This window comes from Arachis hypogaea, chromosome 6 (genome assembly GCF_003086295.3).
Source record: "Arachis hypogaea cultivar Tifrunner chromosome 6, arahy.Tifrunner.gnm2.J5K5, whole genome shotgun sequence".
Lineage (NCBI taxonomy): Eukaryota > Viridiplantae > Streptophyta > Magnoliopsida > Fabales > Fabaceae > Arachis > Arachis hypogaea.
The window spans coordinates 89,200,894-89,272,982 of NC_092041.1; positions in this window are offsets into that span (position 1 = coordinate 89,200,894).

Below are 72,089 nucleotides of genomic sequence, written 5' to 3' on the forward strand. Positions count from 1 at the left end.
TTCTGTCTCACCTTCTGGTTGTGGACGGAGTTCTTCTCGAGCATGAGCTCCTCTGAGTTTAATGGCATTGGATTCTTTTCCTCTGGGGTCGCCTTTTAGGTTCAGGCTTTCATTAGAGCAGCGTCGCGCGAGCTTTTGATCTTCTTTGATGATGGCTATGCCTTCTGGAGTTGGGAACATCATGCATAGGTGGGGGGTGAAGACTACCACGGTGAGCTGATTTAAGGTCGTCCGGCCTATAAGGGGGTTGTATGTGGAGTTCACGTCGACCACGATGTAGTGTATATTCAGTGCTCTGGACCGGGTTCCTTTCCTGAAGGTTGTGTGGAATGGGTTGTACCCGAGGGGCTGAATCAGGGCATCTCCGAGCTCGAACAGGCTGTTGGGATATGCTTTGAGCTCCTTTTCTAGCAGTTCGAGTTTGTCGAAGGCGGATTTGAATAGGATGTTCGCGGAGCTTCTCTGATCAACCAGTGTTCGGTGGAGGTTGGCGTTAGCCAGTATGATGGTAATGACCACGGTGTCATCATGCCCGGGGATGATGCCCGTGGCATCTTCTTTGGTGAAGGCGATAGTAGGGAGGTCGGGTGACCTATCCCCTTCCCTAAGATGGTATACTTCTTTAAGGTGTCTTTTCTGGGATGATTTGGAGATTCCTTTTCCTGCGAATCCTCCGTTGATCATATAAATGTGCCTTTCTGGGGTGTGAGGAGGTTGTTCAACTCGTCCCTCCTCTTCATCACTTCTTCACTTTTTTGGCTCGTTCGTTTGGCCAGGAATCGATCTAGATTTCCTTCTCGAGCCAATTTTTCTATGACGTTCTTCAAGTCGTAGCACTCATTAGTGGGGTGCCCGTAGATTCGGTGGTATTTGCAGTACTCGGTCCGACTTCTTCCTTTCTTATGTTTAATTGGGTAAGGAGGTGGGATCTTTTCTGTGTTGCATATTTTTCGGTAGACGTCTACTAAGGATACCCGAAGAAGGGTGTAGTGATGGTATTTCCTGGGCTTCTCTGTAGATTGGTCTTTTTTTTCCTAGACTCTTTATCCTTATCCTGAGGTGGATAGGAGAATCTAGTTTTGGGGGTTTCTCCTAATCAGGAGTTCTCCTCCATATTGATATACTTTTTGGCCCGTTCTTGTACCTCGTTCAGAGATGTCAGATGCTTCTTGGATATGGAGTGGCTAAAGGGTCCTTCTCGTAGGCCGTTGATAAGTCCCTTAATGGCCGTTTTTGTTGGGAGGTTCTGTATGTCGAGACATGCTTTATTGAATATTTCCATGTAGCTACGGAGACTTTTCTGATCTCCCTGTTTGATTCTTAGGAGGCTTGGAGCATGTTTGGTTTTATACTTTTGTATGGAAAACCTGGCTAGCAATTTTCTAGCGAGGTTGTCGAAGCTTGTGATTGATCTTTGGGGCAAGCTTCGAACCACTTTATGGTCGTTTTGGTCAGGGTGGTCGGGAAGGCTTTGCAGCGAGTTGCATCCGAGGCATCCGTGAGGTACATTCGACTCCTAAAGTTGCTGAGGTGATGGCTTGGGTCGGATGTACCGTCATATGGGGTCATGTCAGGAGCTTTAAAGTCTTTTAGGACTTTAGCCTTCATGATTTCCTTTGTGAATGGATCTTGGTCCTTGTGGGGGCTGTTTTCGCGGTCGGATCGAGTGGTTTTAGTTTTCAGATCGAGTTCGAGCTTTAAAAGTTTTTCTTCCAGTTCCCGACGCCGTCTTGTTTCCCTCCGGAGATCTCGCTCAGCTTCTCGCTGTCGCTCGGCTTCTTGTTCGAGCTATTTTGAGGCGATCCTACTGTTCACGGATGGCATCTAAGATTTCCGTGCTCTGGGGTTGCTTATCTCCCTTGGAGTGGTGTGCGTCCTTTGGGGAGGTTGGTGTGGCATCCGTGTTCTTGATTGGCGTTCCTTCTTCTAATTCAGAGTTATGGTCGTTGGTATGGTTGCTTTCCATGTTGATGGGATGACTTCCAGGTTCCTCGGCAACGGCGCTAATGTTCCGAGGGTTACTTGAAACGGGGAGGTTGATCTCAGACGAGATCTTCTGGACTGATCAAGGTTGCCGTGTCCGATTTGTTGGAATGGGAGGCACTGCCGGTCCTCGTTCACCGGAGGAGGGCGGTACCTGCAAGAGATCTCAGTACAAGCTTTAGGCAGGTTTTTTTGGTAGAATTTGAATCGTCATACACCTAGGTGCTCCAGTGTATTTATAGTAGTGTTGAGCAACCTCCCTTGAGATATGTTTGTTATCTTATCTTATCTTTTATGGGTGAGATTGTATTTTTTGCCAACCGTCCTTTCAGAAGGCAGTGGTTCTCTCATTCTGAGCCTTCTTGGGCTTCTGCGATGATCTTTCGAGCTCTTTATGAACATCTCATTGGTCGACTAACCTTTAAAGAGGTCGGCCGTTTTGCTTAAGTCCAACCCCGACCTCATAGCTTGGTCCAAGGTATGAACAGCGAGGATGAATCCATCATCCTTGGAAGACCCTTCCTAGCCACTGCTAATGCCAACATTGAAGTAGTAAGGGGAGAGCTAGTCCTGCAATTACATGAGGACTGTATCTTATTCAAGATACCTAAACCTAACTCTCCCTCTGACAAAAGAGAGACACTTGTGCAACACTTAGTGTTCCAACCCTCTCTCTCAGTGCAAAGCTATACAGAGCCCCCAGACACCAATTCTAAGTTCGGTGTTGGGCAACCATCATCAAGCACTGAGAATAAAAGTACTAAGAAGAAGGTACCTAAAGGCTGGAGGGTCAAGAAAATCCCCACTGAAGGCCTTTCACCTGGCATGAGAGTTGTTTCCACTGACAACCCAATCAGTCCACATACTATGAACAAGATCCTATCTCTAGAACATGTGGAACTCATCCATGAGAGCACAGGCAAGAAGTCCACTGTAAGGGGTGAAATTCTGAGCCCCTATCTAACTCTGTAATGGAGCTAACCGTCAAGCTAGTGACGTTAAAGAAGCGCTTGTTGGGAAGCAACTCATCAATAATTAGATTTTTCCTGGTTTTCTTTAAGTTTATTTACGTTATATCAGTTAATTATTGTATTTGTTTCTTTAAGTTGTGATCATATGCAGTAGTTAGAACAGAAATAGAGACAGTCAGAAACAAAAATAGAACACCTTAGAGCAGGTACCTTGCGGGCATTGAACGCTAGACAAGGAGACATGAATGGGCGTTCAACGCCAAAGAAGAGTAGCCAAACTGGCATTGAACGCCAAGGGTGGAATCCCTAGTGGGCATTCAACGACCAAGAAGAACATCATTGCTGGTGTTCAACGCCCAAGGGAAGGCACTAACCTGGTGTTAAACGCCAAGATGGAGATCCCTAGAAGGCGTCCAATGCCCTAAATAGAGCATGCAGCTGACGTTGAATGCCATCTAAGGAGCATAAGCTGGCCATTCAACTCCTACAAGGAGGAAGCAAATTAAAACTTTCTAGCCTCTCAAGACCAGTGGGTCCCACAGAATCTCCACCTACCCCACCTTCTTCTCTCTCTTACTTTCACTCTTCCCCACACAGTCTTTCCCATAAACCCTCAACCAATCACATCCATATCTCTTCCCAAAACCATCATAACTACCACCAACCTCCATCCACTGCAAAATCAAATTTTCCCACCCAATTCCCCCTAACATTCGAACCCTACCCCATCCCACCCTTATAAGGACCCTTTCTTCCAACCCTTTCAACACACAATTCATACACATAAGCCGCCACTTGGCTGAGCCCCTCTCTCCCTCTTTCACCAGGCATTCTTTTCTTTTTCTACTATTTTCTTCCATTTTTTGCTAGAGGACGAGCAAAACTTTTATGTTTGGTGTTGGAAAAGCCTTGTTTTTTGCTTTCCATTCACACTTATGGCACCCAAAGTCGGAGAATCCTCTAGAAAAAAGAAAGAAAAAGCCATTGCTTCCACCTCCAAACCTTGGGAAAGGGAGAGATTCCTTACTAAGGCCTATCAACACCACTTCTATGAAGTAGTGGCAAGAAAGAGGGTGATTCCTGAAGTCCCCTTTTGGCTAAAAAGGAATGAGTACTCGGAGATCTGACAAGAAATCCAGAGGAGAGGTTGGAAAGTTCTAACCAATCTTATCTCGGAAGTTGTAATCTTGATGGTGCAAGAGTTCTATGCCAATGCATGGGTCACTAAACATCATGATACAAGTGTGAACCCAAGCCCCAAAAATTGGAGTACTATGGTCCGAGGGTGACCCTTAGATTTCAGCCCGAAAAGTGTAAGGTTTGCGCTCCATTTTCCAGTAATGCAAGGAGAACCACATCCTTACACTAGAAGAGTCAATTTCGATCAAGGGCTGGACCAAGACCTTTTAGATATTTCTGTGGAAGGAGCACAACAGAGAAGGGATACTCATGACAAGCCTATCCAACTAAGAAGTCTTGACCTCAAGCCTGTAGCTAGAGGATGGTTAATTCATCCAACGCTCTAGCATCCCTATTAGCAATCGGTCTAAAGTGACTATTGACCAAGCCATCATGATTCACTGCATCATGCTTGGGGATGAGGTAGAGGTACATGAGGTGATACCTCAAGAGCTGTACAGAATGGTAGAAAAGACCTCTACTCAAGAAACATTGACATTCCCTCATCTCATATGTCACTTATGTAATTCAGTTGAAATTGTCATAGAAGGAGATATCCCCATTGAGGAGGACAAGCCCAGCACTAAAAGAAGGATGGAGCATATTAGAGAGCCAGCACATGAACCACAGCAAGAGCATGTGGAGCTGCATCAACAAGAAATCCCTGAGATGCCTCAAGGGATGCATTTTCCTCCCCAAAGATATTGGGATCAACTGAATACTTCTTTAGGAGAATTAAGCTCCAACATGGATCAGCTGAGGATGGGACACCAAGAGCATTCCACCATCCTCTATGAAATAAGAGAAGATCAAAGAGTTATGAGGGAAGAGCAACAGAGACAGGGACATGACATAGAAGAAATCAAGCGCTCCATTGGATTCTCTAGAGGGAGTAGTAGCCACAGTCACTAGGGTGGTCCCGTTCCTTTAATTTTGTTGCCTATGTTATTTTCTATTTTTTATTATGTTTTATGTATGTTTCCTATTTCTGATGCATGATCATTGGTGCACGAAATTGTGATCAATACTTTTCACAAATCAAATAATCTCCGGTAATGAATCCAAAAACTTGGTGTTCAATACCATGGCATAAACACAACTTCGCACAACTAACCAGCAAGTGTACTGGGTCGTCCAAGTAATAAACCTTACGCGAGTAAGGGTCGATCCCACAGAGATTGTTGGTATGAAGCAAGCTATGGTCACCTTGTAAATCTTAGTCAGGCAAACTCAAATGGGTATGGTGATATACGAATAAAACATAAAGATAAAGATAGAGATACTTATGTAATTCATTGGTAGGAATTTCAGATAAGAGTATGAAGATGCTGGTCCCTTCCGTCTCTCTGCTTTCCTACTGTCTTCATCCAATCCTTCTTACTCCTTTCCATGGCAAGCTTAAGCAAGGGTTTCACCGTTGTCAGTGGCTACCTCCCATCCTCTCAGTGGAAATGTACAACGCACCCTGTCACGGCACGACTATCCATCTGTCGGTTCTCGATCAGGCCGGAATAGAATCCAGTGATTCTTTTGCGTCTGTCACTAACGCCCCGCCCTCAGGAGTTTGAAGCACGTCACAGTCATTCAGTCATTGAATCCTACTCAGAATACCACAGACAAGGTTAGACCTTCTGGATTCTCTTGAATGCCGCCATCAGTTCTAGCCTATACCACGAAGACTCTGATCTCACGGAATGGCTGGCTCGGTTGTCAGGCGAGCACTCGGTTGTCAGGCGATCAACCATGCATCGTGTATCAGGAATCCAAGAGATATTCACCCAATCGAAGGTAGAACGGAGGTGGTTGTCAGTCACACGTTCATAGGTGAGAATGATGATGAGTGTCACGGATCATCACATTCATCAAGTTGAAGAACAAGTGATATCTTGGAACAAGAACAAGCGGAATTGAATAGAAGAACAATAGTAATTGCATTAATACTCGAGGTACAGCAGAGCTCCACACCTTAATCTATGGTGTGTAGAAACTCCACCGTTGAAAATACATAAGAACAAGGTCTAGGCATGGCCGAATGGCCAGCCTCCCAAAGATCTAAGATAGCATTAGAACAAAGATAACTACCCAGATGTCTCAATACAATAGTAAAAGGTCCTACTTATAGAGAACTAGTAGCCTAAGGTTTACAGAGATGAGTAAATGACATAAAAATCCACTTCCGGGCCCACTTGGTGTGTGCTTGGGCTGAGCAATGAAGCATTTTCGTGTAGAGACTCCTCTTGGAGTTAAACGCCAGCTTTGGTGCCAGTTTGGGCGTTTAACTCCCATTCTTGTGCCAGTTCCGGCGTTTAACGCTGGGAATTCTGAGGGTGACTTTGAATGCCGGTTTGGGCCATCAAATCTTGGGCAAAGTATGGACTATCATATATTTCTGGAAAGCCCAGGATGTCTACTTTCCAACGCCGTTGAAAGCGCGCCAATTGGGTTTCTGTAGCTCCAGAAATTCCACTTCGAGTGCAGGGAGGTCAGAATCCAACAGCATCTGCAGTCCTTTTTAGTCTCTGAATCAGATTTTTGCTCAGGTCCCTCAATTTCAGCCAGAAAATACCTGAAATCACAGAAAAACACACAAACTCATAGTAAAGTCCAGAAAAGTGAATTTTAACTAAAAACTAATAAAAATATACTAAAAATTAACTAGATCATACTAAAAACATACTAAAAACAATGCCAAAAAGCGTACAAATTATCCGCTCATCACAACACCAAACTTAAATTGTTGCTTGTCCTCAAGCAACTGAAAATCAAATAAGATAAAAAAAGAGAATATGAAATGAATTCCAAAAACATCTATGAAGATCAGTATTAATTAGATGAGCGGGGCTTTTAGCTTTTTGCCTCTGAACAGTTTTGGCATCTCACTCTATCCTTTGAAATTCAGAATGATTGGCTTCTTTAGGAACTCAGAATCCAGATAGTGTCACTGATTCTCCTAGTTAAGTATGATGATTCTTGAACACAGCTACTTATTGAGTCTTGGCCGTGGCCCAAAGCACTCTGTCTTCCAGTATTACCACCGGATACATACATGCCACAGACACATAATTGGGTGAACCTTTTCAGATTGTGACTCAGCTTTGCTAGAGTCCCCAATTAGAGGTGTCCAGGGTTCTTAAGCACACTCCTTTTGCCTTGGATCACAACTTTATTTCTTTCTTTTTCTTTCTTTTTCTTTTTCTTTCTTTCTCTTTTTTTTCGAATTTTTTTTATATTCACTGCTTTTTTCTTGCTTCAAGAATCATTTTTATGATTTTTCAGATCCTCAGTAACATGTCTCCTTTTTCATCATTCTTTCAAGAGCCAATATTCATGAACCACAAATTCAAAAGACATATGCACTTTTTAAGCATACATTCAGAGAACAAAAGTATTGCCACCACATCAAAATAATTAAACTGTTACAAAATTCAAAATTCATGCAATTCTTTTCTTTTTCAATTAAGAACATTTTTTATTTAAGAGAGGTGATGGATTCATAGGACATTCATAACTTTAAGACATAGACACTAAGATACTAATGATCACAAGACACAAACATAGACAAACATAAGCACTAAAATTCAAAAAACAGGAAAATAAAGAACAAGGAAATTAAAGAACGGGTCCACCTTAGTGATGGCGGCTTGTTCTTCCTCTTGAAGATCCTATGGAGTGCTTGAGCTCCTCAATGTCTCTTCCTTGTCTTTGTTGCTCCTCTCTTATGATTCTTTGATCTTCTCTAATTTCATGGAGGATGATGGAGTGTTCTTGATGCTCCACCCTTAGTTGTCCCATGTTGGAACTCAATTCTCCTAGGGAGGTGTTTAGTTGCTCCCAATAGTTTTGTGGAGGAAAGTGCATCCCTTGAGGTATCTCAGGGATCTCATGATGAGTGGGGTCTCTTGTGTGCTCCATCCTCTTCTTAGTGATGGGCTTGTCCTCATCAATAGGGATGTCTCCCTTTATGTCAACTCCAACCGAATAACAGAGGTGACAAATGAGATGAGGGAATGCTAACCTTGCCAAGGTAGAAGACTTGTCCGCCACCTTATAAAGTTCTTGAGATATAACCTCATGAACTTCTATTTCTTCTCCAATCATGATGCTATGAATCATGATAGCCCGGTCTATGGTAACTTCAGACCGGTTGCTAGTGGGAATGATTGAGCGTTGGATAAACTCCAACCATCCTCTAGCCACGGGTTTGAGGTTATGCCTTCTCAATTGAACCGGCTTCCCTCTTGAATCTCTCTTCCATTGGGTGCCCTCTTCACATATGACTGTGAGGACTTGGTCCAACCTTTGATCAAAGTTGACCCTTCTAGTGTAAGGATGTTCATCTCCTTGCATCATGGGCAAGTTGAATGCCAACCTTACATTTTCCGGACTAAAATCCAAGTATTTCCCCCGAACCATAGTAAGATAATTCTTTGGATCCGGGTTCACACTTTGATCATGGTTCTTGGTGATCCATGCATTGGCATAGAACTCTTGAACCATTAAGATTCCGACTTGTTGAATGGGGTTGGTAAGAACTTCCCAACCTCTTCTTCGGATCTCATGTCGGATCTCTGGATATTCACTCTTTTTGAGTGAAAAAGGGACCTCGGGGATCACCTTCTTCAAGGCCACAACTTCATAGAAGTGGTCTTGATGCACCCCTGAGATGAATCTCTTCATCTCCCATGACTCGGAGATAGAAGCTTTTGCCTTCCCTTTCCTCTTTCTAGAGGTTTCTCCGGCCTTGGATGACATAAATGGTTATGGAAAAACAAAAAGCAATGCTTTTACCACACCAAACTTAAAGGGTTTGCTCGTCCTCGAGCAAAATAAGAAAGAAGAGAGTAGAAGAAGAAGAAATGAGAAAGAAGGGAATGGCTTTGTGTTCGGCCAAAAAGGGGGAGAAGTAGTGTTTAGGTTGTGTGAAAATGAAGGAGTGAAGATGGGTTTATATAGGAGAGGGGGAGGGTTGATGTTCGGCTATGTATGGGTGGGTTGGGTGGGAAAGTGGTTTGAATTTGAATGGTGAGGTAGGTGAGGTTTTATGAAGGATGGATGTGAGTGGTGAAGAGAAAGATGGGATTTGATAGGTGAAGGGTTTTTTTGGGGAAGAGGTGTTGAGGTGATTGGTGAATGGGTGAAGAAGAGAGAGAGTGGTGGGGTAGGTGGGGATCCTGTGGGATCCACAGATCCTGAGGTGTCAAGAAAAAGTCATCCCTGCACCAAATGGCATGCAAAAATGTGTTTTTAGCCATTTCTGGCGTTAAACGCCGGGCTGGTGCCCATTTCTGGCATTTAACGCCATCTTCTTGCCCTTTTCTGGCGTTTAACGCCAGTCTGGCGCCCCTTTCTGGCGTTAAACGCCCAGAATGGTGCCAGACTGGGCGTTAAACGCCCAACAGCTAGCCTTACTGGCGTTTAAACGCCAGCACGCTCTCCTCCAGGGTGTGCTGTTTTTCTTTCTGCTTTTCATTCTATTTTTTGCTTTTTTCATTGATTTTGTGACTTCTCATGATCATCAACCTACAAAAAATATAAAATAACCAAGAAGAATAGATAAAAACATAACATTGGGTTGCCTCCCAACAAGCGCTTCTTTAATGTCAGTAGCTTGACAGAGGACTCTCATGGAGCCTCACAGATACTCAGAGCAATGTTGGAACCTCCCAACACCAAACTTAGAGTTTGAATGTGGGGGTTCAACACCAAACTTAGAATTTGGTTGTGGCCTCCCAACACCAAACTTAGAGTTTGACTATGGGGGCTCTGTTTGGCTCTGTTTTAAGAGAAGCTCTTCATGCTTCCTCTCCATGGTGACAGAGGGATATCCTTGAGCCTTAAACACCAAGGATTCTTCATTCACTTGAATGATCAACTCTCCTCTATCAACATCAATCACAGCCTTTGCTGTGGCTAGGAAGGGTCTGCCAAGGATGATGGATTCATCCATGCACTTCCCAGTCTCTAGGACTATGAAATCAGTAGGGATGTAATGGTCTTCAACTTTTACCAGAACATCCTCTACAAGTCCATACGCTTGTTTTCTTGAGTTGTCTGCCATCTCTAGTGAGATTTTTGCATCTTGCACCTCAAAGATCCCTAGCTTCTCCATTACAGAGAGAGGCATGAGGTTTACACTTGACCCTAAGTCACACAAGGCCTTCTTGAAGGTCATGGTGCCTATGGTACAAGGTATTGAAAACTTCCCAGGATCCTGTCTCTTTTGAGGTAGTTTCTGCCTAGACAAGTCATCCAGTTCTTTGGTGAGCAAAGGGGGTTCATCCCCCCGAGTCTCATTTCCAAATAACTTGTCATTTAGCTTCATGATTGCTCCAAGGTATTTAACAACTTGCTCTTCAGTGACATACTCATCCTCTTCAGAGGAAGAATACTCATCAGAGCTCATGAATGGCAGAAGTAAGTCCAATGGAATCTCTATGGTCTCATTTTGAGCTTCAGATTCCCATGGTTCCTCATTGGGGAACTCATTGGAGGCCAGTGGACGTCCATTGAGGTCTTCCTCAGTGGCGTTCACTGCCTCTTCCCCCTCTCCAAATTCGGCCATGTTGATGGCCTTGCACTCTCCTTTTGGATTTTCTTCTGTATTGCTTGGGAGAGTACTAGGAGGGAGTTCAGTAATTTTCTTGCTCAGCTGACCCACTTGTGCCTCCAAGTTTCTAATGGTGGACCTTATTTCAGTCATGAAACTTTGAGTGGTTTTGATTAGATCAGAGACCATGGTTGCTAAGTCAGAGGTATTCTGCTTAGAACTCTCTGTCTGTTGCTGAGAAGATGATGGAAAAGGCTTGCTATTGCTAAACCTGTTTCTTCCACCATTATTATTGTTGAAACCTTGTTAAGGTCTCTGTTGATCCTTCCATGAGAAATTTGGATGATTTCTCCATGAAGGATTATAGGTGTTTCCATAGGGTTCTCCCATGTAATTCACCTCTTCCATTGAAGGGTTCTCAAGATCATAAGCTTCTTCCTCAGATGAAGCTTCCTTAGTACTGCTTGGTGCATTTTGCATTCCAGACAGACTTTGAGAAATCATATTGACTTGTTGAGTCAATATTTTGTTCTGAGCCAATATGGCATTTAGAGTGTCAATCTCAAGAACTCCTTTCTTCTGACTAGTCCCATTGTTCACAGGATTCCTTTCAGAAGTGTACATGAATTGGTTATTTGCAACCATTTCAATCAGCTCTTGAGCTTCTGTAGGCGTCTTCTTCAGATGAAGAGATCCTCCAGCAGAGCTATCCAAAGACATTTTGGATAGTTCAGAGAGACCATCATAGAAAATACCTATGATGCTCCATTCAGAAAGCATATCAGTGGGACACTTTCTGATTAATTGTTTGTATATTTCCCAAACTTCATAGAGGGACTCTCCTTCCTTCTGTCTGAAGGTTTGGACTTCCACTCTAAGCTTACTCAATTTTTGAGGTGGAAAGAACTTTGCCAAGAAGGCATTGACTAGCTTTTCCCAAGAGTTCAGGCTTTCTTTAGGTTGTGAGTCCAACCATATTCTAGCTCTGTCTCTTACAGCAAAAGGGAATAGCATAAGTCTGTAGACCTCAGGGTCAACCCCATTAGTCTTGACAGTGTCACAGATTTGCAAGAATTCAGCTAAGAACTGATGAGGATCTTCCAATGGAAGTCCATGGAACTTGCAATTCTGTTGCATTAGAGAAACTAATTGAGGCTTAAGCTCAAAGTTGTTTGCTCCAATGGCAGGGATAGAGATGCTTCTCCCATAAAAGTCGGGAGTAGGTGCAGCAAAGTCACCCAGCACCTTCCTTGCATTGTTGTTGTTTTCGGCTGCCATGGGTTCTTCTTCTTTGAAGATTTCTGTTAGGTCCTCTACAGAGAGTTGTGCCTTGGCTTCTCTTAGCTTTCGCTTCAAGGTCCTTTCAGGTTCCGGATCAGCCTCAACAAGAATGCTTTTGTCCTTGCTCCTGCTCATAAGAAAGAGAAGAGAACAAGAAAATGTGGAATCCTCTATGTTACAGTATAGAGATTCCTTGAGGTGTCAGAGGAAAAGAAAAATAGAAGGCAGAAGTAGAAAATTCGAACTTATCAAAGAAGATGGAGTTCGAATTTTGCATTAAGGAATAGTGTTAGTCCATAAATAGAAGGATGTGAGAAGAGGGGAAGTAATTTTCGAAAATCAAGTACAAGATTTTGAAAACATTTTGAAAAACACTAATTGATTTTCGAAAATAAAAGTGGGAAAGAGATCAAGTGATTTTTGAAAAAGAATTTGAAATTAGAAATCAAAAAGATTTGATTGAAAGTTATTTTGAAAAAGATGTGGTTAAGAAGATATGATTGGTTTTAAAAAGGTGTGATTGAGAAGATATGATTTGAAAAACATTTTAAAAAAAATTTGATTTTGAAAATTAATGACTTGGCTATCAAGAAAAGATATGATTCAAACATTAAACCTTTCTCAACAGAAAAGGCAGCATACTTGAAATGTTGAATCAAATCATTAATTGATAGCAAGTATCTTTGAAAATAGAAAAAAATTGAATTTGAAAAAGATTTGATTGAAAAGATATGATTTGAAAAAGATTTGGTTTTGAAAAGATTTTGAAAACTAAAAAAATTTGATTTGAAAACAAAATCTTCCCTCTTGTGCCATCCTGGCGTTAAACGCCCAGAATGGTGCACATTCTGGCGTTTAACGCCCAAACTACTACCCTTTTGGGCGTTAAACGCCCAGCTAGGCACCCTGGCTGGCGTTTAAACGCCAGTCTATCCTTCTTCACTGGGCGTTTTGAATGCCCAGCTTTTTCTGTGTAATTCCTCTGCAGTATGTTCTGAATCTTCAATTCCCTGTATTATTGACTTGAAAAGACACAAATTAAAAATATTTTTGGATTTTTAATAATCAAAATGCAACTAAAATCAAATAACAATGCATGCAAGACACCAAACTTAGCAGTTTGTATACTACTGACACTAGTGAGAATGCCTATGAGACACATAAACACTCAAGTCAAGAGAATTTAAAAATCAGAGCAATGAAATCATCAAGAACAACTTGAAGATTAATGAAGACACATGCATGAATGCAAGAAGAACAGAAACATGCAATTGACACCAAACTTAAAATGAAACACTAGACTCAAACAAGAAATTTTTGGATTTTATGATTTTGTAATTTTTTTTGTGCTTTTTCGAAAATTAAGTGGAAAAAGAAAATAAAGATATCAAAATTCTTAATGAGAATTCCAGGAATCATGCAATGTTTAGTCTAAGACTCCGGTCCAGGAATTAGACATGGCTTCACAGCCAGCCAAGCTTTCAAAGAAAGCTTCGGTCCAAAACACTAGACATGGCCAATGGCCAGCCAAGCCTTAGCAGATCACTGCTCCAATAGCAAGATTGATAGAAATCAACAAGCTCTTGTGATGATAAGTTGAAACCTCGGTCCAATGAAATTAGACATGGCTTCACAGCCAGCCAGATTTCAACAGATCATCATGAAACTCTAGAATTCGTTCTTAAGAACTCTGAAAAAAAAATACCTAATCTAAGCAACAAGATGAACCGTCAGTTGTCCATACTCGAACAATCCCCGGCAACGGCGCCAAAAACTTGGTGCACGAAATTGTGATCAATACTTTTCACAAATCAAATAATCCCCGGTAATGAATCCAAAAACTTGGTGTTCAATACCATGGCATAAACACAACTTCGCACAACTAACCAGCAAGTGTACTGGGTCGTCCAAGTAATAAACCTTACGCGAGTAAGGGTCGATCCCACAGAGATTGTTGGTATGAAGCAAGCTATGGTCACCATGTAAATCTTAGTCAGGCAAACTCAAATGGGTATGGTGATATACGAATAAAACATAAAGATAAAGATAGAGATACTAATGTAATTCATTGGTAGGAATTTCAGATAAGAGTATGAAGATGCTGGTCCCTTCCGTCTCTCTGCTTTCCTACTGTCTTCATCCAATCCTTCTTACTCCTTTCCATGGCAAGCTTAAGCAAGGGTTTCACCATTGTCAGTGGCTACCTCCCATCCTCTCAGTGGAAATGTTCAACGCACCCTGTCACGGCACGGCTATCCATCTGTCGGTTCTCGATCAGGCCGGAATAGAATCCAGTGATTCTTTTGCGTCTGTCACTAACGCCCCGCCCTCAGGAGTTTGAAGCACGTCACAGTCATTCAGTCATTGAATCCTACTCAGAATACCACAGACAAGGTTAGACCTTCCGGATTCTCTTGAATGCCGCCATCAGTTCTAGCCTATACCACGAAGACTCTGATCTCACGGAATGGCTAGCTCGGTTGTCAGGCGAGCACTCGGTTGTCAGGCGATCAACCATGCATCGTGTATCAGGAATCCAAGAGATATTCACCCAATCGAAGGTAGAACGGAGGTGGTTGTCAGTCACACGTTCATAGGTGAGAATGATGATGAGTGTCACGGATCATCACATTCATCAAGTTGAAGAACAAGTGATATCTTGGAACAAGAACAAGCGGAATTGAATAGAAGAACAATAGTAATTGCATTAATACTCGAGGTACAGCAGAGCTCCACACCTTAATTTATGGTGTGTAGAAACTCCACCGTTGAAAATACATAAGAACAAGGTCTAGGCATGGCCGAATGGCCAGCCTCCCAAAGATCTAAGATAGCATCAGAACAAAGATAACTACCCAGATGTCTCAATACAATAGTAAAAGGTCCTACTTATAGAGAACTAGTAGCCTAAGGTTTACAGAGATGAGTAAATGACATAAAAATCCACTTCCGGGCCCACTTGGTGTGTGCTTGGGCTGAGCAATGAAGCATTTTCGTGTAGAGACTCCTCTTGGAGTTAAACGCCAGCTTTGGTGCCAGTTTGGGCGTTTAACTCCCATTCTTGTGCCAGTTCCGGCGTTTAACGCTGGAAATTCTAAAGGTGACTTTGAACGCCGGTTTGGGCCATCAAATCTTGGGCAAAGTATGGACTATCATATATTGCTGGAAATCCCAGGATGTCTACTTTCCAACGCCGTTGAGAGCGCGCCAATTGGGCTTCTGTAGCTCCAGAAAATCCACTTCGAGTGCAGGGAGGTCAGAATCCAACAGCATCTGCAGTCCTTTTTAGTCTCTGAATCAGATTTTTGCTCAGGTCCCTCAATTTCAGCCAGAAAATACCTGAAATCACAGAAAAACACACAAAATCTTAGTAAAGTCCAGAAAAGTAAATTTTAACTAAAAACTAATAAAAATATACTAAAAATTAACTAGATCATACTAAAAACATACTAAAAACAATGCCAAAAAGCGTACAAATTATCCGCTCATCAATCATCTTTATTTATGTCTTGAAGCTATGAAATATTCCATATATCTCTCACCCTGCTTGAAAGAAAATTTTATCTGAAAAAGAATAGGGAGATACTTAAATTTTGAGTTATATCATAAGAATAGTTCAATTAAAACTAAAAAATCTGAGATTTATTGTATCCTTCTCTTCTTCCTGATCTTACTTTGTTTTTTGTTTCTTGGGGATAAGCAACAGTTTAAGTTTGGTGTTCTAATGAGCGGATATTTTATACACTTTTTGACATCATTTTCATATAGCTTTTGTTATGTTTTGTTTAAGTTTTATTATATTTTTATAGGTTTTAGTGCAAAATTCACATTTTTGGATTCTACTTTGAGTTTGTGTGTTTTATGATGATTTCAGGTATTTTCTGGCTAAAATTGAGGAGTTTTGGCAAAGTCCGATTCAGAGGCAAGGAAAGCGTAGCAGATGTTATTTGGTTTTGACCTCCGTGCACTCAAACGAGCATTTCTGGAGTTACAAAGGTCCAAATGACGCGTTCTTAATGGCGTTGGAAAGCTAACTTCTAGAGCTTTCCAAAAATATATAAGGGTTTATACTTTTCTTCGAAGGAACCTGCCTATTCTGGGCGTTGCACTCCAAAAAGCTATCCCCTAGCTGGCGTTCAATGCCCTAAAGGAGCCCCAAAGCTGGCGTTGAACGCCAACCACTCCCTAGTGGGCATTCAACGCCCAACACGATTGCAAAGCAGCATGGTTCACCTCCCATTCCTCAAAGTAGATGCCAAGCTCAGCCCAAGTACTTAACCAAAGTAGGCCCAAGGATGGATTTCGCACCTCTAGTCTATTCTATCATATTTTTGTACTTCTTAGTTATTAGGTTATTATAAATAGGAGAAGATCACCCTTGTTTAGGATCTTCTTCACCCACTTTTACTTCGAACATTATTGTACAGTATGAGCAACTAAACCTCCTAGGTTAAGGTTAGGAGCTCTGCTGATTCTTATGGATTAAAAATATCATTGTTCTATTTCAATCTATGCTTGATTCCATTTTAAAATGTACCTTTGTTCTTTATTCTAATGAATTGGGAGTGTAACTTGACCGTCATCCCTATTCTACATGGGTTTTTGCAAGTCCTTAACGGGATAGTATTGAACCACAAGCTTGATTATACATCTCTTAGACGGCTAATCCACGACTTCGTTGGAGACTTGTAGACATCAGTTCAGCCAAGGTATGGGGCAATTAGGGCTTTTGTAGTATAGGCTAGAATCAGAATGCAACATCCTCTAATCTGAAAGTTCCAACCTTGTCTGTGGTGCTTTGAGTAGGATCACCACGGGAATGGACTGCAGGAGCTTCATCCCTGTTCAGATTGGATGACCACTGACCTGGCATTCGATCTAAAGCATAGGAGATTAATTACCACTGACCTGGCGTTAATCACTTACAGCCTGCCATAGAATGAATCCCCAGAAGTTGATCCAGAAGGCGGAAGCATCTCTGAAGCCTCAATCGATCTCTTATCATTGATTTCACACCTATCCAGTAATACTTTATTTATTCTGTCCTTATGCATTTTTCCACAAGATAGCCACTGCTTGTTCAAACCAACAATCTCCATCGAATCGACCTTCACTCATTTGAGGTATTACTTGGACGATCCGGTGCACTTGTCGATCTATCTATCCGAAACTTGCGGAGTCAATTTTGTGCACCAACAACTAAAGCATATAGGTAAGAAAAAGAGATTATAGTTACAAGATAAACAAGGTGTGTATATATATATCCAAAAGAAGATATCCTATCTCTCAAAGTTTAAGCCTCTAAGGCAACAAGTGCAATAAGCAAAAGTGAGATAATAACTACGGCAAAATAAACAAAAGACAAAAGCGAGCCATCCTCTGCTTTGTAACCATCTGCAAACTCACCGAGGTGGGTTGTGACCTAAATCTGAAAAACAATAACATATGGTATGAGAATCGGAGGTTCTCAGTATGGTAACAGTGCCCAATAGATAAGATATAAGGTTCCGGGAAGTCAAAGGCAATCCTAGAACTTTCTACATGCATAAGATTCAAACTTAGAAACATTTTTATAAAAATCCCATAAACGGTTAACTAATCTTAAGGATTTTCTAACTAAGAGATCACCGTTATCCCACAGCCTTCGCCAACCAATCCTCCATGCGATCCTATCGCTACTGCCTACCGAGCCTTTTTAATCACAGCAGAAAACACAGATAGTGCAAATAAGTGAAACACAAGTAATATACATATACAACAGATAATTCAACTAGCAATTGAACATATTATACAAGTTGGTAAAATGCAAGTAAACAAAGCAAACAAACACATAAGGATGCATACGATGAATGCCTATCCTATTGGTTGTGATATCACTTGACTGTTTAACTATCAACCCGACACATCCCCTTGGGATGTAAAATTTTGGTCACGAATATAATTGGCACCTCAGGGATATAGTGCCCAGCACATTATTCAGGGATATAGTGTCCGGCACACTCTTGTGACTCAGAAGGATGCGAGTGGGATACTCTGCCTCAGACCTTACATCAGAACATAAGTGGGATAAACCACCGTCCTTATGCCGGCGTCACAACCTCGACAAGCAGGATTAACCACTGTTTTTTCCAGGTGCATAGCAACTTAGCAATCATAGCACATCAGTAGTATATTACTCAGTCTTAGTGATCACTGCCATTCTCATCATGTTCAACAACCTTAATCATTCATTTTTCTCAAGCCATCATTCACTCAACACTCTGCTAATCCACTCAAGTTATTTCATCCACAGAACTTCCAAAGTATAAGTCACTATCTCTAATTTTATAATAGAAAATATCTAATTAAATCCACTCATTGTATTCCCCGTTGTCCTAAAGCCTAAATATTAGATAGGGAATCCTAAATAGTAATTATAGAAGTTTAGAAAGCTATAGGAGTGACTAAAAACACAAAAATCACATTTTCAGCAAAACAGGGGTCATGCGTACGCTTGCCCGTTCCTGCGTATGCAAAAGTGTGAAATTAGCAATGTCGCGTACACGAGTTACATCCATGTACGTGAACGCTTGAAACAGAAACGGGGTCTTGCATACGCACGCCAATGGTTGCATACGTATGGGTGTAAAATTGGCATTTTCGCATACGCATGAGTGTTAGGCAGTAGCCAATCCTCGCGTACGCACACCTGTTCCGCGTACGCATGCCTCCCAATTTTCAGAAAAGCTGTTTTGCTGCATAATTCAATTTTTCACACCAAACTTCAAATACGCATAACTTCTTTGTTATGAAAATCATTTTTCACCTGTTCTTCAAATGACATAAACTTCACGTGCCCAATTTTCATTCAAAATAAGTTTCACAAAATTTGGGAGTCTGGAAGCCAAGTTATGGCCTATTGAAGTTGGTTAAAAATAAGGTTTTACCAAAATTTTTCAAAGTTTTCTATTTTTTCAAAACTTAACCAAACCAATTCAACCAAACCCAAATCAATACCTAAGAAATCCTCAATCGTTCCTCAAGTATTCAAACACCTAATTCATTAATTCTTACCTCATTCAACTCATTCAACAACTCCAACAATCATTAATTTTACATATATCCAATCTTTCATTCAATTAATCACATTATCATCTATTCACTATCATCAAAACTCATAATCATCATCATCAACCATCATCAATATCAATAATCATCATAACTCTCCATCAACATCAACAACCATCATCAATTATCATCAACATCAATATTCATCATCAATTCAATCTTTTCCTAAGGTCTACTAGCTAAGTTGCCCACGACATTACAAATTATTTAAAGGAAATCGAAACCATGCCTTGGCCGATTTTCACACAAGCATAAAATCACCAAAAATAGTCTCCTCCTCACAAGCCTTCAAGCTTAGCCACCAAAAATCAACAAGTCCCAGCCAAAATTCTCAATTTCAAGTGCATAAATTCTTCGATTCAACTCTAATCAACAATAATTTAAGCTATATCCATACAAATTACAAAAATTAAATCACTAGGCCTCACAAATACATCAAACTATAAGGGTTTTGAAGTGGCTTACCTCACTCAATGGTATTTTGGGATAAAACCCAACAATAATCTAATGTTAGTCGACACCTAAGCAACAAAAATCATAAAACTCACTCAATCCCCATAGCCAAAAACTCAAAATTATGTTGAAGAGAGAACGGGATAAGAAATTGAAAGTTCATTACTACTTTGTTAGAATGAAATCGAAGAGCTCGGTGAAAGTTTTGCGTGACCACAAACGGCACGCAAATCGGAGCTCATAATCACAAGTTAAAGTGATTTAAAGAGGAAGGTGAATATTGAAATCCTTCTCTTCTCTTCTTTCTCTCTTCAGCACCCTTCTCTCACTTTTTACAAAGGGAAGATGAAGTATTGATGTGTGAGCATCTTCTCTTTATTTTCTTATTATTTTAGATATGAATTATTGAGTTCTATTGAGATTTTAGTGTTTGAAGCCTATTTGGATGCTACTTTGAAGCGCATTGTGGTTTTAATTATTTTAGGAAAAATTCGGACGAGTTTGGCAGAGTTCGTGTAGAAGAAAAAGAAAGAAATGTAATGCTACCAAGCTGGCGCCAAACGCCGCTACTGGGCATTTGGCGCCGAGTGCCTCATAACGCGTGCAACCATTCTGTTGGGTTGGCGCTAAACGCCACGACCAAGCGTTTAGCGCCAGGAGCTTCGTAAAATACACTTGACACACACGCTGGTGGCGCCAAATGCCAAGCCTGGCATTTCGCACCAGGAAGACAGCAATCGCACCAATTGATTTGTCCTTAGCGGCGCTAAACACCGAACCTAGCGTTTAGCGCCAATAGTGCACATGGGTTCGTACGGAAGGCTTCGTTCGTAGATTTAGATAATGATTAATTAATTATTATTTTCTTTTCATTATTAGTTTAAAAAAACACAATGTTTTGGGCTTTTAGTAGTGATTATTTTATTTTATTTTCAAATCAATTAGGTTAGATATAAAAGAGGAAAAGATTCCTACCTTCGTGCTTCCATCTTTTCTCTTCCTCATTCCGCATCCTACACACTTTTTGAAACCCTAGGTTTTCTCTGAGCCGTGAGCAACTAAACCTCCTATGTTAAGGTTAAAATTTTGTTTATTCTATGGATTAATATTATTGTCATTATACTTTTAATCAATATACTAATTTATATTCAATTATTACTTTCGTTCTTCATCTTATGAATTTGAGTATATTAGAAGATAGCTCTTTTTCTACATGAATTCTTGTTGATTCTTGGAAAAGTTAACTCACTTGAATAATAGCTTAAAAGTAACTCCTCCTAAACTACTAATTACCTGGACTTAACATGATATGTGACATATAATCATCTTATATTTGGGTAATTAGGATTTTTGGGCTAATAAACTAGAATTGGACCTAAATCTTTAATCTTAATTAAGTGACCAAAGAATTGATGGTTGATTAGGTTAGAGGAGATTAAATCACTAAAGAATTAGGGTTTAAACAATTAAAGTTTGTCATGAATTGAATCTTGCATGATTAAAGGGATTGGTAAGAACCATTAATTCGGAAAAATAAATATCTCTGAAACCTTAACTGTCTCTTACATACTTTCCACACCAACTTCATTGTTTGCTTTCATTATTCTGGAATTACTGTTTAATGTTTTTTGAACCCAAAATATTATTTTCTGCTTGTCTGACAAAGTGAATCACTCAATCATCGTTGTTTGATCCATCAATCCTCGTGAGATCGACCCTCACTCACCTAAGGTACGGTATTACTTGGTATAACCAGGTGCACTTGTCGGTTCAGTTGTGGTATTCTAAATTCCACACCAAGTTTTTGGCGCCCTTGCCAGGGATTGATTGTGATTGACAACTACCCATTGTTTGATTCCTTAAATTAGACGTTCTTTAATTAAATTTTATTTATTTCTATTCTTTATTTTTTCAAAAATTGGCTTTTGATTTGTTTAAAATTTTTTCCTTAATTTATGAAATTAAGTTTGGTGCACCCTTAATTTTAATTTAATTTTCGTATTATTTTTTCATTTTTATTTTCAAAATTGTTGGTCTAATTTCAGTAATTATTTTTGAATTTTTAGTCTATTATTCTTAGTAATTTTCAAAATTTTTAACTTTATTCATCTAGTTTATTTTATTTTATTTCTTTTACTCAAGGTACCTCACTAGGAATTCTCTTCACTCTGACGTAGAGATTCTCACTTTTTCTTATTCTTTTGTTTATTTATGAGAATGAACGAGAATAAAGAACCTCTTCCAGAATTTGATCCTGAGATTGAGAGGACATTAAGAAGGCATTTACATCAAGCTAGAGCTTACAAAACTACTGAGATTCTCAAGGAGAATTTTCAGAAAGAAGCTGAAGGATTTACTATAGATCCTAACAACAACAACAACAACAATGTTGTTAATCCTCATGTTCTCAATACTTCTAATGTCCCTGAGCAACCAAGAAGGACATTGAGCTCATACACTGCTCTTAGCTCCAACTACTATGGCAATAGTATTGTTCTACCTCCAGTAGCTGCTAATAATTTTTAGTTGAAATCTCAGTTCATCTCTTTGGTGCAACAAAATTGTCAGTTTCATGGACTCCCATAGGAAGACCCAAACTTGTTCATCTCAAATTTTTTTCAAATCTGTGACACTGTGAAGATCAATGGAGTTAATCTGAATGTCTATAGGTTGCTTCTTGATAAACCACTATTTTATGGTTTATCTTGTGCTCGATTGAGTGGTTTTTATCAACTCTTTACCCACTTATTCATACTATTTGCATGGTTTTACATTTGCCTTCCTAATTATGTGCTTTGATTGAAAACATGCTTCTTTGGCCTTAAGTTCCCTATGTTTAATCCTCTCTTATTACCATTAGATGCCTTGATATGTGTGTTAAGTAAATTCAGAGATTACAGGGCAGGAATGGCTTAGAGGATGGAAAGGAAGCATGCAAAAGTGGAAGAAATACAAGAAGTTGGAGGAATTGCTAAGCTATCCAGCCTGACCTCTTTGCACTCAAACGGCTATAACTTAAGCTATAGAGGTCCAAATGACGCGGATCCAATTGCGTTGGAAAGCTAACGTCTGGGGCTTCGATTTGATATATAATTTGCCATAGCTGCTCCGAAGTTAGGCGACACGAACGTGTGAATGACGCGCCCGCGTTGCATCTGCGAACTGCAATCCGCGCGGACGCATGGATGACGCCTCCGCGTCACTTGGCCGCGACCTGTACGGACCAGAAAGCGCTGGAAGTGACTTCTGGGCTATTTCTGACCCAGTTTTCGGCCCAGAGAACACAGATTAGAGGCTATAAAGTGGAGTAATGCATCCATTCATAATCAAGGCTTTCATAATTCACAATTTAGGTTTTAGATGTAGTTTTTAGAGAGAGAGGTTCTCTCCTCTCTCTTAGGATTTAGGATCAGGATTAGGATTAGGATTTCAACTTCTTCATCATAGGTTCAATGTTCCTTTAATTTATTTTCTACTTTTATTTATCACTTTAGTTGATTATTTGATGTTGCCAATTTGGCTTATGGATTTCTATGTTCAATCTAACCTTCTATTTAAATATAATTTGAGGTATTTCAGACTTATGATTGTTTTCTCTAATTTATGTTATTGATGCTTGTGCTCTATTCAAATTATTTTCATTCAAGTAGATTTTATTCCCTTTTGGCTTTGGTTGATTAATTGGTAACTCTTGAGTTATCAAACTCATTGTTGACTGAAAATTGGAATTCTTCAAGAATTAATTCGAGATCCAATAATTCTAACTTTTCCCAAGGAAAGACTGGAATTTGAAGATTCGAATTAATTCATCCACTTAACTTACCTTCATAGTTAGAGGTTAACAAAGTGGGAGAAAAATCCAATTCTCATCACAATTGATAAGGATAACTAGGATAGGACTTTTAATTTCTCATATCTTGCCAAGAGTTTATTTTACAGTTATTTATTTATTTTTCTTATCATTTACCATACTTGTTCCTCACTTTCAAAACCCCCAATTTACAAATTCATAACCAATAATAAGAACATACCTCCCTGCAATTCCTTGAGAAGACGACCCGAGGTTTAAATACTTCGGTTATCAATTTATTTAGGGGTTTGTTACTTGTGACAACCAAAACATTTGTAAGAAAGGTTGATTGCTTGGTTTAGTAACTATACTTACAACGAGAGTTTACTATAACTTCTAAACCATCAATCTTCAGTTCTTCAAAATGGCGCCATTGCCAGGGAATTGCAAACGTGTGCCTTATTATTGGTTATTGTAAATATTTAAAAAATATATATATATTTTAGATTTTTATTTTAAAATTTTTATCTTATCTTATCTTATTTTTCAAAATTCAATTTTTTTAAAATCATCTCTTTTTCAAAATATTTTCTTTTTGTTAGTTTTTATTTTTATTTTCTCTTACTACTATGAACTCTCACCCCTTTGCCTATGAGTTTGGTTATAATTATGTTGCAGGAAGAGAAGATTATAATGACAACATGCACCATGGTTGGAACAATCAAAGATGGGAGGATCCACAAGGATTTGATCAACCCTCATGGCAACAACCACCTCCAATGGACTATCAACAACCATTCTGTGATGCATATCAAGGCAATGGCTATGGTGAGCAATCTTTCGATTATCAACAACTACCACCATATGCCTATGAGCCCCCTTCTCAACATAGCTTTGAACCACCACACTTACAAGCCCCTTTCCACCATTCACCTCCATATGACCCTAACCCTAAACCACCATACCAACCACCTTATGAGCCCTATGAACCATATATAGAACCACCCCAATTCCAACCCAATTACTCCCAAGAACCACCACTTCAGTATTCACCATCTCCATATCCATTAATCCAAGAGCACTATGATCCTATTTATGAAAGCCGAGCGCATCAAGAGACAAAGGATCGTTTCAAGGAAACAGTGGATCGATTTCAGGCAACCATTCGTCAATTGGAGCAAGCGATAATTCAATTAGCTTCCCGATGTTCGGACACTCAAGGAACGCCCATGGCTTCATGTGGACAATCTAATAAAGAACGTAGCATGAAGGAGATACTAGAAACTCCAGTGAACGGTACGGAGCATGACTTTGTACTGGAACAAGTGGAGGAAGCCGGAATTATTAAAGAAGAAGAAGTGGTTGAAGATTTAGGAGATGTAGAACCTCCATGGGAAAGTCCAGTCATAGAATCCCCTTCCAAGACGTTTGAAATTGATACTGAGGAGGGTGTACAACCTCCAAGGCATATCACAGTTGAAGACTTAGAAGAGGTTGATCAAGAGATGGAGATTCAAGAAGAAGAAGCACAACCTCCCATGCCCTTGGAAAGCAATGAAGAGGAGATTGAATTAGAAGAAAGCTACCAAGAGGAAGAGGTTGAAATTGAAGAAGCTTGCAAAGAGGTGGTAATTATCAGAGAAGAGCACGAGGGAGTGGAGCTTGCAATTTCATTAAAAATACCTCCCCCTAAGTTGCCATCATCCTTCACAACATTCAAGTGGGTAAAATTCATATCCCTTAGCTTTCTAATTCCACTTGAATATGGGCTACTGGAGACGGATGGTCAACTTAGAGCTCTTTGTGACATTAAGAGTAAGCGGAAGATGGCCAGTGGTAAGAATTGTCTTGCAAGGTTCATTATAGTTGGAAGCTTTAAGTTTAAACGCAAAGGTTGGTGTAAAGCTCAACTAAATGGGTCTAGGAATCGCTGCAGTGAGAATTCAGATCACCTTTCACCCGGCTGGAAAAATGCAGATCGAGACAAAAACAGGTGTAAAAGTAAGGTTTGGGATCCTGGAATCTGTTATGACATTTATCACCCCGGGAGCCTAAGAATCTGTTTGAAGCTTCTTAAGGGCTTTACATGCTTAGTTTGGGACCCCGGAGGCTACTGGAAGTACAAACATTGGTGGGGATTCCTGGATCAGTACAAGCATAAACCACCATAACAGGGAGCTCACCAAAGGTCCAACTTAAGGACTTTAACTAAAAGTGCTAGGTGGGAGACAACCCACCATGGTATGATCGTTCTTTTTCAATTTTATTTTGTGTTGTTTATTTTTTTATTTTATTTTATTTTCATTGAACCTGGAAATTTTCATAGCATCTACATTAACACTGCATATTGCATACTGCATAATTACATAATAAAAAAAAAGGGAAAACACGCATGCGACGCGGCAGCGTCGCTGACGCGTCCGCGTCACTAGTGCGTTGGGAAGAAAAGAATTGAACAGAGAGTCACGCGAGAGCGTGGCTGGAGGCGCGCCATTAGCATAATTTGACCCCACGCGACCGCGTGCCCCACGCGGCCACGTGCCATGAAAATCGACGTCAAAAAGGTACATGGCCGAAAGTTGTGCTGGAATTGGGCTGGACTCGTGCTAGAAGCCCAAGCCCTCCCACGCGAACGCATGCCCCACGCGGCCGCGTCGTCTTTCAAAAATGGCCATCCACGCGATCGCGTCACCCACGCGACCGCGTCACCCAGATTTTTGGCAAAATGCAATTCAAACAGAGAGTTGTGCGAATGCGAGGCTGCACTCACGCCACTAGCACAAATCAAGTGACGCAATCGCATGACCCACGCGTCCGCGTCGCCTGACCTTATTGCGCACCACGCGGCCGCGTCACCCACGCGACTGCGTCGCCAGCGTCGCATACCTTAACCTAATATGCCAAAATATTTTATCTTTTCTTCTCCAATCCTAATTTTTCCTCCCTCCTTTCTTACTTACTTCTTCTTCCCTTCTTTCCCTTCTCATTCTTCTTATCTTTCATTTTCTTTTACTTAATTGCATACTTTCATTCATTGCATTATTTTCATTGGTGTTGGAATTTTATTTTGGTCATTGTTTTTTCTATATTTTTGTGGATTATTTGACAATTATATATTACTTTTTAAAGGGTTGCTTGTATGTTCAATTTAATACTTTCAAATAGCTTATTTATCATGCATGCTATGTGTTTGTGAAAATTCCCGTATGGCATTGTGCACTATTTTTAAGATTTCTTTTAATGTACTATTATAAATGCTTGCTTTTCAGAAAACTCTTTTATATTTTATTAATTAAATATAATTGTTATTACAAACATGTTGTTAGTTTGAAAGATTTGGTAATCTAACTTGGACATTGAATGCTTGATCTATGCTACTCATGCCTTTGCCAGATGCCAATAAACACCTTGCATTCACTTGTTATCATATGCACTAGCTATTTTCCATTGATGACTTTTCACATGTACTCATGAGCGTGTGTTAACGTCATTCTTCTTTATTGTGCATTGAGTACCACCTTTCCCGCTCTCTTCCTTGCTCTAACCCTTAGCTTTAAAAGTTACTTTCTTTTTTCCTTTTCAGGATGGCCACCAAGAAGGGTAAAGAGAAAGCTACTCCCAAATCACCGGCAAGGAAAGGAACAAAAAGAGCCCCAGTTGAAGCAACCCGTCCACTTGTATATCTTAGCATGCACCGAGGACGGTGCAATCTTTAAGTGTGGGGAGGTCGATACCGATCTCTATGGGTTAGCTATTTTCTTCTTTTCAACACCATTGTTTTATTTTCTTTGTTTATTCATTATTGCATTTGCATATTTGTTTGATTTTATGCATTTAGTTACTACTTGGTTGAAGTAATATTTTCTTTTTCAAGAAATTTTTATAGTATTTCACTAATTTAAATTGAAAATTTTTGTTAAATTTGTTTGAAGTTGTATTTGGAACATAGTTTTTGAGCCAAAGAACACACAACCTGTGAGATTTTGAGCTTAATTGCATGGTTATATTATTTAACCATAATATTTTATTCTTGTGTGTTTTCTTCTCTATGATTGTAATCTTTATTTTGTTCCAGTCTATATGTCCATTATTTAGTATATTTACATACTTGCATATGATTGAGGCCATTATTTAAATTTTTACTCACTTATCCCAAATAAGCCTACCCTTTAAATCATCTTTGTTAGCCCCTTTGAGCCTTTTAATCCCCTTCCGTTTTATAACCACATTACTAGCCTTAAGAAAAAAAAACATAAAAAATCCCAAGTTGAATCCTTGGTTAGCTTAAGATAGATATTGTGTAAAATTTAAGTGTGGAGAATTTTATGGGAACATGGATGATAGAAAAAGTAGGAAATTAAATTGAATAAGTTATTTGAAAATTTGGGAAGCATGCTCATGTGAAATCAAAATAATTAATTTACCATGTGCATTGATAAAAAAAAGAAAAAAAATTTGAATAAGGGGATACAAAAAAAAGAAGAAAAAAAATAAAAAAATTATATAATATACTCCAACTGCAAAATAAAAAGAATCAATGCACATGGGACAAAAATTCAAACATAAGTTTGATACATGAGCATGCAATACAAAAATGGGCAAATTTTGGGTAGCTAGGTAAAGCATTTTAAATTGTATAAAGTATGTATATGTTAGGTGAGATCTTAGACTAATCAAGGGTTCAATTATTTAGCTCACTTAGCCTTATATATATACCCTTACCCTTACCTTAGCCCCATTACAACATTAAAAAAGACCTCATGATGTTTGTATGTATACATTAAATATTTGTTGATTGGTTAGATGAAGAACGAAGTTTAGAAAGCATGACTAGAGAAGAATAGAGTGATTGACCCTAGACACTTGAGAGATTAGAGTGATATACACTACCAGTGAGGGTTCAATGCTTGATTCTATGTTCCCTGCTTTCATGAGCTATCTTCTTACAAGTTTACTTGTCTTTTATTGTGTAATTTGAATTAGTGAAATTTGATTCATGTTTGTCTTGGAGAACTTATCTACTTTTAACCAAGTAGGTAGAAACATTTTGCATGTAGTTGCATTCACATAGATAGGTTGCATTGCATACTCTCTATCATTCCTCTTCACTTCTTTATAGCTTCTCTTGAGCTTAGCATGAGGACATGCTAATGTTTAAGTGTGGGGAGGTTGATAAATCACTATTTTATGGTTTATCTTGTGCACGATTGAGTGGTTTTTATCAACTCTTTACCCACTTATTCATACTATTTGCATGGTTTTACATTTGCCTTCCTAATTATGTGCTTTGATTGAAAACATGCTTCTTTGGCTTTAAGTTCCCTATGTTTAACCTCTCTTATTACCATTAGATGCCTTGATATGTGTGTTAAGTGAATTCAGATATTACAGGGCAGGAATGGCTTAGAGGATGGAAAGGAAGCATGCAAAAGTGGAAGGAATACAAGAAGTTGGAGGAATTGCTAAGCTATCCAGCCTGACCTCTTCGCACTCAAATGGCTATAACTTTAGCTACAGAGGTCCAAATGACGCGGTTCTAGTTGCATTGAAAAGCTAACATCCGGAGCTTCGATTTGATATATAATTTGTCATAACTTCCCCGAGGTTAGACAACGCGAACGCGTGAATGATGCACCCGCGTCGCATCTGCGAACTGCAATCCGCGCGGACGCGTGGATGATGCCTCCGCGTTACTTGGCCGCGACCTGTACGGATCAGAAAGCACTGGAAGTGACTTCTGAACTGTTTTTGACCCAGTTTTCGGCCCAGAGAACACAGATTAGAGGCTATAAAGTGGGAGAATGCATCCATTCATAATCAAGGCTTTCATAATTCACAATTTTAGGTTTTAGATGTAGTTTTTAGAGAGAGAGGTTCTCTCCTCTCTCTTAGGATTTAGGATTAGGATTAGGATTAGGATTTCAACTTCTTCATCACAGGTTCAATGTTCCTTTAATTTATTTTCTACTTTTATTTATCACTTTAGTTGATTATTTGATGTTGCCAATTTGGCTTATGGATTTCTATGTTCAATCTAACATTCTATTTAAATATAATTTGAGGTATTTCAGACTTATGATTGTTTTCTCTAATTTATGTTATTGATGCTTGTGTGCTATTCAAATTATTTTCATTCAAGTAGATTTTATTCCCTTTTGGCTTTGGTTGATTAATTGGTAACTCTTGAGTTATCAAACTCATTGTTGACTGAAAATTGGAATTCTTCAAGAATTAATTCGAGATCCAATAATTCTAACTTTTCCCAAGGAAAGACTGGAACTTGAAGATTTGAATTAATTCATCCACTTAACATACCTTCATAGTTAGAGGTTAACAAAGTGGGAGAAAAATCCAATTCTCATCACAATTGATAAGGATAACTAGGATAGGACTTCTAATTTCTCATATCTTGCCAAGAGTTTATTTTACAGTTATTTATTTATTTTTCTTATCATTTACCATACTTGTTCCTCACTTTCAAAACCACCAATTTACAAACTCATAACCAATAACAAGAACATACCTCCCTGCAATTTCTTGAGAAGACGACCCGAGGTTTAAATACTTCAGTTATCAATTTATTTAGGGGTTTGTACTTGTGACAACCAAAACGTTTATAAGAAAGGTTGATTGCTTGGTTTAGTAACTATACTTACAACGAGAGTTTACTATAACTTCTAAACCATCAATCTTCAGTTCTTCACTTCTCTTTCTGTTTGCTGTAAGGGACAATGCCAAGCATTGGGTTGATACACAGCCCAAGAAGAGCTTGGATACATGGGACAAGTTGGTTAAAAGATTCTTAACCAAATTCTTTCCACCTCAGAAGCTGACTAAGCTGAGGACTGATGTTCAGACTTTCAAGCAGAGAGAGGGTGAATCTCTTCATGAAGCTTGGGTGAGGAACAATATGATGCCCAGGAAGTGTCTTCCTGACATATTTTCAGACTGGATTCAGTTATAGATTTTCTATGATGGAGTTACTGAGGTCGCCAAAATGTCTCTGGATAATTCCGCAAGTGGGTCTCTCCATGAAAAGGACTCCTGAGGAAGCTCTTGATTTGATTGAGATGGTTGCTAACAATCAATATCTATATTCTTCTGAGAGGACCTCTGTGAGAAAAAGAGTCATGGAATTAGATGCTTTGGATGCAATTCTTCTCAGAACAAGGCCATGTCTTAACAGATTAATGCTATTACTCAACACTTGAGTGAAATGTAAGTCTTAGCCGTCAATACTCAAGATACAACCTATGACATGTGTGATGGCTTTCCTTAAGGTGAGGGTTATAATTATGGCCAATTTTCCCTTAAACAAGTCAACTACATGGTCAATTCCTTTAGACTCCCCAATAATGATCCTTTCTCTAAGACTTATAATTCGGGGTGGAGGAATCACCCTAATCTTGGGTGGGGAAATCAACCACAGAAGCAACAGAATTTTGGCAACAATTCTCAAGGCAATTTCAATCAGAACAACTTCAAAACTGCTAGTTCCAGCCCTCTCAACCACAATAAGCACCTTCTCAGCCTCAAAAATCATCTGACTTGGAGTCTATTATTGCAGAAGTCTCCAAAAGTACTGATAGTTTTATGCAGAAAACCAGAGCTTCACTCAAAAACTTGGAGATTCAAGTGGGTTAGCTGAGTAAACAAGCACCTAAGAGGCCGCCTAATAATATTCCTAGTGACACAGTGTCTAATCCAAGGAAAGAATGCAAGGTCATTCATCTGATAAGTAGTAAGGTAACAGGTTCAGAAGTAAATATTAGTGAGGAGCCGATTGAAAAAGAAACGCAAGAGGAGGTACAAAGTAAAGAGGAGCACGCCCCCTAGACACCCGGATAACCCTTTCCTGGTTGATCTTGAGAAATATCCGGTGTTGCCTAAAGCACTTAAGTACAAGCCCAGGATGAAATGTCCTCAGAGACTTTAGAAGGCCTCCAAACACAAGCAATTTTCCAAATTTTTAGAAGTCTTCAGGAAGTTTCAGATCAACATTTCTTTTGTAGAGGCCCTTGAACAAATGCCCCTTTATGCCAAGTTCATGAAGGAGTTGTTGACTAACAAGAAGAATTGGAAAGAGAGTGAAACAGTGGTGCTTACTAAGGAATGTAGTGCTATTATTCAGTAGGATCTCCCAAAGAAAATGCAAGATTTGGGAAGCTTTTTTATTCCTTGCACCATTGGAGACATCACTATTCAGAGGGCATTATGAGACCTTGGAGCTAGCATCAACCTCATGCCACTTTTATTGATGAGAAAGCTCCAGATTGATAAGGTAAAACCCACACGTATTTCTCTTCAACTTTCTAACTGACCAATTAAGTTTTCTTTGGGAGTTGTTGAGAATTTACTTGTGAAAGTAAGTCTATTTATTTTTCCTACTAATTTTTTCATACTGGATATAGAAAAGGAGAAAAATGCCTCTATTATTTTGGGAAGACCCTTTTTAGCTACAGAGAGAGGCTTTATTGATGTTCAAAAGGGTGAATTAACTCTAAGAGTCAATGAAGAGAAAGTTGTCCTTAATGTGTTTGAGGTTTTGCAACACTCTAGTGGTTCTGAGGAGTGTATGAGAGTTGATCTTGTTAAGCCACTTGTTCAAAAGGTATTGGAAACTGAAGAGCTTGAAAGTGTTTTAGAACCTTCTTCTGAGGATGATTTGCTTGAGATTGATGATCCTCCACCTCAGAAGGAAAGACCTCACATGTCTATTATAGAGGAAGGGCCTCTAAAGTTTGAGTTGATACTCTTGCCTCCATCTTTGAAGTATTCATTCCTAGGCGAGCATGATTCTTATCTAGTGATTATGAGCTCCTCTCTGAGGCATGAGGGAGAGGAAGCGCTACTTGAAGTACTCAAGAGGCATAAAACGGCTCTTGGATGGACCATTAGTGATTTGAAGGGGATTAGTCTGGCTAAGTGTATGCACAAGATCTTGCTTGAGGATGATGCTAAACCAGTTGTGCAACCACAAAGGCGACTAAATCCAACCATGAAAGAGGTGGTCCAATAAGAGGTAATGAAACTTTGGGAAGCCAGTCTTTCGAGGGTGGTTGGAGTTTATTCAATGCTCCATCATCCCAATGAGCAACCGCTCAGAGGCTATAATAGACTGACCAGTGATGATTCACTGTATCATGCTCGGTAATGAGGTAGAGGTGAATTGAGTGATTCTGCAGGAGATTTAGAGCATTGCTTCCAATGCCTCTACCAGTGTTAGGCTCATTTCTGCACCTGATTTACCCTTTGTGATGCTGCCAGGGTGCGGATTGATCATGATACCCTCATCACCATTGAGAGGCCCATCTCCAGGAAGACGATAGAGTATGCTCGGGAGTATGCTAGATCCCCGAGGGAGGAGCCAATTCACCCACCTCAGGCAGAGCAGCCAGCAGTGCCTCAGGGACATTACTTTCCTCCACAGGAGTACTAGCTGTAGCTGACCTCTTCTATTGAACAACTGAGCATGGATCATGAGGGCCACTCTGCACTCCTTCAACTGCTATTGGAGGAGCAGCAGAGTCAACGGTGGGAAATGGAACAGATGAGGCAAGAATTTGGATCTCAGAGAGGATTCCTAGGAGGAAGCAGCCACCAGGATGACTGAGGTGGTTGAATTCTTTTTATGTTATTTCCTTATTTATAGTTTCAGTTATTATATCCTATTTTCTGTTATTTGTTTCTAATCCTTTGCATCAGTAGTAGTAATTTTAGCTTTTTTGTTTATTATTTCCTATTTTTATTTTTAGTTAAACGTTGTCTCATGTATCAGCCATTGAGCTTGAATCTGAGAAAGAAAAGAAAAAGAAAGAAATGGTATAATGTATGAGAACTTGAGTTTATATATTCTGAATTATCTTATTTATTTTGATGTGGTGGTATATATCTGTAGCTCTAAATGTATGAACTGAATAGTGCATATTTGAGCTTGGAGTTAAGGTTGTTAGTTCTTGAGGTACAGGAGTTTGGAGAAGTATTATGAATTCTCTAAATTAAACAAGAAATTAATTCTTGAAATAAAAGAAACAACAAAAACAAAAGAAAAAAGAAAATAAAAAGCAAGGTCCAGGGCTCTGAGCATCAATGGCTAGGAAGGTTAAGTATGATCAAAATCTCAAAAGAGTTGTTCTCCTAGCCATATGCTTGTGGTGTGAATGTGTCAAGGAATTCCTGAGACAGAGCACTTAGAGTCAAGAACAAGTGAGATTAAAGAGTATGCCAAAGGCTCTAAGTACCACTGACTAGGAAAAATTAAAAGATATATCAGAGCTCAAAGAGTTCCCCAGTTAAGTGCTTATGGTGTTTTTGTGTCAACTAAAGATTGAGACAAAACATTTAAAGTCATGGCTAGGCTCAAGGTGCAAAGCACCAAAGAAAATAACAAAAGGTAAAGTTGTATTCAAGGATTAATCAGAGGTTACAAAGAAAGAGAATTCATAATATTATCCGGATTCTAGTTCCAAGGGATATTAACATGCCTGAACTCTAAAGGATAGTGAGATGGCGAAACTGTTCATGATCACAGTGTCATAAACCCCACTCGGAGAATAGGTAGGAGCTTAATTGAAAACTCACTTCTTAGGCTCATCCACTTCTCAGTTTGATACTTTTTTTTAGTTTTTTGAGGACAAGCAACAATTCAAGTTTGGTGTTGTGATACATGAGCATCTTTTTTTATTTTCTTATTATTTTAGATATGAATTTAATGAGTTCTATTGAGATTTTAGTGTTTGAAGCCTATTTAGATGCTACTTTGAGGCGCATTGTGGTTTTAATTTTTTAAGTAAAAATTTAGGAGAGTTTGGCAGAGTTCGTGTAGAAGAAAAAGTGTAAGACCTAAAACCTTTGAAAAGTCTTTTTATGATCAAGTCTCAAATCATATGGTTATTTATAGCTTTAATTTCAGAAATTTCTTTATTAAAGAAAATCAGAGCAAGTTTTGATTTATTGAATTTGAGATAAGTTATGATTATTATCCAATTTTATAATTATTGGATTATTTTCTATATTTAAATCATATAGTTGGTAGTTGTGAAATAAAAAGGATTTTTATATGATTTTGGACTAAATAATTAATTTTTCAGAATATTGATATTACTATTTTGGAAAATGAAAAAATTAAGTATATTATTTCTAATTATTTGGTTGAGACATTTTATTGAAAATAATTTGTAAAATTGATGAGCAAGTAGTATTTTTATAAATTAATTTTGTTGGATTAAAATTGTTCCTAATTACTATATTATCCCTACTTTTATTTGAAATTACAAAATTATCCTTGAACCCAATTTTGCCCTGAACCCAAAACTCAACACACATAACCCTAACCCTGAAAATCCTATCGGGTTCCCCTGACCCGGTACACCCCAGGGTACCTAATGTAGCAGCAGCAGCTACAAGTTGCTTGAAAGAAAGAAAGAAAGAAAGAAAGAAAGGGATCTGTGGAATGAGAGTCAGGGGGTTACGGCGGGAGAAGAGGAAGAGAGGGAGGAGGACTTGCCGCCGTCGAGCTCGCGAAACAGGGAGAGGTGGACTCGCACCGCCGCCACCGTGCCTTGTTGTCGTGACCCAACCACGTCGCCGCCGACCCATGACGCTGCCTCCAGGACCGCGCGAAGGGCAGAGGGAGGAGAGAGAGAGTTTACGTCAGAGGAGAGAGGGAGCGCGACCCACCGCGCGGAGCTGTACCGTCGTGCATCCCCGCTGCCGTCACTGACTGGCTAGGCCGCTTCGCCATGGTCGCCGCCGTGGATTTTGGTGCTGGTATCGCCGAACCAGGCAGAGGAAGAGGGAGGCCGCGCGTCCCGTTGTGCGTGTCATTACCCAAGGACCGCTGCTGATCTGAGTTGCGCAAAGCTAACGCCGCCGTTCCTGCCGCCTACCTCTGTCTCTACTGACCTGCTGCTCCGCGGTGCTTGGCTGGCACTTCTGATATTGTCACCGGAGTTCTAAGGCCACCGAAACCACCACCGGAGCTTCTGGCTACTTCTGCCGTCGCCGAAAAAATTGCTGGTAAGGGTTTTATTTGAGGTTCATGTCCTTTTTGAATTCTGAGAATACCGTAGTCACCGCGTGTTGGTTTCAGTTGGTGTGATCGGAAATTGTCGTCACTGCCGCTTGAGGTGGCTACCGGGCTGCCGCTGAACCGGTTTGGAGACCGCCGCTGTTTTGGTTCAACCGTTCCTTCTTCGGTTTGGTAAGCGTTTTGATTTGAAAGCCCTTTTGTTACTGTTCAGTTACCTTACGCTGAGGTTTGTGGCATTAATTGCTATACGATTGAGTTTCGGTTGTTGTATCTTGCGATTAGAGTTGTTGAGACTGTTGCGAAAGTGGCTTGGAACCGAGTTTTTGGCTGCCGGGATTTTGATTGTTGATCTCGGGTCGAGGCAGAAAGGATTCTGTGACGCGTTTGGGCTATAGTTTTGCGTTTTGAGGTACGGGCGCTTTTCGAAAACTATATTTTATATGTTGGAATTATTACATATGGATACTGGTGTGAGATAATGTATTTGGTGATTGTATAAGCCTTATATGATGTTGATTATCCTGGATGAATGTAATTGTATGATTGAATGGATTATTATTTGGTTTTGATGAATGGATTGTTGTGTGGTTTTGTAAAACAGAATACTTTTCAAGTTGATTCTTTAAAGATTTGAAATATGAGTTGAATCCGTTGAGGATTGGTTTGAATTGAGTCAATTATTTTGATGATGTGAAAGATAGAATACTTTTGAAATTCAGCCTGGGTTGCTTTAATTAATTTGGTCTTTGATAAATGATTTATTGCTGAACCGATTCTTTTAAACTTTGGAAATGAGTTAAATCGGTTGATATTGAGTTGATTTTGAAATGGTTTCCTTGAGATATGCAACTGAGGTGACTGTTGATTTTAGCTTACTTTTGAATTGATTTCTAGTTTTGAGCTGTTGAAAAGGAATGAAAAATGGTTTAGTTGGGACCCGAACCAGGTGGCAAAGGTGCTGCCAAAATTTCTATAAAATCTGAGTCTTTATTGAATGTTGTATGGAAAAATGACGGGTTAAAGACTTCTACTATTTTATTTGAGTTATCAAGAAAATGATGATTCATGCTTTTGAAATGAATTATTAAAGAGGGAATTGTGATTTAGTCTTGCGTCTTAAGAAAGGCATTGTATCTCTTTCAGGAGAAAGTTACTTAGATGAAACTTATGTTTTTAAGCTGTTTTAAATGTGACAAGGGCAATGCCTTTGAATTTGACTTGAGGGTTTCAATTAGAGGAGTTTCAATGACTTTGAAAGAACTTGAATGTCCCTTGACATGTTTCATTTTGAAATGTTTTGAGAAAGGTTTTAAGTACTCTTTGAATTCTGAATTATTGCAAGACTAAAACAATTTTGAACAGTTAAAATGTTCTAGAATTTATCATGGGGGTTGAAGTTAGTTTTTGCCTGAGTAGAAGAAACGGATTTGAAGGAAGTGAAAGATTACGTGAGTCGGTTTGGCTTAGATCCTATTTTATTACTCAAAATGGAAAGCCAATGTTTTAATGATTTTAAATGAATTTGGCGAACTGAGTTTTATTATTCTCCCCTAAAGACTTGGTACTCTGTCGAGAAGCTTTTGTTATAAAATTCCATTGTTGGATGGGTGGTTTTGAGTACTTTGAAATAAATCCTTAACTTGCCATGGTTTTGGAAGTTTTGGAAAGAGAATGCCGAGAGTGGCTTTGTTTTAAAAAGGGAACTCACTTTGAGTAAATTTTGGCTTATGAGCCTGAGATGATTTGAGAAATGAGATCTTTAAAGCCAAGGCTGAAAAGAGTTGAAATTTGATTTCAAAGTGAAATGGCTTGAGAAAAGTGATTTATGGCATAAATGCCAGTTTTATGAATTTGATGATGTTGAATGGTGGAAGTGCTGTTTTGTTATGGGTCGGAATGGCTGTGTATGATTATGAATATTGGCTGGTTTTGGATTGAACCGTGAGCCGAAATGGCTGTGTATGATATTGATTTATGGCTGATTGCCGAATGAATTATGGGTCGTATGGCTGACTATGAATTACAAATTTAAGCTGAATGGCTGAGATGGATGTTGATCCATGGCTGGGACTGAATGAATATATGCTTGAGATACCTGGGTAGTAGCAAGGGTTGAGGTTCGTCCCACTTGCTCCAGGTCAGAGACTGTGACGCCTGGGTAGTAGCGGTAGTAGTGGTGATTCCACTCGCTCCAGGTTGAGCTTTTAAACACCCGCCTAGGTAGTAGCTGCAGTAGTGGTTATTCCACTGGCTCTGGATTGAGCGGGTAGTAGCAATGGAATTGTAGCTCAAACCTACTTGCTCCGCGATGGGTGTTTCTGTCCATGGTTAGCTACCAGGACGTGTCGGGTTGGCTATATAACCGACAGATGATATCATCAGCCACTAGGGACAGGCATGCATCATATGCATCTATATGACATTGTTTGGGTATGCATATTGTACTTGGTTTGCCTATGTGATTATCTGCTAATTGTTCTACTTGCAATAACTGTTTGTTTGTGTTTGCATCTTCCTTCTTGTGTTTGCATCTAGAACTCTGTTGGATTGTGGTGGATTAGTTGTGGTTAGATTGTTTGGGCCTAGGGCCGTGGTTGAATGAGATGGACCGATGGTTGATTTCGGTTTTGTGTTTCTGATTTGGAATAAGATACGAAAGGCTATTTTGGTTCAGTATAGATAAACCTTTTTGAAAGGCTTTGATGTTTTGAGAATTGAACGGCTCCTCTTTCAGAAAAGATTTCCGACTTTACTTTTATTGAAAACCGTTGTTTTTGAAAAGAGGCATAAGACGGTTATTAATCACTAGTACGGTTTATCTTCATGTATCCTATTACAGTAATTCCCAAAAACCCTCTACTGAGAACCCTTTCGAGGATGATGTTCTCACCCCCTACATTTTTTCCCTTTCAGGATATGGGCGTAGAAGTCACGAAGAGTTTATTTATTTGTTGTTGAGATGCTCTGTATTGCTTTAGATTATTATTTTTGAACCCTCGCCTTTATCTTGATTTATTCTGTAAGAGGGATAGGAGTTGTATTGGGTAATGTTGGTAATATTATTTATGTATATGTATGTATACATGTATGGATGTACTCTTTATGAGTTTCTGTAAGTTGTATGGTATGTATGGATGTACGTTGTATAGCAAAAGTATTTTTGGGAGCGGTATTGCGATTTAAAGTTTTAAACAGGCTCATATTTTAGTATTAAATAGTATAACTGTCGTCGTAATTTCCGAGCTATCAGAGTTGTGCAGCCGAAAGCGTGAGCTTTGGTAGTTAGGGTGTTACAAAAAGAAAGAAATGTGATGCTGCCAAGCTGGTGCCAAATGCGCTACTAATCATTTGGTGCTGAGTGCCTCGTAATATGTGCAACCGTTCTATTGGGTTTGCTCTAAACGCCACGACTTGGCTTTAGCACCGAGAGCTTCGTAAAATATGCCTGACACACACGCTGATGGTGCCAAACGCTGAGCCAGGCGTTTCGCGCCAGGAAGATAGCAAACGCATCAAATGATTCAGGCTCAGCGACACTAAACGCCGAATCTGGGATTTAGCGCCAGTAGCACACATGTGTTCGTATGGAAGGCTTCATTCATGGATTTAGATAATGATTAATTAATTATTTATTTTCTTATCATTAGTAGTTAAAACAAAAGACAATCTTTTCGGGCTTTAGTATTGATTATTTTATTTTATTTTCAAATAAATTAGATTAGATATAAAAGGGAAAATGATTCAGCCCTTCGGACTTCCTCTCTTTTCTCTTCCTCATTCCGCATTCTACACACTTTATGAAACCCTAGGTTTTCTGTAACACCCTAACTATCAGAAAGTCACGCTTCCGAATGCGCCACTCTGATAGCAAGAAGTATTATGGCTACTTTATATACTTAATATTAAAATAGGAGCCTGTGACTCAACACCGTATCGTTGATTTCCTTGAAAACCAGAAATAAATACTTTATCTTTAAAAAACAAGCAGGCATAGATTCATATACAAGACTTCTTACATAATATCTTATAATATAAGATATATATAAGAATTTGCATAAAAATAAATGCAAGGTTGGTAGGAAATCAAGTTGTAATCCTATGAAGGAATTTAAATCTAAGAACTTCAAAAGGAACAATCAAGAGGAAGAACGGTGCACTCTTTTAAACCGAATCTAAGCTGGGTTGAAAGAATACTAAAAATCAATGGTAGCGTCCCCAAGGAATGGATAAACTCAAAAAGGAATTAATTTACTTTTTCAAAAGAAATATAAAAGGTATTGCATCAAAACAACTCAAATTAAAATTAGATAAGCAAAATTTATAAAATAGAACTTAATCAAGCTATGAGCAAAAAAATTTTCTAAAAAATCTTTAAAAAATACTTAGATGCAAAATCTCATAAGAATATGTATAAAAATTGTGATAAAGTTGGAAGTAAATCAAGTTGTAGTCAATGAAGAAAATCCAAAATAGAAATTATTTTCACATGTCTATAGAAAAATAGATGAAGTATTGCAGATAAACATATTTAAACCATATAAAGAAATTATTTAATCCATGTAGGGAAGTATATGCTAAATTAAGAGTTATCTCATCAAAAATTCGAAGGGTGGTTGCGAAACAGAATTAAGTAGGAAAAGAGTCAATTCAAAACTTTTTCAATCTAACACAAGAACCCTAGAAATAGACAATAAGGGATGATACATCTCACCAACACAAGCTCAGTTAACGTCAAGGAGGTACACAGATCACGAAGAAGAAGTCAAGGTTAGGAACTATGATGTCAAAAATTTAAGAGATAATCAAGAATATGATCAAATCAAAGTATATATTAAGTATGATGCAAAAGAATCAAGGTACATAATTATCTTAATTCGAACCATAACTTTTAAGGTTCAAATCCCTCAAGACTTAGGAATCATACATTACGCCAAAAAAGGTTTAAGATCAGATCAATGAGAATAGGATTTCATGAAGAAGAACATAGTCAATAATAAAGATGGATATGTTTTGAAAGTCTCAAGCAAATTCTCAAGAATACAGTCAAACAAGATTATGGATAAATAATAAAATATGGTCGGAGAATGGTCAAATCATGGTTTAAGAAATGAATTCGAGTCAAGGAATATCAATGAGGATAGTAAAAAAAACGATTCGCCAATCTAAGCGACGTAAACAAGAATCATAAATCGAAACCAAGCACGAAAAGCGGACTCTAACATCCGCAAACCACGTGACTCGCATTACCCATTACTTATCAATTCCTTTTCGCCTACAATAAACTATTAACTTTCCCGTTCACATAAGCCATCAATATTAAGTTGGCCAAACTTAATATCAACAGATATTCAATGGTAGGCTAATAACGTTAATCATTAGGCAATCATGTGCATAAAACTCTAATTCTCGCTATCTGAACGAGACATATTACATGACAGACGCTCAGAGTATGCAATTGAAGCATAGTCGGTCCATTCCTCAAGTTCTACAAAAAGGACCGCTCTGATACCATAATGTAACACCCTCACTATCAGAAAGTCACGCTTCCGGCTGCGCCACTCTGATAGCAAGAAGTATTACGACTACTTTATATAATTAATATTAAAATAGGAGCCTGTGACTCAACACCGTATTGTTGATTTCCTTGAAAACCAGAAATAAATACTTTATCTTAAAAAAACAAGCAGGCATATATTCATATACAAGACTTCTTACATAATATCTTATAAGATATATATATATATATATATATATATATATATATATATATATATATATAACATACAACTTCTATCCCTCTTACAAAATTGTAATAACAAAGATGATGGAAGAAAATAATCTAATTAATACAATAACATATAAACCAAACACAGTATAACTCTCCTTAAAGCTTCTTCATCCGGTTCTTAAAAAGGTAAAGCTATAAGGGGTGAGAACCTAACTACATGATCTCACTGCGGAGTTTCAAAGTTGTCATAACAAGATATTTAACAAGAAAACTATTTTCAATCTCAGTGATTATCATTGCCTTATGAATCTTTTAAAAACCAATAGGTAATCGTTCAAAACCTTTTCAAAGAAACAATGTTTAATCTTTCAGAAATCCAAAAACCTTTTCTTTCTTATAACAAAATCTCAATCAGAAACCAACCATGCAATCAAACAACACAGTCATTAATTCAGCACCAAAGTTCATTCTCAAATGTAGCACGCTAGTTCAAACACAGGCAAGACAGACAAGGAAAGCACAGGTTTAGGTAGCAGTTACAGCAAGTAGTTCAAGTAGCAGTTAAAAACAGTTTAGCAATTAGGCAAACCAAAACAAGTTCAAACCCAAGAAAAGCATACAAATGCAAATGATGCATGTCTGTCCTATGGCTGATGAGGCTCATCTGTCGGTTATCCAGCCAACCCGACAAGTCTGAAAATACTTAGACTATCCCCCGACGTGCATCCCCAAGAGTCTATACATGGTTTTTTCTCAATTAACCAATATTGCTCAATGGGGGTTACATTCCCGGGAATTTATATAGTGCCCGGTCACACTTACGTCGTAGGGTCAACATAGTATCGAGTTTTCAACCTGGTACACATGGTGGCAAGCCATGGTACTTTATCTAGGGAACCTCGTATCTCAGATAATTCAAATTCATAAGCCATATGAATAATTCAAAGATCATATCTCAACATTATAAATCCATATCTCAACATTCTCAATATTATCATCATCAATCCAAATCTCATTTCCAATTTCATTCAAAAATCATATTTCAAAGAAAATCCTCATTATCCTTCTTTCCATTCTGTTCATTAACAATTCCAATTCAAGACATAATTCCTTATTTTAAATAAATCAATCTTAAAACATATAACATTTAAAACCAAATTTTTTTAAATAATTACTTCAAACGAAACTTCCAATTTTATAAAATTTCGACAACATCTCCTCTAAAACTCGGACTTTGTCACCTTGTTCGGTCCCATCCAAACATTTCTCAAACATTTTCCAAATCTCAATAATTTTTCAAGATTCAACAAGTTCCAATATCAAATTATTTTCAAATCAAACCAATTCTAATAATAAAACTCTTTTTAAAATCAAATCAACTCAAATATTAAATTATTTATAAAATCAGACTAACTCAAAATCAAACTGCTTTCAGAATCAATTTATTTTCATATCTCAAATTATTTCCAAAATCGATTCATTTATATTACAAAGTAAACTCCAAAACCAAGAAAATACACTCTTCATAATAATCAAGTAAATAACATTTCAAACCGGTTTTTATCAACAACCATACACCACTCACCCAATCAAGCACCCAATAATCCAGTCCAACAAACCATCACATCCATAAGACAAATATAATCATAGAAATATATTTTTTTGCATCAATATCTATTTATCATAACTCTGTAATGTAAAATAGATTTTAGAAAAAACTCCTACCTTGACAAGCTGAAACCTGAAAACCAAACGCGTCAACTGAACTCTTTTCTCTCAGCCCGAAATCAACAGCAGCCACAACTGCAGCAACTCTAATTACGACACGTAAGGGCCGAAACTCAAACCTAAAGCATTAATATTGTAAGGACTTTAGAAACATATAACAGAGCAGCGACTGAGAGAATTCGGAACGGGAAACAGCTTACTGAACTTACGAATAGCCGAGAAAACTGAACCGCGGTGACTCCGTTGGCGTCGCGGTAGCTCGATGTCGCATGCACGACTACTAAACTCAACATGCGAGAACCACAACTCGGCCCTATGTTACCATCATCACAATTACTATAACAAGCTATGACGGAAAAACTGATATTCAAAGGTTTCAGAGACGATAACGCTTACCAAGGGAAAAGGGACTTCAGTGGCGATTTCCGGCAGCGACGTGGCATGGTGCGACACGATAGACGGTGGCGGATCTGAGGCGGTGAAAGGCGGTGCAGGCACAGCCGCTCGAACAGAAACCCCTCCGTCGATCTCTCTCTCTCCTCGAGCTTCTCTCTCTTTGAATCCTGCCGGCGACAACCATGGGAGCTCGGCGACGGCAACAACACACGGCGGCACAGTTTTGCGCAGTAGGTCGCGTTCCTGCTTGCAGCACTGGCCCTCGTCTTCTTCTTCCCCTGTTCGTGATTCCAACGGCGACGGAAAGAATGGGTATGGCGACAAGGATACAACGAAGCTGGCGGCAATGACATGAGCAGCAAGATGCCAAGGCGGCAGCAAGCTACTTCCTCCCCGCCGCTCTCCCTCATCGGTGCGACACGGCGGCAGTGACGACCGCCAGCGCCGTCCTTCTTCTCTCTCCCTTCTTTCCTTTTCCCATAGTCTCCCACTCCTCTCTTCCTTTTCTTCTTTTCTTTCTTACCTTCTGCTGCGATTTTTTTGTGGGTAAGTGAGGGTAGGGAAGAGGTGCGGCTATGTGTGCGTGTGAGCTGAGAGATGTGAGTGTGAGTGTTTATGAAATTAGGGTTAAGTTTGTTTTTTAAAAAAATTAGGGTTTTATTTGGGAATTTAGAGTTAGGATAAAATTCATATGAGTAATATAAGAATTTTATAAAATTAACAGTAATAAAATAATTGAAAACCTATTTTAACCCAACACTAATATTTATTAAAAAATACTATTTAATTATCAATTTATAAATTATTCTCAAATAAATAATTTTAATTTGATAATTATAGATAATATAATTAATTTTATTTATTCATAAAAATTAAAGTATTAATTTCTAAAATAACAATTATTTAAATCAAATCATGTAAATTTTTATTATTTTATGATTCCTAAACTTTTTAATTTTAAATATGAAAATTATCCAATAATTGTAAAATTAGATAAAAATTTTAATTTAATTATTAAAACTTAATTTAGTTAGCTTTAATAAAATAATTTCCAAAATTAAAATTTTTAATGAATAAATAAATTGAAATGATCTCATAATAAGATTTTTCCTTACATTTTCTCTGAGTCATGAGCAACTAAACCTCCTCTGTTAAGGTTAAAAACTCTGTTTATTCTATGGATTAATATTATTGTCATTATAATTTTAATCAATGCACTAATTTATATTCAAGGATGACGTTCGTTCTTCTTCTTATCAATTTGAGTATATTGGAAGAAATCTCTTTTTCTATATGAATTCTTGTTGATTCTTGAAAAAGTTAACTCACTTGAATAATAGCTTGAAAGTAACTCCTCCTAAACTACTAATTACCTAGGCTTAACATGCTACGTGACATATAATCATCTTATATTTTGGTAATTAGAATTTTTGTGGCTAATAAACTAGAATTGGACCTAAACCTTTAATCTTAATTAAGTATCCAAGAAATTGGCGGTTGATTAGGTTAGAGGAGTTTAAATTACTAAGAAATTAGGATTTAATCAATTAAAGTTTGTCATGAATTTAATCTTGCATGATACAAGTAATTGGTTAGAACCATTATTAATCCGGAAAAATAAATATCTTTGAAACTTTAACCATCTCTCATATACTTTTCACACCAATTTCATTGTTTGTTGTCTTAATTTTTGAATTACTATTTAATATTTTTTAATCCAAAACACTATTTTCTACTTGTCTTACTAAGTGAATCACTCAATTATTGTTGCTTGATCCATCAATCCTCGTGGGATCGGTCCTCACTCACCTGAAGTATTATTTGCTACGATCCGATGCACTTACTGGTTCAATTGTGGTATTCTAAATTCCACACCAAGTATATATATTTTGGGCTTAAGCTTCACTTGGGTTTGGTCCAACCGTTTAACGTTTTTGATTTGTTTGGCTCAATTTTGAGCAAAACCTTTAAAATTAGGCCCAATTTTTAATTCTAAATATTTTTATAAGTATTTTTTGTAGTTTTATTTTCTCACTCGTAGTACCGGACAAACTTAAGCCGATACTACCGGCTAAATTACTGGTACGTATTTTTATGTAATTTTTTACAGAAAAGTACACTTTTTTACTTGTAAAAATTCTCTAAATCTAAATCTCACCTTTAATTTTTTAAATTATTTTTTCTAAATTTTATATAGATGATGAATCCAAGCTTGGAGGCACAAAAGACATAGGAATTGGGGATAAAGCTAGGCCTGACTACTTATGTAAAAGAAAGAGTGTTGAAGTATTTACTCGATAATGATGTGGAATCAAGAAATACAAATGGAGAAAAATTACACAAGAATTAGAGGCAACACAGAAAAGGGAAGACTGATAAGGTTGGTAAACTTAATTACATTACTCAATAATTATATGATGGAATTTTAGAGGGATAAGAGGGTAAGAAAAAATAAGGGAGATATATGAAATGGTTAGGAGAAATTGTGTTAGAATGCTAGGACTTGTTGAAACTAAGGCTGGGAATGTGAAAGAATATGAAATTAATAAAATGTGAGGTAATATAGAGTATGATTGGGAAGTAGTACCATCAATTCAAAATAGTGGTGGACTGATATGTATTTGGGAGAAAGAATTTTCATAGTTTAGCAGGTGATTAAAGGAAAGAGGTGGATTTGTGTTATTAGAAAAACAAAGAATGTTAATGAATAGATTATGGTAGGATTAGTTTATGCTACAAAAATATAAATGAAAGAAGTGTAGTTTGGGAGGAATTAAGAGGGGTGAAGAACCAAATGAAGCTCCCAGCAATTACGCTTGGCAACTTTAATGTAATGTTATATCCATATGAAAAAAGTAGTGGCAGAGTAAGTAATATAAGTATGAAAGACTTTAGAAAGTGGGTCGAGGACATGGAGATCATGAATGTTCCACTTCAGGGTCGATTACATGGAAATATGAAAAAATGATTAGCAAATTAGACAGATTCTCTTCGGATTTGAATTAGTGTCAAAGACACATGGATTTGAATGCTAAAGCTCTGAAGTGTGCAAATTCAACCATGTGCCTCTTATAATGGAAGAAAAGGCAAAGGACTGGGGAACGTAACCTTTCATATCAATGGATATATGGTTCACACTTTCACAATTCAAGAAAATGTTTGATCAGGAATGGAGAAAAATGGAGGGGAGACGATAGCGAAAAATTTGAAAAATGAAAGGGACGCTAGAAAAATGGAACAAAGACAAGTTTGAAAACATTGAGGAGAAAATAAAGATGTTTGAGGATGAGATAGAGAAGACTGAGAAACAGTTAGAAGGAAGGATAAATTAAGAGGAGAACCTTACTAGAAGAGCAGCTTTGAAATATCAAATAAAATTGTGGTATAAGAAGAAGGCAGAGTTCTGGAAGTAATAATCAAGAGAGAAATACATAAAAGACGTGGACAAAAACATGAAGTATTTTTATGTAAAAGCAATAATTAGACATAGAAAAAGCATAATTGAAGAAAGCTAAGAGGGTGGGAGAATAGTTAAGGTACTGAATAAAATCAAATAGGCAGCGAGGAGCTATTTCAAGAATCTCTACACACACAAAATAATGCTAGAGATCCAATTTCAAGAAGGATTAGTATCTAGAATATTGATGGAACAAGCAGAAAAGATAGAAATAATACCAACAGATGGGAAAATATAAGGAGTTGCATGGTCATGTGAGTCTACAAGGGCTCTGGGGCCAGATAGATACAACCTTTGCTTTATAAAAAATATGTAAACACTAGGAGTAGAATTTTCGGATATGATAAAGAAATTCTTTGTTAAAGGAAGGATGCCGAAAGAGATTAATATGACCTGGGTAGCTTTGGCAACAAAATCGGGGAGTGGAAAATAGATAAAAGACCTAAGGATGATAAGTATGGTAGGGTGTGTTTATAAAGTAATCTTAAAGGTGATGGTTGCACAAATAAGACCAATCATGGAAGAATTAATTGGAGAAACTTAAACAACTTTTGTTTAGAACAGGCAGATTTTGGACGGTACTTTGATTGCATACGAGGTAGTGGCATGGCTAAAAAAATCAAGCTGAGAGGGGATAGCAGTAAAATTGGATTTTCGAAAAGTCTACGACTCAGTGAGATGGAATTTTATTGATCATGTCCTTGATAGAATGGAATTTGGAGTTTTATGGAGAAGATGGATACATAGTATGCTTGAGATGGCTTTGATGTCGATTATGATAAATAGCTCCCCAAGAAAACCGTTTAGAATGGAGAATACTTGGGCATAAGTTAAGGCTTAGTTAGCCAATGGTATAATATTAGAAAGAAGGAAATAATTGAAAGATTTGAGGCAATACAAGGGAGTGAAGAGAAGTTATTTATGATTTATTATGTTTACAAAAGATGATATTTTCCAAGATTTTTGTATTAGCTGGGCAATTTCTTATTTATGATTTAAAACTTTAGTAATTGAAAAATAATGAGAATTTTGTATGTTTTAATTTGAATATTGAGATTTTGAACTTTGTTTTATGAATGACAAGAAAAAATATTTAGAGCATAAACTTGAGCATTTATCTAAAAGGTCTTGGCCCAAGATAGGGCCAACGGACCCAAAATCACAAACGGACCCATGTTGGGGAGCAAGCCCAAGGCTTATAAGCCTTCCACTCTTCACAATTCAGCATCGCACCCCTATTCATCAAGGAAAAACACACTTTGCCCTAGGAGAGAAGAGAGAGCCAAAACACTATTCATCCATCACCCCTCAAATCCACGAAGAAGCTGCGAGGTGGAAGGAAGGGCTAGAGCTACACGCATTTCTACTGAAGGAAGAAGATTGGAGAAAGGAATAGGGGCACAGTGGGTCCACTGACGAAGAGAAGTCTCTGCGTGCGACAGGCGACGACAGTGGCTCGACGAACAGACAGACCGACGAAGAGAGCCTAGGGTTCTCAGACCTTAGTTCTGGGTTCTGGAAAAGGGGTGAGAATGGGCTTGGCTCACTACTGAACTGAAGTGATTTCCTTTTTGTAGCAGGGAAAGTGCCAAAACAAAATTTTCTTTTAGCGGCGGTTAACTCCAAAACTGCTACTAATTTACCAGATTTTGCTGCCCTCGATAAAACCACCGACTGAACCGCTGCAATCTTTCAATTTGGTGGTGGTTACATAAACCGACGCTAAATGGCCGTCGTAATCCTCTGCTTATGTTGAAGTGACCATAATTTATTTAGTGTATCTGTGTCCGAATAATGCAAATGTATGTGTAATAGGATTGACAATTGTATGTGCTTCTTTTTATACTATTACATTGTTTTGTTTTGGCTGTTAAGTACACATAAGGTTGTAAAAATCGTTATACGATCATGTTAAAAAGATAAAAAAAATAGCCAAAATTTATCTTGTTTAATATTCATTAATTGTTGCAACAATTAATAAATGTTAAATAAGATAAATTTTAATAGTTTTTTGCTAATTTTTTTTGTTACCGAACATTTTCGATAAAATATATATGTTATTCAATGACAGTTGATATTCCTCGAAAAAAACTCCTAAGTTATGCAATCGAAAATCATTCTTAGATCTCGAATGAAAGAATATTTGTCAATCTCCATTTTGACACAAGATCACAATGCAATAATAAACAATGGCTAGCTTATAGTAAATTTATTCAAGGGAAGAATTGATGAAGTCCCTGAAGATGGTAGATGATGGGCATTTAAAAACGGAATATGTTGAATACATGTGCCCTAAAAGAAAAACAAAGGTGCTAGATGGTGTCTGCTTTTGAAATGCAAAAACAAATCATAAAATGTACAATATAATATAATAGCTAGGGTTAGGGAAAATAAATAAATATGCATGTTAAAAAATTATGATGCATTCTACAAGGTTTGGTGGGTTGCCACTTCTGTGCGTTCTACAAGGTTTTCATAGGGTTTTGGTGCTTTGCCAAAAATGGAAAGGTGCATGCTAATACCAACACATATATGTCTAGTCCTTGTTCGCTAATTGCTATGACTATGATGCAACCACACACACACACAGGGGAATCTCCATTCTTGCCTCTTGTGAACTGTGATTTTTCATAGGCTCTTGTGCTAGCTTCTCATACAATAATCTATAATTTTATAACAGAGTTTTCAACACCCAACTTATTCTTGTATTGTACTCCTTTTGTTTCACAGTGATATATGGTTATTATTAATTATTATTATTTTTATAAGTAGTGTGTTATGCTTAAATCAAGAGGAGTAAGATATTAAATTAGGTGTAAAATCAAGGGTGGCTAGACGGGCTATATTTTTGCCCTGTTTATCTCGTTAAAGCCCACCTAAAAATTGAGTAGGACTATTAAACTGCTAAAGTAAAATAGACCTAAAATCTTAGTCTGTTTTGTTTTATAGTAAATTGGCGGCTCAGTAAATTTGTCTGTCTACTTTTTTAAATAATAAAATTAATAATAATTAGTAAAAGTCTAATCATAATTCAATTATAAATAAAAAATTGTTAAATTATAATATATTTTTTATAACTTTTTTTTAAGTTCTCAAAGTTGATAGCGTTGTTAATCACAGTATCCATGCCTCAATTATTGCAAATAATGAAAAAATTCATCTTAAATTAATTTTTAATTAATAAACAATTTTGAAATAAGAAGAAAATTTACAACACAAATAATACAATACAAAATAAATAGAATTTTGTGATAAAAATAAAACAAAAGAACCATCTTTATTTTAAACAATAAGCTAACTTATACAATTTAAATCATATATATTTGAGGAGTCACAAAAAAAAAACATATATATTTGAGGACAAAATAAAATAAATAAATAAAAATATGAAATTAAAATAAATAAAAAATAACAGAATTAAAAACAAAAGGTAAAAACGCTAACCCACCGGTACCCAACTTCACCGCTCCAAATAAAACCCATGAATTTGGTAATTAATACAGTTTGGCCAATCCAATCATAATATCCAACATTTCGAGCTATTTTTCTAGAGTATAATTACTTCCTGGAAGTTCATCTTTTATATAACGTTTAAATGCATGCATTTTTACTAATTCCAAGAGAATTTTAAACTTTTTAGTTGATTAGCTCTTTCAACAAGTTTTTTTCTTTATTATGGGTATTGAAATCTTTCTTATTTATATTCATATTTCGGTATAAGAACTAAAGTAACGCTTATTGATTTAATAAAAAACGAAAAACAATAACATGAAGCATATAAAGCATCATATATATAGCCATGGTAGAACAAATTAAACAACCTCCCACTCAATTAATTTCACACCCTAGTTTCTTTTCTGGGAAATATATGTTACTCAGTTTGTCTTGGATATCAATACTAATCACTACAACCCTTTAATTAATTTATTTTCTCTCAACTTAGTAAAAGGAGCTAATTAAACAAAGAACAAATTCTGCTCTATATAGCATGTCATTTGAATTCCGTTAAAAGATTTCTGTATATTTGAAAATTTCACTTCCTCTTTTATAATTTTTTAAATTTTGGTATTGAACACTGCCCTTCTTATATAATATAATTCGCTTTTCTTTTTTTCTCCTACTCTCTTTGGGTCAATAACAGTTACGGGTAAAAGCTTAAAGGTTCTGTCCAGGTCATGGCCCAATAGGTCAATTGGGTGTTGACGGTTAAATCATCTAAAAAAATATGGGTTCGACCTACTCATCTGGACTAGCCCATCTTGTTCTTATTATTCTTGATCCATTTTGAAGGAATAACAAAACAAAGATTTTTTGTATTTTATTGTGTAAAAGTTACGATCATTAATTTTTGAGCGAACTACTAACCCGACTCCTTTCGTTTACACGAAGGACAACTGATGAGCGAAAAGTGATGTTCACAAATACCGGCAAATGCATTGGATCGTTCAAGTAATACCACAGTGAGTGAATATTGTTTCCACGAGAATTAACAGACTGAGCATGAAAATATCGAATTAAACTACTAATTAGATCAATAAAATCTAGAATCGTTGAATGTTGAAAATTTGAAGACTTGCTGGAAAAGAAAAAGCTTGAAGAAACTTGAAAGGTAGGGTTTGATTTGCTTGAGGTAGTATTTATGATTGTTGGAGGAACATATATATAATGGGGAAGTCAAGAGTTTTGGGAATACTTAAGTTTTTAGAAGAATCAAACTTTGTTTCCTCTATTCAAAGCAAGCAAGGATCGTTCACGACGAATCTTAATTAACCGATTTCTAATGTCTTGGCTCCTTAGTTTCTCCCCAATTAATCAACTGCCAATTTCTTGGTCAATCGATTAACTGAAGATGTTAAGTACAAAAACCGATTCAATTTCACATAAGATTCAAGAGTAGTTCTCAGATCAGATTATATATCACGTATCCAAGCTAGTTAGCTAGTCCAATCCGATTAAATCTTATGCGAAAACACAATTTTTGAAAATCGTCCTAATCCAAATTATATGTCACGTATTCAAAACTAGGGTAATAAAAAAGCATGTGTTGTGTCGCACGCTTTAAAAACACTATGCCTAGTCAATTTAGAAAGTCATGTGAAAGAGTTTTCAAGCACAATTTGGATATAAGCTCTGTCGAGTCAGTAAACGAATTCAAAACAGGATTAGCACACCTATCGGCACTACTAATCCTTTATGGATGAAGAACGAAATATTCAATCATAAACAAATCAATGCAAGCTTTAAAACAGTAAGAAAATTAGATTAATAATTCATAGAAAATAGAAATAGAACCCTTAACCCTTTGACAAAGGATTAGTGACTCATAAAAAATGCAAAAACACAAAGATGAAAAGTCTGCGAAGAATTCTCTGTCTGTTCTCTCTGTGAATGTAATTCACTTATTATACCTAGGTTTTTTTCTAATTCAAAATGAAATCCTAATCTTATCTTAATTAGGATAATTAAGATAATCTCTAACTACTTCAAATCTTAAATTTCAAAACATAATCAAAAGGAATTCAAAACTAATTAACTACAGAATCTTCTTTAATCTTCAAATTAAAATCAAATCTTCAAAGTTGGGCTTGATATGAATCAATACTAGACAAGGCAAGTTTTAGGCTAATGTGGCATGCCCACACTCCTCGTGGCACGCCTGAATTTAGAAAACATTCTCATGGCTTGAATTGGGCTAGGGCGTCGCACACCCATTTCTTGGCGTGGCACGCCCTCTCTTGATTGGTTGGGGCATGGCACGTCCAACCTCTTGGTGTGGCATGCCCTTCATCTTGAAGTACTTCCTGGGACTTCTCTTGGATAGGGCGTGGCACACTTCTTTCTTCACGTGGCATGCCCTTGAATTTGAATGGCTCCAGGGGCTAGTGATTGGCTAGGGTGTGGAATGCATAATCCTTGGCGTGGCACGCCTGATGATTGGATTTTTGATGGTTTAGAATTTCATAAATGAATTCTCGTTGCAAGTATAGTTCATAAACCAAACAATAATCTTTTCATACAAAAAGTTGTTTGCCACTAAAACAAACCCCTAAAATTTATAAACCGAAGTATTTAAACCTCGGGTCGTTCTCCCTAGGAATTACAATAAAGTGTCTTGTTATTGGTTGTGAGTTATTTTGGGGTTTGAGATTTTAGACAAGAAATATAAATGGCAACGAAAATAAACTAACAACTAACAAAGCTCTTGGCAAGATATGAGAACTAGAAGTCCTATCCTAGTTATCCTCCTCAATTGTGATAACAAATTATCCATTACTCCCACTTAGTTAACCTCTAACCATGGAGGAAAGTCAAGTGGATGAATCAATTTGATTCCTCAAGTCCTAATCAACTCCTAAAAGAAAGAATAGCTTGAGAGGCATTCAAATCAATTAGCAACTTCTAATTATCAATCAACAAAGAAATTAGATAATTCAAGAGTCACTAATTACTCTACCTAGGCCAAGAGGAACAAAATCTACACTAAAGCTAGAAGAAGCATTTTATCAAACACATAAGAGGCATAGAAGGAAAGCACATGAAATCTACAACAAGAATAAAATCTAACAACAATTATTGAAAGGAATTAACAACAACAATCAAAAGAAACACATTTATTATGAATTACCTTGAATTGAATTGAAAAAAAATGGAAGGTACAAGAGTAGATCTACAACAAAGTATAAGAACAACATAAAGAAAATTACAACAAAAGAATAGAAAAAGAATGAATGTAACAACAAGGAATTGAAGAGTAGAAGTAGAAAAAGATGAATCAAAACCTAGATCTAGAAATTCTAATCTAAACCTAATCCTAATTCTAGAGAGAAGTGAGAGTTTCTCTCTCTAGAAACCAACTCTAACTACTAAACTAAGCTAAACTAAACTAATGGTAAATAACTTCTAAAGTATGTTGATTCCCCTTCAATCCTTGGCTTAAATAGCATCAGAAATGAGTTGGATTGGGCCCACAAGGCTTTTGAATTCGCTAGCCATGAGTTTGCATGAAGTGAATCACGTGCACCAACGGCGTGTATATGTACCGTGCGCGTACGCGTCCTTATACGTATAGCAACTATGGCAAATCTTATATCGTTTCGAAACTCAGGATGTTAGCTTTCCAACCCAACTAAAACCGAATTATTTAGACCTCTATAGCTCAAGTTATAATCGATTAAGTGCGAAGAGGTCGGCTTGACAGCTTTTGCGATTCCTTTATTTCTTCATGAGTTCTCCAACTTTACATGCTTTTTCTTCATTCCCTTGATCCAATCCTTTCCTCCTAAATCTAAAATCACTTAACAAACATATCAAGGCATCTAATGGAATCAAGGAGAATTAGATTTAGCTATTTTAAGTCCTAAAAAGCATGTTTTCACTCTTAAGCACAATTAAAGGAGAAGTTATAAAACCATGCTATTTCAATGGATAAATGTGGATAAAAGGTTATAAAATCCCCTAAATCAAGCACAAGATAAACCCTACAAATGGGGTTTATCAACCTTCCCACACTTAAACCAAGCATGTCCTCATGCTTAAACCAAGAGAGAAACAAAGGGTATCAACATTTATTCAATGTAAATAAACTATATACAACCTAAACTATATGCAACTATCTATATGAATGCAATTGCTTGATTAAAATAAATCAATTCCCAAGAAGCATATATGCACAAGGGCTAAAGGACTAGCAAGTCTAATCCACAATTAAATTGAGCTATTAAATATTTTTACAAACTTGCATGAAAGGAGATGATCATAGGTGGAGACATGTGATTGAGCATCAAACCCTCACCGGATGTGTTTGCACTTATTCGCTCAAATGTTTAGGGTTGATTCTCTCAATTCTCTCCTAATCATGCTTTCTAAGATTTGTTTTTCTTCTAACAATCGACATATATTTCATGCATGCATACATCTATCATGAGGTCTTTTCTTTGGTTGTAATGGGGCTAAGGTCAAGGTAGGATGCATATTTGGTCAAGTGAGTTTGAAATTTGAATCTTTGATAAGCTTAAACTTTCCACCTAGCCTATGACATCCTATACAATTAAGTTCTAACCTAACTACCCATTTTTCACTTTTTCACATACTCATGTATCCCTTTTCGTTTCACAACACTTATGCATTGATTTTATTGAGCTACACTTTGCTTTGGGGCATTTTGTCTCCTTTTTATTTCTTTCTTTTTTTTCTTTTTCTTTCTTTTTCTATATTTTTTTTCTTTTCCATATTGTTTTTCTTTTGTCTTTCTCATTTTCTTTCTTTCTTTCAAATTATATACAAGAACATCAATGCATAAGGTCTATACATTTTATCAATACATGAGCATGTACCCAATTCCCAATAATTTCAATAAAAATACAAAACTACCCTTTTATTCCCCCAATGTCCCAAGATTCCCACACTTGGATGATACTCACACACACACTAGCCTAAGCTAATCAAAGATCCAAATAAGGGCATTTATTATTTTTCACTTTAGGCTTGTAATGTGCTAAATTAAGAACAAGTGGGTTAATCGTAGGCGCAAATTGGCTAACAATGGAAGATACAAGGTAAGGCTTTTTGGATAAGTAAGCAAAATGAAATGATGGCCTCAATCATATAAATGCATGAATACACAAAATAATGGACATAAAGAATCAAACAATTCAAAGATTACAATCATAGAAAGAGAATAATGCACACAAGAAGGAAAATAAGTGGTTATAAGATGTAACCACACCATTAGGCTCAAATCTCACTTGCTTGTGTTCTTAAAACATGATCCACAATATATATAATTCAAGCAAGTTCTATGAAAAGTTTTCACTCAAATCAATTGAGATGCCCTATAGATAGAAATCTTGAAAAATTTCATTATTTTGACTAAGCTTATTGTGTATACATATGCAAAATAGGAAAAATACAAATAAAAATCCTAAAATCCTAGAATGAAATGCAAAAGTGTTGGAATTAGAAACTTGTCACCCAATATCGCCGATCGGTCAGACGACCTCCCCACACTTAAAAGTTTGCACCGTCTTCGGTGCACTCAAAGATGAGCAAGGGGGTATGGCGAATCTCCGGATTGCTACATGTTCTTTCTTCCACTTCCATGTTCGCTTGTGGTGCATTGTGCATGAAAAATGGAAAACAACACCATAAGATGAGAAGATATAAAAGCAAGAAAGCATACATTGTTGGAATGAGGTAAATAATTAGAATTGAGTGAGTGAATTAGTGTGACATTAATGACAAATAAGTGTGCGAATTCCAAATTGCGCAGTTTAGAACACACATTAGCATAAAAGTTACGTCACAAAAGAAGCATGCACTTCACTTATCCTAGTATGCATTGAAATGCTTTAAGTAAACTTGTAAGGTAAAACAAGCATTAAAGAAGCATGAAAGCATTCAAGTCAAACACATATGGATGCATATGATCATAAAATACAATGCATTAAGGTAAATGCACAACATCCATCAAGAGGTTGCCTAATCACAGAATAAGGCTCAAATCACATGGTGGCCAAATCATGTAATTCAAGAAGAGTTACAAGCTCAAAGGCAATTCTCATCACTTGGTATTCGCAAAGGTAAGCATGAAAAACTCAAAACCAAGTAGTAAAATATAACGTCAATCATAGAATTCAACAAAGATTATCTAAAAACATTCATGCTAAAATAGCATTTAGGCAATAAGGGGAAGCAATGTATAGTAAACAAAGTCAATAATCCAACACTTATAATGAAAAAGAGAAAATGAAATGAAAACTAACTAAAACTAACTAATCGACTAACTAACTAACTAACTAACTAATTAGTTAACTAAAATAAATGGTTATCAATGGTGTTTGGAAGTGTTGGATGAGGTGTAGAAGAAAGGAAGAAGAAAGGAGAAGGAAAGAAATGGCAAGAGGAGAAGAAAAAAAATTGATGGAATAAAGGGCATCCACGCGTACGCGCACATGGCGCGTCCGCGTCAATGGCTTATTTCGAGAGTGGCACGTACGCGTCATGTGCGCGTGCGCGCGAGTGGGGTTGTGCCAAAGGCACAACGTTGGCGCGGCGTAGGCACAACTCTCGGGTCAATGTATGGAAGGTGAAACTTCTCAATCCACGCGTACGCACGCATGACGCGCGCGCGTGGATGGTCCAATACGCTTGATGCACGCGTACGCGCGCAGTGCGCATACGCATGGATGGTGCTCTGTTTTTCAAATTTTTTTTCTATGTTTTTGCACCAATCCAAGCATTCCAAACCTCCAAACAGCTACCAAAACACCATAAAACCTTATTTAACATACTAAACTACCAATTAGACTCAACAAACTCAACACAACATGAAAGTAAACTAATTCTATTAGTATGTACAAAAGAGAAAAAAAATGAAAAGAATTTACCATGGTGGGGTGTCTCCCACCTAGCACTTTTGTTTATTGTCCTTAAGTTGGACTTATGGGGAGCTACTCTCAAGGTGGCTTGTGCTTGAATTCATCTTGGAATTCCCACCAATGCTTGGTTCTCTATTGTGCCCCAAGATTTCTTATGGATTGAGCCAAGTGTTGATGGAGTTCTTCACAAGCTTGGGGCTACCAAAGTTGATCCTCTTCTTGTGATCAAGGGTCCCACACTTTATTTTCATACCTTCTAGAAGTTGATCATCATTATTAGTCCAACCGGGTGGTGAGTAAGGTGAATTCTCTATATAGTGGCCAACAATCCTCCTAGACCCATCTATTTGAGCACTACTCCAACCTTTATATCTCATGTTTGATGCATCAACCATAATGAGCCTTGATTTGCAACGCCCACCACAAAACCTTTTCCGCTTACGCTTCATCCCACAAACTTTCCTAAGTTGGCCATCCGTTTCAAGCAAACTGGTGCACGAAATTGTGATCACACCTTCGCAATTCCGCACAACTAACCAGCAAGTGTATTGGGTCGTCCAAGTAATACCTTACGTGAGTAAGGGTCGATCCCACGGAGATTGTTGGCTTGAAGCAAGCTATGGTTATCTTGTAACTCTTAGTCAGGATATCAATAATTCTCATGTTTAATTGTGAAAAATAAAAGAACATGAAATAAATACTTGTTTTGCAGTAATGGAGAACAGGTTGAGATTTTGGAGATGCTCTATCTTCTGAATCTCTGCTTTCCTACTGTCTTCTTCTTCATGCACGCAAGGCTCCTTCCATGGCAAGCTGTATGTAGGGTTTCACCATTGTCAATGGCTACATCCCATCCTCTCAGTGAAAATGTTCAACGCGCTCTGTCACAGCACGGCTAATCATCTGTCGGTTCTCAATCGGGTTGGAATAGAATCCAGTGATTCTTTTACGTCTGTCACTAACGGCCAGCCCTCAGGAGTTTGAAGCTCGTCACAGTCATTCAATCCTTGAATCCTACTCAGAATACCACAGACAAGGTTTAGACCTTCCGGATTCTCTTGAATGCCGCCATCAATTCTGGCTTATACCACGAAGATTCTGATTAAGGAATCCAAGAGATATTCACTCAATCTAAAGTAGAACAGAGGTGTTTGTCAGGTACAAGTTCATAAGCGAGAATGATGATGAGTGTCACGGATCATCAAATTCATCAAGTTGAAGAACAAGTGATATCTTAGAATAGAAGCAAGCGTGATTGAATGAAAAACAGTAGTAATTGCATTAATCCATCAAGACACAGCAGAGCTCCTCACCCCCAACCATGGGGTTTAGAGACTCATGCCGTAGAAGATACAATGAGAAATGTGTAAAATGTCATTCCCCCCAGATACAATGTCAAAAGATCCTATTAATAGTGAACTAGTAACCTAGGGTATACAGAAATGAGTAAATGACAAAAAAATCCACTTCTGGGGTCCACTTGGTGTGTGCTTGGGCTGAGCATTGAAGCTTTCATGTATAGAGACTTTTTCTGGAGTTAAACGCCAGCTTTTATGCCAGTTTGGGCGTTTAACTCCAATTTTTGTGCCAGTTCCGGCGTTAAACGCCGGGAATTCTCAAGCTAATTTGCAACGCCGGTTTGGGCCATCAAATCTCGGACAAAGTATGGACTATTATACATTGCTGGAAAGCCCAGGATGTCTACTTTCCAACGCAATTGAGAGCGCGCCAATTGGGCTTCTGTAGCTCCAGAAAATCCACTTCGAGTGCAGGGAGATCAGAATCCAACAGCATCTGCAGTCCTTTTCAGCCTCTGAATCAGATTTTTGCTCAGGTACCTCAATTTCAGCCAGAAAATACCTGAAATCACAGAAAAATACCCAAACTCATAGTAAAGCCCAGAAAATTGAATTTTAACTAAAAACTAATAAAAATGTAATAAAAACTAACTAAAATATACTAAAAACATACTAAAAACAATGCCAAAAAGCGTATAAATTATCCGCTCATCACAACACCAAACTTAAATTGTTGCTTGTCCCCAAGCAACTGAAAATCAAAATAGAATAAAAAGAAGAGAATATACTATAGACTCCAAAATATCAAAGAAACTTAGCTCCAATTAGATGAGCGGGACTAGTAGCTTTTTGCTTCTGAACAGTTTTGGCATCTCACTTTATTCTTTGAAGTTTAGAATGATTGGCATCTATAGGAACTCAGAACTCAGATAGTGTTATTGATTCTCCTAGTTAAGTATGATGATTCTTGAACATAGCTACTTTATGAGTCTTGGCTGTGGCCCAAAGCACTCTGTCTTCCAGTATTACCACCGGATACATATATGCCACAGACACATACTTGGGTGAACCTTTTCAGATTGTGACTCAGCTTTGCTAAAGTCCCCAATTAGAGGTGTCCAGGGTTCTTAAGCACACTCTTTTTGCCTTGGATCACAACTTTATTATTATATTTTTTTTGTGTTCACTGCTTTTTCTTGCTTCAAGAATCAATTTGATGATTTTTCAGATCCTCAATAACATTTCTCCTTTTCCATCATTCTTTCAAGAGCCAACAATTTTAACATTCTTAAAACAACGAATTCAAAAGACATATGCACTGTTCAAGCATTCATTCAGAAAACAAATAGCATTGTCACCACATCAAACTAATTCAACTAGTTTCAAAGATGAATTCGAAATCATGTACTTCTTGTTCTTTTGTGATTAAAGCATTTTTTCATTTAAGAGAGGTGATGGATTCATAGGACATTCATAGCTTTAAGACATGAACCTTAAATTTTATTAATCATGAATTAAGAACAAGACTCAAAAATTGATATAAGATAAGACTAATAGTAATAGAAAACAAAAATTTAAATAGACTCCTAATGATAGAGGTTATCACAGAGTTAGGACTCAACAACCTTGATTTTGAGAAGTGGATGCTTCCTCAACTTGTGGGGTATTTGACCCTTCAAGGGAGAGCTTTTGGCGCTTCAACTAGTGTAGCTCACGCCCCTGCTTCTCTTGTTTCTTCAGCAATTTGCAGAGCATGCAGTTTTGATTCTGCTGTTCTTCCTTAATTTGTTCCATAGCTTCTTACAGCTTGGCAACAGATGCTTCTAGACGAGTCCAGTAGTCAATTTCAGGAAGTTCAGGGAGGAACTCCTGCGCCCTCCTTTTGATAGAGTTATCTTGCATTTGTCCTTCCATTGACCTCTTGGTAATTGGGTGCTCAATTGGGATGAATTCATCTACTCCCATCCTCACCCCAGCATCTTTACATAGCAAAGAGATTAAGCTTGGGTAAGCCAGTTTGGCTTCAGTGGAGTTCTTGTTTGCAATTGTGTAAATCTCACAAGCAATCAGATGATGAATCTCCACTTCTTTTCCCAGCATAATACAATGAATCATCACTGCTCTCTTGATAGTAACCTCAGAACGGTTACTAGTGGGCAAGATAGAACGCCCTATGAAGCCCAACCAGCCTCTTGCAACTAGTTTGAGATCTCCCCTCTTGAGTTGGTTTGGGACACCTTTTGAATTGGTCATCCACTTGGTTCCAGGGAGGCATATGTCCTCTTGAACTTGATCCAACCCCTTATCTACTCTCACCATTCTCCTATTAAAGGATTCAGAATCATCTTGTAGTTAAGGTAATTTGAAGACCTCTCTTATTTTATCCAGATGGAAGTAAATAATTCTCCCTCTGACCATGGTTCTGTAGGTATGAAAAGCGGTTCCAGTCATTCTCTGCTTATCTGTCAGCCACAGATTTGAGTAGAATTCCTAAACCATATTTCTCCCAACCTTTGTCTCAGGGTTGGTTAGAACTTCCCATCCTCTGTTTCGAATTTGCTCTTGGATCTCCGGATATTCATCTTCTTTCAGATTAAATTAGACTTCCGGGATCACTAACCTTAGACCCATTATTTTGTGGTAATGGTCTGCATGTTCTTTGGTTAAGAACTTCTCTTGAGTCCAAAGGTCTTTTGGAGCATTCTCTTTCTTGCCTCTTGAGTTGGTTTGTTTTCCTTTGGGGGCCATGATCTTGATGAGCCTTAACTTAGTGATCACAGAAAAACACACCAAACTTAGAGGTTTGCTTGTCCTCAAGCAAAAGAAAGGAAAGAGGAGAGAAAGGAGGAGAGCAAATTCGAATGGTGGGGAAGGGGGGTGTGGCCGAACATATATTTATAAGGAAGGGAGAGAGAGTTCGAAAATTTTGAAGGAGATTTAAGAAGATATGGGAAGAAATTGCGAGATATTTGAGTTTTTTTTGAAGATTTGGAAAGGATTTGAAAGAGATTTGAAGAATGATTTTAAATTTGAAAATTTGAAGGTGAATGATGAAAGTTTGAAATGTATTATTGTAGAAAATTATGGATTAAAACAGGAAAGTTTGAAAAAAAATTTAAGTGGAAAGCAAAATCTTTGTCTCCCACCTTTTTGGCGTTAAACGTCCAGAATGGTATCCATTCTGGCGTTTAACGCCCAAATGTTGGCCAATTTGGGCATTTAACGCCCAGCCAGGTACCCTGGCTGGCGTTAAATGCCAGAAACCCCTTCATCACTGGGCGTTTTGCTAAACGCCCAGGATGCTGCACACCTGGCGTTAAACGCCCAGAATGGTGCCCATTCTGGCGTTTAACGCCCAAAGTACCCTTTACTGGCATTTTTTCGCCAGCAAGCTCCTTTTCTCTGCTTTTTGCACTGAATCCTTCTGTAACTCTGTGAATTTCTTCAATTTTGATGATTGCCCTTTGAGAATATGTATCAAACTTTGATTAAACAAAACAGATAACCTGCTAATGATTGGGTTGCCTCCCAGCAAGCGCTTCTTTAATGTCTTTAGCTGGACCTTCACTGAGAATCATTCAAGCCTTAGTTTTGAGCATTCTTGCTCAAAATTGCTTTCAAGATAATGCTTGATCCTCTGTCCATTAACAATGAACTTTTTGTCAGAATCAGTATCCTGAAGCTCAACATATCCATATGGTGACACTCCTGTAATCACATACGGACCTCTCCACCGGGATTTAAGTTTTCCTGGGAACAGTCTGAGCCTAGAGTTGAAGAGCAGAACTTTTTGTCCTGGCTCAAAGACTCTGGATGACAACTTCTTATCATGCCACTTCTTTGCCTTTTCCTTATAAATTTTTGCATTTTCAAAGGCACTGAGTCTAAATTCATCTAGCTCATTTAGTTGGAGCAGTCTTTTTTCACCAACTAACTTAGCGTCCAGGTTTAGGAATCTAGTTGCCCAGTAGGCTTTATGTTCCAGTTCCACAGGCAGATGACAGGCCTTGCCATACACAAGTTGGTATGGAGAGGTTCCTATTGGAGTCTTGAATGCTGTTCTGTATGCCCACAGAACATCATCCAAGCTCTTTGCCCAATCCTTTCTACGGCAATTACAGTCCGTTCTAGGATTCTTTTTAGCTCTCTGTTAGAGACTTCAGCTTGCCCATTTGTCTGTGGATGATATGGGGTTGCCACTTTGTGGCTAATTCCATATCGGACCATAGCAGAGTACAGCTGTTTATTGCAGAAATGAGTGCCCCCATCATTGATTAGTACTCTGGGAACACCAAACCTGCTGAAGATGTGTTTCTGGAGGAATTTCAGCACGGTCTTAGTATCATTAGTGGGTGTAGCAATTGCTTCTACCCATTTGGATACGTAGTCCACTGCCACCAGAATGTAAGTGTTTGAGTATGATGGTGGGAACAGACCCATAAAGTCAATACCCCATACATCAAACAATTCAATCTCTAGGATCCCTTGTTGAGGCATGGCGTATCCATGAGGCAAGTTATCAGCTCTTTGGCAACTGTCACAGTTACGCACAAACTCTCGGGCGTCTCTATAGAGAGTGGGCCAGTAGAAGCCACATTGGAGGACCTTAGTGGCTGTTCGCTCACTTCCGAAATGTCCCCCATACTGTGATCCATGGCAATGCCACAGGATCCTTTGTGCTTCCTCTCTGGGTACACATCTGCGGATCATTCCGTCTGCACATCTCTTAAAGAGATATGGCTCATCCCATAGGTAGTACTTGGCATCTGAAATTAATTTCTTTCTTTGCACCCTGCTGTACTCCTGGGGTATGAACCTCACAGCTTTGTAATTTGCAATATCTGCAAACCATGGAGCTTCCTGAATGGCAAAAAGTTGCTCATCTGGGAAAATCTCAGAGATCTCAGTAGAAGGCAGGGACGCCCCAGCTACTGGTTCTATTCGGGACAGATGATCAGCTACTTGGTTCTCTGTCCCTTTTCTATCTCTTATTTCTATATCAAACTCTTGCAGAAGCAACACCCGTCTTATGAGCCTGGGTTTTGAATCCTGTTTTGTGAGTAAGTACTTAAGAGCAGCATGGTCAGTGTACACAATCACCTTTGATCCCACTAGATAGGATCTAAACTTGTCAATGGCATAGACCACTGCAAGTAACTCTTTTTCTGTGGTTGTGTAATTCTTCTGTGCATCATTTAGAACACCGCTGGCATAATAAATGATGTGTAGAAGCTTGTTATGCCTCTGTCCCAACACTGCACCAATGGCATGGTCACTGGCATCACACATTAATTCAAATGGTAATGTCCAGTCTGGTGCAGAGATGACTGGTGCTGTGACCAGCTTGGCTTTCAAGGTCTCAAATGCCTGCAGACACTGTGTGTCAAACACAAATGGTGTGTCAGCAGCTAGCAGGTTGCTCAGAGATTTTGCAATTTTCAAAAAATCCTTTATAAACCTTCTGTAGAATCCTGCATGCTCCAGAAAGCTTCTGATTACCTTAACATTGGCAGGTGGTGGTAATTTTTCAATTACCTCTACCTTTGCCTTATCCACCTCTATTCCCTTGCTTGAAATTTTGTGCCCAAGGACAATTCCTTCAGTCACCATAAAGTGACATTTCTCCCAGTTTAAAACCAGGTTAGTCTCTTGGCACCTTTTAAGAACAAGTGCTAGGTGGTTAAGACAGAAGCTGAATGAGTCTCCATATACTGAGAAGTCATCCATGAAAACTTCCAGGAATTTCTCCACCATATCAGAGAAGATGGATAGCATGCATCTCTGTAAAGTTGCAGGAGCATTACACAGACCAAAAGGCATTCTCCTATAGGCAAACACGCCAGAAGGGCAAGTGAATGTTTTTTTCTCTTGGTCCTGAGGATCTACTGCAATTTGGTTGTAACCTAAATAGCCATCCAAAAAGCAGTAATAATCATGACCAGCTAGTCTTTCTAGCATTTGGTCTATGAATGGTAAAGGAAAATGATCCTTTCTGGTGGCTGTATTGAGCCTTCTGTAGTCAATACACATACGCCACCCTGTAACTGTTCTTGTAGGAACTAGTTCATTTTTTTCATTATGAACCACTGTCATGCCTCGCTTCTTGGGGACAACTTGGACAGGGCTCACCCAGGGGCTCTCAGAAATAGGATAAATAATCCCAGCCTCTAGTAATTTAGTGACCTCTTTCTGCACCACCTCCTTTATGGCTGGATTTAGCCGCCTTTGTGGTTGAACCACTGGTTTGGCATTATCCTCCAATAGGATCTTGTGCATGCATCTTGCTGGGCTAATGCCCTTAAGATCACTTATGGACCACCCAAGAGCTGTCTTGTGTGTCCTTAGCACTGCAATCAGTGCTTCTTCTTCCTGTGGATTTAAAGCAGAGCTTATGATCACTGGAAAAGTGTCACCCTCTCCCAGAAATGCATACTTCAAGGATGGTGGTAGTGGTTTGAGCTCAGGTTTGGGAGGCTTATCCTCTTCCTGAGGAATTTTCAAAAATTCTTTTGTTTCCTCTGGTTCCTCCTGATCAGGCTGAACATCCTTGAAGATGTCCTCTAGTTTTGATTCTAGACTTTCAGTCATATTGATCTCTTCCACCAAAGAGTCAATAATGTCAGCGCTCATGCAGTCATTTGATGTGTCTGGATGCTGCATAGCTTTGACAGCATTCAACTTGAACTCATCCTCATTGACTCTCAGGGTTACTTCCCCTTTTTGTACATCAATAAGAGTTCATCCAGTTGCTAGGAAAGGTCTTCCTAGGATGAGAGTTGCACTCTTGTGCTCTTCCATTTCCAGCACTACAAAGTCAGTTGGAAAGGCGAATGGCCCAACCTTGACAATCATGTCCTCAATTATGCCTGATGGATATTTAATGGAGCCATCAGCAAGTTGGAGACATATCCGGGTTGGTTTGACTTCTTCAGTCAACCCAAGCTTTCTGATAGTGGATGCAGGTATTAGATTGATACTTGCTCCAAGGTCACACAGGGCTATCTTGGTGCAAGCACCTTCTAATGTGCATGGTATCATAAAGCTTCCTGGATCTTGAAGCTTTTCTGGTAAGCTTTTCAGAATGACTGCACTGCATTCTTCAGTGAGAAACACTTTTTCAGTTTCTCTCCAATCCTTCTTATGACTTAGGATCTCTTTCATGAACTTAGCATAAGAGGGTATTTGCTCAAGTGCCTCTGCAAACGGAATCTTTATTTCAAGAGTCCTTAGATAGTCTGCAAAGCGGGCAAATTGCTTATCCTGTTCCGCTTGGTGGAGTTTCTGAGGATAAGGCATCTTGGCTTTATATTCTTCAATCTTAGTTGCTGCAGGTTTATTCCTTACAGAAGTGGTTGGAGAAGCCTTTTTAGAGGGGTTACTATCAGCACTCTCAGGTGTCTGATTCCTCATTGGCGTTTGAACGCCAGGATTGGGTGAAGAATGGGCGTTTAATGCCAACTTTTCCCCCTTTTCTGGCATTTGAACGCCAGAATTGGGCAGGGAATGGGCGTTTAACGCCAGCTTTTCCCCCTTTTCTGGCGTTTGAACGCCAGGAGTATTCCTCTCTGGGCTCTTACTGTCCTCAGAGGGATTTTGAGCAGTGGTTTGGTTATCCTCTGTCAACTGTTCCTTTCTTGGATTTTTGCTACTTTGAGCAGTGTTATTTGATGTGTGGAAAACGATCCAACACAAAACTCACCGGCAAGTGTACCGGGTCACATCAAGTAGTAAAACTCACGAGAGTGAGGTCGATCCCACAGGGATTGAAGGATTGAGCAATTTTAGTTTAGTGGTTGATTTAGTCAAGCGAATCAAGTATTGGTTGAGTGATTTTGTATCCAACAGTAAGTAAATAGCAGGAAATGTAAATGGAGAGGGATGAATTGCAGAAATTAAAGAGAATTGGAAGTAAAGGTGCTGAATCTTAAAGAACAAGAAATTAAATGACTAAAACTTAAAGTGCAAGAAATGTAAAATTACAGTAAGTTAGAGTGCAAGAAATATAAATTGCTTGAATGAAGAAGGGAATTGAGGACTGGGATTTTAGAATTTAAGCAAGGGAAATTAAATTGCAGCAATCAACAAAGCAAAAGATGAATTGAAAGTAACTAGAATTCAAACAGAAAATGAAAATGTAATTGCAGCAGTGGTTCAGCAGAAGAACCAAAAAGAGAATTAAATCTCAGGGCTCCAGAGACTAGATAGCAGAGTCTAGATCTCAATTGCCTTCCTAGATCCAAGTTCACAAAGCAATTAAAGAGAAATTGAAGATTAAAGCAGTAAAGGAAATTGAATTCAACTTAATTATGCAGTAGAAAAATCAAAGAGATCTTGAAGGGAGATTGAGACAGAAATTCCTCAATTCTTCACACTCAAGACTCAAACAAAACCCAGTAAAAGAAACAAAAGATCAGAGGTAGAAGAAATGAATTCTCTCCTCCAATTGCAGAAAACAGAAAATGGAAAGTGAGCTCTCAAGATGAAAATTCAAAAATGAAAGTAAGCTCTCTCTCCAAAAGGAACTCTCTACTCTAATCCTAACTAACACCTATTTATACACTTTCTATTTTGGATCTAAGAATTTTGAGTGGGCTTTTTGATTTGGTGAAGAAATGAATTAAGTTGGATTTTTGATTCAATTTTTAGCCCATGAGAAATTAGCTTCCAGGAGGCTGCCCTGCCCTTGTGGAGGGCAAGGCAGGAAAATTGTGTGCGTGCTGAGTGTGGGACATCAGGATGCTGCCCTGTCCTTGTGGAGAGCAGGGCAATGTTGCCATGGTACGCTTGAAATATTTTGCGTGCCAAGTCTTGGACATCATCAGGGTAGCGCTCAAGTGGTGCAGCTTCTTTGCTTTGTTAGTGAAGCCTCCATGTTCGAGACTTACTGGGAGCATTTTGGCCAATTTTTTTTATGAGAGCCCGATATTACTCTTGAGGAGGGCAGGGCAGAATTTTTTCTTCCTTTGTTCCTTGGCATAGAGTTGTGCTCCGCTCTTATGGAGGGCAGGGCAGTGATGTTTTGGAAGCTTGGTTCATTATGCTGCTCTCCTGGAGGGCAGTGTGCTCTTGTGGAGAGTAGTGTGGCTTCCTTCATCAATGTTGCGCCACACTTTTCCTTCTTTTACCACACCTTTTTCTTCCTTTGGTCACACTTCTTAAGCCACGTTTTTCTTCTTTTTCTTCCTTTCTTCACCTACAAGAAACCAAAACAACAAATCAAAGTATCTCCAATTTCACAAGGTTTATAAATCAATTAAAAATCAATTAAATTTAGCTTAAACCTCATGATTTAGCATCAATTAAATGGTGGTTGTTTGATTCAAATAAAACATGTAATTCCACTCTAAATTGCTTACTTAAGGTGCAAGAAAGTGCATAAAAACTAGTAAAACAAGTGAAATTAGCTTGAGAAATGGGTATATGATGACTTGTTGGTGGACGAAATTATGATCCTTAATTAATGGCTCCTTGGCATGTGCCAAGGAGAACTAATTTAACTAACTGATTACTTGCACAATTCCGTTCAACTGACCAGCAAGTGTACTGGGTCGTCCAAGTAATACCTTACGTGAGTAAGGGTCGAATCCACAGAGATTATTGGTTTGAAGCAATCAATATTTATTTTATTAATCTTAGTCAGGATGTCAATAGAATTAATTTGGATTAAAAGTGAAATTACTGGATTTGATAAAAGAGGGAACAATGTTACTTTGATTTGCAGTACTGGGGAATATGTTGGAGTTTTGGAGATGCTTTGTCCTCTGACTTCAACTCTTCCTTGAGATCCTCTTCTCACACGCAGGTTCCTTCCATGGCAAGCTCTATGTAGGGTGTCACCGTTGTCAATGGCTACTTCCCATCCTCGCAGTGAAAACTATGCTCACGCACTCTGTCACAGTACGGGTAATCACCGGTTGGTTCCCGCTCCTACTGGAATAGAATCACTCTTTTGCGTCTGTCACCAACGCCCAGCAGGTTAAAGTTTGAAGCACGTCACAGTCATTCAATCCCGGAATCCTACTCGGAATACCACAGACAAGGTTTAGACTTTCCGGATTCTCATGAATGCTGCCATCAATCCGGCTTATACCACGAAGATTCTGTTGGGGAATCTAAGAGATATTCATTCAATCTGATGTAGAACGGAGGTGGTTGTCAGGCACACGTTCATGGATTGAGGAAGGTGATGAGTGTCACGGATCATCACCTTCTCCACAGTTAAGCGCGAATAAACATCTTAGATAAGAACAAGCGTGTTTGAATGGAAAACAAAGGAATTGTATTAAATCATCAAGACGCTGCAGAGCTCCTCACCCCCAACAATGGAGTTTAGAGACTCATGCCGTCAAAGAGTATGTAATTCAGATCTGAAAATGTCATGAGGTACAAGAAATGTCTGTAAAAGTTGTTTAAATAGTAAACTAGTACCCTAGGTTTACAGAAAATAAATAAACTAAGATAATTGGTGCAGAAATCCACTTCTGGGGCCCACTTGGTGTGTGCTGGGGCTGAGACTAAAGCTTTCCACGTGTGGAGGCCCTTCTTGGCGTCAAACTTCAGGTTATGACGTGTTTTGGGCGTTCAACTCCGGATAATGACGTTTTTCTGGCGTTTAACTCCAGACAGCAGCATGAACTTGGCGTTTAACGCCAAGTTACGTCGTCTATCCTCGCGCAAAGTATGAACTATTATATATTACTGGAAAGCCCTGGATGTCTACTTTCCAACGCCATTGAGAGCGCGCCAATTGGACTCCTGTAGCTCCAGAAAATCCATTTCGAGTGCAGGGAGGTCAGGATCCAACAGCATCAGCAGTCCTTTTTCAGCCTAAGTCAGATTTTTGCTCAGCTCCCTCAATTTCAGCCAGAAAATACCTGAAATCACAGAAAAACACACAAACTCATAGTAAAGTCCAGAAATATGATTTTTGCCTAAAAACTAATAATATTCTACTAAAAACTAACTGAAACATGCTAAAATCTACATGAAATTACCCCCAAAAAGCGTATAAAATATCCGCTCATCACAACACCAAACTTAAACTGTTGCTTGTCCTCAAGCAACTAGATGAATAAAATAGGTTCTAACAGAAATAAAGAAGTAATAATATTCTTGAGTTTTAAATGAGGCTCAGATTCTTATTAGATGAGCGGGGCTTGCAGCTTTTTGTCTCTGAACAGTTTTGGCATCTCCCTGTATCTTTAAATTTTCAGAATGATTGGCATCCTTAGGAACTCAGAATTCAGATAGTATTGTTGACTCTCCTAGTGTAGTATGTTGATTCTTGAACACAGTCATTTTATGAGTCTTGGCCGTGGCCCTAAGCACTTTGTCTTCCAGTATTACCACCGGATACATAAATGCCACAGACACATAACTGGGTGAACCTTTTCAGATTATGACTCAGCTTTGCTAGAGTCCCCAGTCAGTGGTGTCCAGAGCTCTTAAGCACACTCTTTTGCTTCGGATCACGACTTTAACCACTCAGTCTCAAGCTTTTCACTTGGACCTTCATGACACAAGCACATGGTTAGGGACAGCTTGGTTTAGCCGCTTAGGCCTGGATTTTATTTCCTTGGGCCCTCCTATCCATTGATGCTCAAAGCCTTGGATCCTTTTTACTCTTGGCTAGTGCCCATGGCTTGTGAATATTGTGTTTTTTTTTTGAACTGCTTTTTCTTGCTTCAAGAATCAATTTCATGATTTTTTAGATCATCAACAATATTTTTCGTGTTCCTCATTCTTTCAGGAGCCAATATTCATCAAATTCAAAGTACATCTTATGCACTGTTCAAGCATTCATTCAGAGAACAAAAAGTATTGCCACCACATATAATTAATTATAAATTTTATTTATTAAGAACTCGAAAAATATAAATTACTTCTTTATTCTAAAAGAAAATCTACTACTTTATTCATGCCTAATGATGATGAGAAAAATAAATTATAGCTTAATTGGAAATAAAATCAAAATAGACATCCTAATTACTACTAAATATCTTCTAAGGTCAATTTCTAAAATAATACTATCACAGAGTTAAAGCTGGAATTAGAACTTAACAACCTGTATTTTGGGAAGTGGATGTTCCTCTAGTCTGTGGGGTGCCTTCAAGAATTAATTTCTGACGCTTCAGCTCCCTTAAGTTCACATCCTTGCTCTTCCTGTTCTCTTAGGTGCCATGGTCTTAATGAGTTTTAGCTCAGTGATCATGGCAAATCACACCAAACTTAGAGGTTTGCTTGTCCTCAAGCAAAAGAAAGGAAAGGAGAGTAGTAGAAGGAAAGGCATTTTCAAATAAAGATAAGATGAGTTTAAAAAAAAAGATATGAGAAGAAATTAAAAATATTTGAAAAAGAATTGGATTAGAAAAAGATTTGTGTTTATGAATTAAGATACATTTGATGTTTTTGAAAAAGGGATTTTAGAAATTAGGGTTCTTAGAGAACCAATTTGATTTTGAAGGATGACATTTTGAAACATGTTTATGCAAGAAATCATGAATTAAAACTTAAAAATTTAGAAAAATTGTAAAGAAAAATGAATTTTACCTCCTCCCCACCATCCTGGCGTTAAACGCCTAACTGCTGCATGGTTTGGGCGTTTAACGCCCAAATGCTGCTTCTCCTGGGCGTTCAACGCCCAGCTGATGCATCTTTCTGGCGTTTAACGCCCAGATGCTACCCTCACTGGCGTTAAACGCCCAGTGGGTGCTTCTCATGGGCGTTCAACGCCCAAATTGTTTCTTACTGGCTTTTTCACGCCAGTGAGCTTCCAATTTTCCCTGTAACTCTGTGACTTCAATCAATTGCTATTTCACCTTTTGGAGATACTCTAGCATCTACCTGTAAAACTAGATCAAATAAAATTATATTTTGTGAGTGGCTGGGTTGCCTCCCAGCAAGCGCTTCTTTAATGTCATTAGCTGGACTATTATTGAGCTTTTTAATCAAGTCTCAGTTTTGAGCATTCTTGTTCAAAATTGCCTTCAAGATAATGTTTAACTCTCTGTCCATTAACAATGAACTTTTTGTTAGATTCATTATCCTGAAGCTCTACATATCCATATGGTGATACACTTGTAATTACATATGGACCTCTCCACCGGGATTTTAATTTCCCAGGGAATAATTTGAGCCTAGAATTAAATAGCAGAACTTTCTGCCCTGGCTCAAAGACTCTGGATGACAATTTCTTATCATGCCATCTTTTTGCTTTCTCCTTGTAAATTTTTGCATTCTCGAAAGCATTGAGTCTAAATTCCTCTAGCTCATTTAACTGGAGTAAACGTTTTTCTCCAGCTAATTTGGCATCAAGGTTTAGGAATCTGGTTGCCCAGTAGGCCTTGTGTTCCAGTTCCACTGGCAAGTGACATGCCTTTCCATACACAAGCTGGTATGGAGAGGTCCCTATAGGGGTCTTGAACGCTGTTCTGTATGCCCACAGAGCATCATCCAAGCTTCTTGCCCACTCCTTTCTACGGTTAATTACAGTCCGTTCCAGGATTCTTTTGAGTTCTCTATTTGAGACTTCAGCCTGCTCATTAGTTTGTGGGTGATATGGAGTAGCCACCCTGTGGTTGACTCCATAACGTACTAGAGCAGAGTAGAGCTGTTTATTACAGAAATGAGTGCCCCCATCACTGATTAATACTCTAGGGATACCAAATCTGCTGAAGATATGTTTCTGGAGGAATTTTAACACTGTTTTAGTGTCATTAGTGGGTGTTGCAATAGCCTCCACCCATTTGGATACATAATCCACTG